Source organism: Sus scrofa, chromosome 8 (genome assembly GCF_054392235.1).
Source record: "Sus scrofa isolate SSC_HxYL_T2T_F1_AM1 chromosome 8, Sscrofa_HxYL_maternal_Yorkshire_Landrace_v2.0, whole genome shotgun sequence".
Lineage (NCBI taxonomy): Eukaryota > Metazoa > Chordata > Mammalia > Artiodactyla > Suidae > Sus > Sus scrofa.
Window position 1 is genome coordinate 95,750,303 of NC_139390.1, and position 72,089 is coordinate 95,822,391.

At 36.1% G+C, this 72,089-nt stretch overlaps 1 protein-coding gene across 2 annotated transcripts; it reads left to right on the forward strand.

The window, feature by feature from the left end:
• Window positions 1-22,845: 22,845 nt before the first annotated feature.
• PCDH18 (protocadherin 18) lies at window positions 22,846-36,563 on the forward strand. 2 transcript variants are annotated; one of them, XM_021101588.2, is made up of 4 exons: window positions 22,846-25,752; window positions 26,530-26,618; window positions 26,710-26,873; window positions 34,603-36,563. In XM_021101588.2, the coding sequence occupies exons 1-4, from the start codon at window positions 23,266-23,268 to the stop codon at window positions 35,268-35,270; spliced, it is 3,408 nt and encodes a 1,135-aa protein (XP_020957247.2). In that variant the 5' UTR covers window positions 22,846-23,265; the 3' UTR covers window positions 35,271-36,563. The 2 variants fall into 2 exon arrangements, with proteins under 2 accessions (XP_020957247.2, XP_020957248.2); XM_021101589.2 differs by having other exon boundaries at window positions 26,533-26,618.
• The last annotated feature ends 35,526 nt before the right edge of the window (window positions 36,564-72,089 follow it).

Sequence of the window (72,089 nt, forward strand, 5' to 3'; positions counted from 1 at the left end):
TAAGGGATAATCTTGATATTCTCTTTGAATCACTGTCTATCCTCTTTGAGGCTTATGTCACTTGATTACATTATAAGTTGTTATATTACTTATATAAATTGTCTCTCTTTATTGTTTCTATCTACAATACTCCAATCCTTCCCCATCAATTACTGAAATCCTTGGTAGATTGTCCCTTTGATTCTTTTCTAACCAAACTCCTTCCATTGCTCTACACAGTTTTATGACTCTATGGAAGTACCCCCAATACTAACCTCAAAGTACCTTGACCTTCACTAATATCTACTCTACTTTAAAATCAGTTCCTTCTAACTCAGACAGAATATGACTCTTGGAACTAGGCACCTACCATAAAATATCAGTAAAATCTTGGCCATTTACTGAGGCTTCACATTTATTAAATGGAATATAGATACTTGTTCTGCCCAATTTTTCATACTTATGAAAGAATCAAAACACATTGCATATGAGAAAATGCCTTATACACCATAAAATCTTCATAAATATGACATAATGTGACTTGAACACTATCTTTCAGCCTGGTATTCATTATCATGGAAGTATACAGTATGATTTTAGATGTTCCGTGGGGGGCCTTTCACTTTCATTTCAATGAGTTTGTGATTTGTTTAATTTATAATCTACAATGATCTTTCATGTCAAAATGGAGACCTAATCTGAAAATAATGTGCACCAGTAACAATAATGCCACCGCCTGGGAGCATTTGGCAGACTGAAGAATTTTGAAAATCAAAAATTTAAACAACAAAATCACCTTGACAATCCTCCCCCCTTTTTTTTTCCCTGCAAAAACCCTTCTTTTATATGAGAAAGCAAATACAGCCTTTCTCTAGAAAAATACAGTAACATCTCAAAATCCATACTGAATTGTTTTTGAGATAGTTATCAAACTCAAATAAGCGTGGTTAGGAATGACGAAAATACAGAGTAAGAGGAGTAAAAGGGTGGTTGCTCTTTTTAAAAATATAGAAACTTTTTTCATTAAGTTTTCAAAAAATATGGTAGGAGTACATTTATTTTTTTCATTTACTTAAAATACTTTCAGCATTCATCATGAGCTGGGCATGATACTAGTTGCTGTAGACAAAATGACATGCATAACCATTCCTAATCACTGCCCTCTTGAAATTCAGATACTAATGGGAGAGTAATCAGTCAAGTAGTCTCAAAAGTAATAGAAAAATTACCAATTTCACAGGAAAAGAGCTAACTAGGAACATCTGTAATAGGGGAATCTGACACGATCAGATGATGAGAGGACACTTCTCTAAGAGGTAAAGAAAAAATTATCATTAACCAGCATAGAGAGAAGGAAAGAACATCCAGGTAGAAGAAGTGATAAATGCAAAGGCCCTGTAAAAAGTACTTAGGATAGAGTGACATTTTCCTGAAAAAGAGACTGAAAGGTAGTATAATGAGGGAAGAAGCTAGAAAGGTAACTAAGATATGGACTATGCAAGGTCTTGTAAAAGTCCATGATAGGGGAATAATTGATGATGATGATGTAATTGTCATCTTTTTTTAATTTTGAAACAATATGTTGTTTTCATTAAGTATATATATATTTAATATATGGTAAGCAATTTCATGTTCCATTTGATTTCTTCTACTACTGTTTGAAGTAATAGTATAAATTTTCTTTTTTTAAATTTTAAAATATTGAGTCAGTTTGAAGAAAATATAATTTCATAAATAATAACAGGTTGTGCTGAGATACAGTAAAAAGCCATGCAGGTATTACATGAATGACTAAAGTTTGTGAAACCCCACTTTAATCCAATATATCAATATTTTTTACTCAATTAATTTTATTACATTTATAGTTGTACAGTGACCATTGCAACCCAAGTTTACAGCATTTCCATCCCAAACCCCCAGGCCATCCCCCCACTCCCCAACCTCTCTCCTTTGGAAACCATAAGAAGTTTTTCAAAGTCTGTGAGTCAGTTCTGCAAAGAAATTCATTGTGTCCTTTTTTGAGATTCAACATGTAAGTGACAGCATATGATGCTGGTGTCTCACTGTCTGACTAATTTCATGTAGCATGATAATTTCTAGGTCCATCCATGTGGCTGCAAATGCCATATTTCTTTCCTTTTAATGACTAAGTAATATTCTATTGTGTATATGTCCCACATCTTTATCCACTCCTCTTTCGATGGACATTTAGGTTGTTTCCATGTCTTGGCTATTGTAAATAGTGCTACAATGAACACTGGAGTACATGTATCTTTTTGAGTCCTGGTTTTCTCTGGATAGATGCCCAGGAGGGGGATTATTGGATCAAATGTTAAATCTATTTTTAGTTTTCTGAGGACAATATATCAATTTTTGAAGGGAAGAATTAAACTTTACAGAGATCACTTAAAATGAAGTCTGGAATTTTTATTATAATCAGTCAAATCTGTTGTGGGAAAATGAAATGAATAATAACAGTAATTCTGCCACCATTTTAAAAGACTTTGAGATCATTTGTAAATAGAACTCCCACAGTTCCAGAAGCCTTGTTTATCTTATGATTAATATGAGATATGGGACCAGATATTGGTTCTTTTGTATTCTTAGAGACACTTCATTGCATAACGTCTACTTTCCTATGAAAATATTTGAATGAATTCCAATCTGAAGGTCCTGGCTTACGACAAACCTTAAAATCAAGTTTGACCATTATGCATGCTACTTCTAGTGGGGACAGGGAGTGTTCACAGATTTCTAGATCCTTCTTTACAGGATTAGTGGTTTGGGTTAGAATTTTTCAGTCTCATTAAAGATAATTCAAGGAAAGGGAGGAATAATATTAAGAAGAATCTCCTCAAAATTAAACCCTCTATTCTCAGTCTCCTTCTACATTATACACTCTAATAATTTCTTTTAAAAACTTCAATATGAATAATTCATCTAGTTTACCTGAAATATCATTTGCTAAGTGCTACTGGTGCCAGAGACTGTGCTAAATTGTACAAAATAATTATCTCATTTAATACTCAAAGAAAGACTACGAGGTTGGTATTTTATTATCCCTATTTTAAGATGAGACAATTGAGAATCATTAAGTATCAGTAACTTGGCCAAGTCTGCCTGACTAGTAAGTAGCAGTGCCAGAACTGGGAATCAAACCCAGGAAAATCTAACCTCTTAGTGTCTATGCTGTTTACCACTGTGAGATGCCTCTCTCTCACTGACACACATATTTCCACAAACTCATGTCCAAACATGTATACGCGTACTCATACAGGCATTTATAAAGATACAAAATGTTAGGAAATAATATAAACGGATGTTTTATAAACTCATGACCTTGGTGATTAAATGAAAACCATAAAGAAGGCACTTGATTGATAATAATATGTTTCAACTATCATTTACCATTTCATTCTCTTTCATTCCAGTTACTCAGGAAACTATTTTCCACAAATTAATTACACAATATTAGATGTTGGTATTTCTACCAGCTAAAACACAAATATGGGCTCCAACGGCCTGAAGATTACTTATTAGTATATAAATCAATAAGAGATTATAAATTCCTAGTACTTTTAGATTGTATGTCAGATTCAGGAAGGACAATTGCCAGAAAGCCACATTGCTTGGAACTATTTCTAAATTACTGGCACTGGATATTGCCATATTGATTTATTGATTAAAACAACAACAATAATCTTCAGGCTAAAGTTGCATCTGAAATAAGTCAGTGATTTTTGGTGCTATTAATTGTGCAATTAGTTTTTTTAAAATATAACATTATCATACACTTAATTATTTTGTAGAAATAATCTTTTAGGGTGTTTCTTAGAGTTAAAGTGAAACATTTTTACTGAATTGATTTGTTTTCCCCTATGGGGGCTCTTTAATTAAACATACCAGAATACCATTATTATATGTTAAAAAATAATTCCTTAACATTATAGAAATTTCCCAATTATTTTAATTTTTTTAAAGTTACTTTGTCTTCGAGATGTGAACAAAAAGGCGGCCATATTTTATGATTAATCAAAATGTCTTTTACTGTAGAGTTTGCCACTTCATCTCTTTTTCTGAAAATTTTGTTGAAGTTGTAGGTTATTTTTTCTATAGAGTTTCAGGGTTTGCTGATTGCATCCCAGTAGTGTCTTTAGCATGATTTTCTTTCCCCATATTTCCTGTAATTTGTTAATCTGGAGAATTGATCAGGTGTTTAGAGTGTTTGTGACACTCTGCTTTCTAAGTGTTGGTGTATATTTGGTGTATTTTCCGCCAGGCGGCACACAATGTTTCTGGTAGTCTTTTTGTGATATTATCAATCACTGAAAATCATTGCCTACATACTTTATTTCATTACAGATTGAAAAACGGTGATATTCTAATTTTAGCATTCCTCTTCTTTTACCTGATTATTCTATCAAAAGGAGAACATCTCCACATCATCTCTGGTTAACTAGAAGTAGAGGCTATGTAGAAAAGGTAGAATAAATCTCAATTGTTTCCTTCTCCTTACAAGATATTTTGTTCCTTAGCATATTTATTTATTTATTTTTGTCTTTTTGTCTTTTTGCCTTTTCTAGGGCCGCTCCCTTGCACATGGAGGTTCCCAGGCTAGGGGTTGAATCAGAGCTGTGGCCACCGGCCTGTGCCAGAGCCGCAGCAACGTGGGATCCAGGCCGTGTCTGCGACCTACAGCACAGCTTAAGGCAACGCCGGATTCTTAACCTACTGAGCAAGGCCAGAGATTGAACCCACAACCTCATGGTTCCTAGTCGGATTCATTAACCACTGAGCCATGACGGGAACTCCTCCTTAGCATATTTAAAATGAAACCAGTAACAATTTTATTATCATTATGAATTCCTGGATTTAAACAATTTTTATGCATTTTAATGTATTGCAGTTATTATCCTTAATGATGGTAAAATGATTCCATATTTGGCTAAGAGGAGTCTATTCAAGTTTGCTCCTGAGTCCTAAAGACATTATCCTTCCAGGCTTTGCCAACATTTTTGCTTTCTGTTTTGATAAGGTGATTCAGGCTTATCTTACACATTTCCTGTCTCAGACCAAGAAGCAACCATTTTTCCAAAGAACCCTAGATCCTTTCAATGAAAAATGGTAGAGACCACAGTTAGGGCACTAAAGGATCTCATTGATTCTAGGTCTTTTCATTTGTAAGATATAGGAATGAGTATGTCATTTGAAAAATAATCCACATGTATGTTCCTTTCATATCATTCTTGACTTTTAAAATTCACTTCTATTTCATAATTATAGAGTATTTTACATTATTCCAAAGTTCAATATGTAAACAGGATACATACAAAAAAATTCACCTCATTATAACCTATTCTCTCCCCTCTCCATTGATGAGCTTTTTAAAATTTTGTGGATAATATCTCTGATGTTTCAAAATATAAACAGTTATACCCACACACATTTGGGTATCCAAATATTCTTAGACGAGGTGCAACATAGTCTACATAATTTCTCCATGACTTGATGGTCTCTCTGTAGAACAGCTATTCATTTCAGCTGCACAGTCTTACACATATGGATTTTTTTATAGTTTATTCAAGCAGTACACTATTGATAAGTGCTTGAGTTATTTCCAATTTAAAATTATTTTTATTTTTTATGATTATAAATAGTGCTTCAATGAACAGCTTTGTCCAAATAATTTATTTGGTAGTATTGCTATTCAATGATTTGATTTTTATAATAATAATTTTAAGGGAGGTAATTACTCTATTTCATAAAGAGAGATGATTATTGATCAGAAAATGAAGTGCTAAGAGAGTAATTTTAATTGACTGACCAACTGACTCATCTAGTCAAATAATTATAATGCAAGCTGGTGAAAAAAATTAGGACAGAATGAGGGTCATGTCTCTTCACATTTAATTTGCCTGAAGGTCAAATCTCAAATCAGTGGCAAAGCCTATGATAAATCAGACCACCCAGATGGGCATGGCGTCTGTCACAATCTTCCCCAGTCAGATGCTAACCTCTGATTCTCCAATATCAAGCCTCTGCTTTCACTGTGTTCATCTATTTTTCTTTTTTTAACACATGCCCCTTGCCCTTTTTAGTCAATTGTCCTCCATAATACACCATTTAAGAGAAAAATTAATGTTTAATAATTTTAGTTCTTGAGCTACAGAGTAAGGTATCAATTTCACATTACTCAAGTAACTTGGCACATGTTTAAGGTATTAAATAGTTTTCCAGGCACTCCCCCATAGTGATGGGAAAAAAGAAATCTCTTTAACTCTTTAAAACTCTACTCTCTGCCATCCCTGTTCACCAGGCCTATCCTAGATATCCCATCTTCCTTATAAGAATGGCCTAATCCAATTCCCTCAGAAAACTATTGTATTTAAATTCATGTTTTATAGGGCCACCTGGCTTCCCAGTTTGCCTCAGAGTTCTTATTGGCTCCCCTTCACATTTTAAATCATTTAAAGTACAACATTTGTATTGTAACACATCTATCACCATTTCTCTTCAGGATTGCCTTTGAATTGACAGTTCATTTTTCACGGAGAGCGAAGGTGACTTTTAAGGCGGAATCAAGGATCTGATTTTCATGCTGTTAGAATGGCTGCATGGAGATATGTAACATCATGTATGAATGTATAAGTCCTGGTTTCTCCTTGGTCAAGAAGTAACATGTTATTTCCAGGGTATCACCAAAGGCAGGATTTGTTTCCAATGTAATGTCTTTATATTTTTAAGATTGAATGGCAAAATAACAAAATAACTATCGTGTAATGAATGCTGGTTTTGTTGTTCTTCTCCCCCCTCCCAAGGTAAAATCCTTTTTATAGAACTTGAACTCTTATGTGAACATTAGAGGATAAAGGATTGTAAGGTAGAAAAGGTTCAACAGAGTGCTTTAACTCACCATATCCTTGGCTGCCTCCACTCCTCACTCTTTCTTCTTCTCCCACAGATGTTCTTGCCCCTTCCCTTCCTATTTCCTGACCATGGACCAATGTTCTTTAGGCACTCTTCTGTTGCTATACTCAAATCGGAACAAAGATATAAATAACACCAATTTTGCTATCACATAATAAGTCAGTTTCCTTGTTTCAATATTTCATGCATAATATAGACATAATCTTCTTCATAGTCAAAATACTTGTTTTTAGAAAGAGTTGACTGAAATGATTCTAAACCTTGACTGCATATTATCATCACCTGGAGAGCTTTTCAAACTACCCAGGAAGCAAGGCTGATCAATTAAATCAGAATCTCTAGGAGTGAGATTCAGCCAGCAGTCATTTATAAAGCTCTTCAGGTGATTCCAATGACCAACCAAGGGGAATGATTGAAAAAACCATTTTTCTAAGGCTCATGCATTCGCAATTGAGAATCACTACTTAATAAGCAAGCCATGGCTAATAAGGAAGATTGTTGTGACCCTGAGCAGAAGTTTTGCAAATCAGTGTAATCAGTCTATAAAATAATCATTCATCGAAAGCCTTATTAGCCAAGCAATTATTTGTAATTTAAAAATACCTAAGGTGAAATACTATTTTGAAGAATAAAATATAAACTGTCTCTATATTGCATTTTTTTTTAAAAAAGAGTTAAACACAATATTTAACCTACCTGTTCAATATACAGAATAAAACCCTAGGAATAATAATCAACTTACCCAAGGAATTTGACTAGTGTAGCATTCATAATAGTTATCTTCCAAATCTAGTTAGACTCTGATATTCCATTTTATAGAATTTTACTTTTATCTACATACAAACTTCTTTAATGGATATTGCCCATATGCCATACAATTCATGGTTGACTTATTTTACATTTGCTTAACAGCCTTATTCCATGATTTAAGAGGACATTTGTAAGGGCAAAACAGTCAAAAGCATCTTAATAACACGATAGTTTTCAAAGTGCACTCAAAGGCAAAATGTGAATATGACTTTTTAACATTGATTAGTAACATGAGTATAATGCAGATATTCCCTCTAAAACCAAACCAGCACAGCACATCAATTTTGTTAGTGACATACACAAATTATTTCTAAATGAATGGTAAGATTTTATTTTTTATAAGGAAAATGATTTTTTTTTCACACACATGAAGAAAGGTAACATTTGTTTATATTTGCATGTGTGTTAGAGTTTGAAAATTCAGGTCACTTTCCATTCCCATAATGAAAATATTAAATTAGTATATTTTTAATTTGTAAGAGGTAATACCAGCTGCTTCATTATGCAGTTTTGTATCTGCTCCGGGATTTAACTCATGTGCCTGTGAGCATATGCTTTTTTAGAAAACATTTACTAAACATTTGGATGTTGTCACATTTATAACCCTGGAGAGAATGTGCGCTCTATTATTTTAATTATATTTTAGCATGTGACTGTATGTCATATTTCCTTTGAGTTACATTGATAAATGACCTATATATATATATGCATGTGTGTGTAAATAATGAAAGTATATATGTATATACCCATATCTATATGTATACATATACATTCATATTAGAATCCTTAGAGAAAATACAGCAAATATATTTGCTCTAATGGTTATATACAATTCTTATTGTTTTTAGCATAATAATGATTTAACCAACTAGTGAAATTGACTTAATTGACATGTCCTGGCTTATAGGTTTGTTTATTTTAGATACAATTAAAAAATGATACCTGAACATCACTAACATGATTTACAAAGATAAGACACAATTTGTTGCTGTTGAAGATCTAATTGCATTAATAACAAATATGTTGGTATACCGTTATTTTTAACAATATTCTATACCACAGACTTGTGTAATACTTTAAATAGAATTTAAGTTTTAGTTGGTATGTGTTCAGATTCTATGAAGTTCGCATTTTCTGCAGTGCACTAACAGGCAGAAATGTTGGTAAATTCTCATTTATGTTATGGACATGGGCAATTCTAACAAGCAAGGCTGGGTTCAACACGTGACAGCACATGAGGCCATGAAGGGAGAGAAGCTGTAAATTAAACCTCTTACTGGAGCAGAACGAATGCTAGAAGGCTCATCCAAAGCATTGAATGAAGAGTCAATGTAGTGGGCAGAACATCAGCAGGTCTGGCAGCTAACTACAAACTGTCACTCTAGGAGCACTTGGCAGTACAACATGAGATCACTGGTACTCTCACAGGTAGGTGGTGCAAACAATGAGGATTCCAGGGGCGATTTCCAAAGGAATATCAGCATTACAGAATTTCACCAGCTAATAAAAGGCAACAGCCAAAAGCATTTGCAGCAAGATTGAATAACTTGGATTTGGAATGGCAGGAGAATAAAACTAGCAAAACCAAGGAAAGTCTTAAGGTCAACCACTATAATTGGGAGAGTAGGTGAGATTGACATACCAGGTAAAGAAGAAGTCTAACTAGAGCCAGGGACCAGGCTTGGGGTCAGACTCAATGAAACATCAATTACTGGTGAGCACCAATGTTCCTATATTCTTTCTGACTCAGTACAAGACTGGCTCCTGATACACTGGGGCAGAGCTCTGGGTAGTGCAAGGGGTGGGATTCAAGCGGTCTGGGATGAGAAAGACTAGAAATACAAAGGTTGTGAACTAAGCATTTCATATCGGTACCAGAACTCAGGAAACAAATGTCATTTCCATGGATGCAACCTTTAAAACAATTTTCAACCATGCTTCTGCAAAGTAAAGCGCAGTAAGGATTTGGGTCTCTAGCCTTACTGTGAAAGCCTAAATGGGCACTGTGGTTCCAGAGATGTTTATATTAGACCCCTAGCATACAGAAATAACTTGAAGTGCTTTATTCTAAGCTGTCAAGAAATACTAGGTGAGTTTCTTAATGGAGTATTAGCACTTTATACCAAGATAAGATATAAGGAACTCAGATGCTTTTATTTTGTCTAAGCAGCCTGGGGGGCAAAGCATTTTTTGTAACTCCACTACACATTAGTATCTTCCAAACATGAGTTATTACAAACAATGAGCATTAGAATACCGAGAGCTTTTTTTCTCCATTCACATGTTGTTTGAATTATATCACATCCCTAGTATTTATCTTATTTTCTCCTTTGATTTACTTGTGAAAATGTGCATTTTGGAGGAGAGTGTAGAATGGCATATAAAATTAGGCAATTTAAATTTATAATAATAAATTTATACTCTTGAAAATATAATCATTCTTAGTGCTATATTTAAATATATACATATAAATGAAATTTTTTGACTTCTGGAGTTCAAAAGAAAAGCAGTGCCATCAGGATCAATAAAGTTGTTTCCCACTTCTAAAAAATACAAAGCTTGATAATTACAAAATTTTTCAATAGTGATATCACAAATATTATAATTTTTTCTCAACTGTAGTCATTGAAGTTTTACTTATTGCAAAAAAAAATGGTTTTGTAAACTTTCTTTCACAACCTAATTTTTTCATAAAAGTACAAATAAAACTTCATAGCTTCCACCACATAACACAGCTTTCCCAGCTTTTAACAGCCTAATTATTCTTTTGTTGTTTCAAACAAAGAAGCTTGTAGTCCATTTGAGCCAGATTGTTTTAAATGCTTCTTTTTCAAAATTAAGTTTTATCTTTAAGAGGTGTAGTTCTTATATCACTTATTTAGTAACAAAGAAGGAGGTTTTCTTTTAACCTCTTTGTAGTCTAGATGTCAATAAATGACAGACTTCTACTATTTAATCTAGAAAAAAGCCATATATTATCACTTCAATCTGGCTCAAGATAAACTTGTTAATAACTGCAGTTTATGAATATTTATCATGAGACAAGTGGTTAAAGAGACAGTACAACTTTAATTTTCAGGTAGCATTTCTGATAACTCTGGAACTTAATACTGATTAATCAGACTGACTAAGGCTTTAGAAATAACAGGCTTGCCTGAGTTTGTCACATCTTTCATGAATCTTTCCTTCCTTGCATTTCAAAATGCTCTGCTTGATTCTACTGTAAATTACTCAAAACCTTTTTTGGAGACAAAGATTTAGTCTTGACCAAAGCTTCTACAGGATGCAAAACTCAGGCTGGAATCAATAAGGACAGTTGAAATAAGGATTGTTAACTGATCATAGTTCCTTAACTGAAAAATACCAGGAGACCAAACACTGGCCTTTGAAATATGACACCATCTTGAAAGACATGGCCTGCTATTATAAAGTAAAATTAAATTCCACATTCCAGAATCCCAGTTCTTTCCAGGTGTTGGTTTGGGTACTTAGCCAGTTTTCTGTTCCTTCTCTCTCATTCCTAGTGCTTTTCAGTGTGTGATCTATTTTCCTGAGAAAACTTTCCACTGAGTTGAAAGCCTGAGAACTCTTAAGTTCAGATGAATGATAATGAGCATTGTCAGAAAAGCAGTAAAATAGAGTCCTTGGTCCTGGCTCCTCAGCCGAGAGCCACAGGAGTTAATTGTCTGAATGGTAATGAGACCAGGGAGGCAGCAGATGCTCGCGTGCCTTTACAATCCAAATCCCACCAACAAATTCCTCCCACAGAAACTTTGAGGGACATCTTGACACCCTGGAGATGGAGCTAGACCCAGCCATAGCCACATGCCACCTGCTAGACCTATTGTTTAAAAAAAAAAAAAAAAAGCCCATTACAATAACAAAGTTTGCTGTCTTTTGCAATGACTTTATGGCACTGGTTTTACCACAGTAGAGGAATGGTTGGAGAAGGAATATCTGATTCTTTGTGGAGAAACAGTTACACCCCAAACAGTTAACAACTCACATGGAAAGACTGATGTTCAGTATATGATGCATACTCTTCTGATAAACCATGCCTGCCTTTTCCTCTTGTAACTACCTCCAGGCTGTTTATTCTATAGCAGATTTACAAGGTCACATGGTTTTTAATGACATGAAGAAATAGAGCCATGTTGTCCCTACAGAAAAATCAAAAGAGAAAAATGTTAGGATGTAGAATTTTTATCAATAATATTCATTTCTAAATAAAAATAAAAACTCTTGATCTTTTGAATCATCTTAGCTAAAATGCTCTTGAATGATCTATCCTTAACAAGTTAAAATGTCTGCTTACTAATGATGCTTTAATTTTATTTGTTAAATATCTAAGGCTAGGAAGTCTAGAATGCCCTGTCTTAGAAAAATGAATGATCAGGATGGAGGCAAGTGTAATTAGAATGGACCCTCACATATTGGGCACTTAGGTTTGTGTGGCAGTATTTTCCATATGGCAATTTAGGGCTTTCCATGAGGATAGTAAAATGGTATCAACCTGTAAGAAATCCTATTATATGTTAGCTACTTTCACTCTTGAGGTGAAAAGTAACTAATAAACTAATATATACCCACTTTTCTGAAATCTTGGTGTTATATACCTTGTAGGAAAAAGTGGGCCTACTTCTAGGATGGGAAATCAGGGTTAGTTTCAATGGTGACTGCAGATACAGTAGATTTGTCACATTTATCCTGCCCTAGAAGAGAGGCTCAGTGTCTCTCTCTGGGTTAAATAAAAGCTGTTTCAGTTCACACTTCTTGTTCAGCTGGTTGACCCTCATTATTATGAAAGCAATTAGTTAGGCTGGAATTTCTGAATTCATTGTGGAAAACCTTTGATGATCTTGCATTAGTAATACAGATTTAAGTTAGAAATATTTACATTCTCTGTAAGTTGATATCATTATTAACAGTGCAGGTTTGAGATTGCATAAACTCTATGGTGCTAGATTATTCTGTTTGTAAAGACCCAAGATTCTATAGTAAATAAAAAACTGTGTTCTTTTCATAATAATAAAATATGTGCTTCTGACTTACTGAGAAGGCAGATATGGAAGCATGTGGGAGCAATATGTAAATGCCAAGCAAGCTGTTTATACTGGGATCTGCTCCTGCATAATAATCATAATCCAGTGCTAGCAGAAACCTTTTGAATTTAAAACACTGTAGAGATGCAGCAAAACAGAAAGAACCACAGCAAATGTAGTTACTGATTATTTCTTCAAAATCTCAAATATGTTTACTTTTTTTTTTTGCAAATCAGAGATTTCTATAAGTTTAATTCTATCAAGCAAAATCATTTTAAAACAATTTCATCCTGCTTTGGTGAACTGCTAAAAGTGGGGGATGGGTATTGAGATTTGCTTTTTCATATTACTATTACCAAAAGCACACATTAAAACAGAAATGCATAGCCATTTTTTCTAAGAAAATTTGTACCGAGATTTGCGGAGAAAGTGAATTTTTTTTTATTTCATTAAATGGATGTTAGAAATTCAGACCTCCTGTGCAGACTTAATGATGTTCAGACTACATATGCTTCTTAAAAGTTAGAGATTTTTTTACTGTTTTTATTTGTTTAGATGGTTAAATTAAATACTTTTGGCTGAGAAAGATAAAGCATATTTGCTTGCCTTAAATGATGTTACTTTCTTTGCCAGGAATGTGAGTGTCTTTCATTTAGCCTCACAACAGAAAGCAGAGTTTTTAGAAAAGTGTGTCCAAATAAATAATACACTCTTGAGTACTCAATGTAAACAGGACATCCAGGTGCACTTTTATGTCTTCCTCTTGAATTTAGTTTTCTATCCTTCATACAAGAAAAGATTTGCAGAGAGTGACATATCACTGAGAAGACTGGTGATGGTCTGAAAAATGATGCAGCATCAAAGGGCCCTTGAGTGGGAAGTGGGTTTCTTTGATCCCAAGTCAGTTTCCCCTGTACCACATTTTGTTACTCCCTTGTGTCAGTCACCTAGTTGGTTTTTTGCTCAAACACCTGAATGCTTCTGATTATAACATAAATAAGAATCTGAATGTCTATCCTCCTTTTCTCAGTTTCCCAGACTTTCTAGTTGCATTATTTATTTATTTATTTAGTCTTTTTTGTCTTTTTTAGGGCCGCACCAGGCACATGGAGGTTCCCAGGCTAGGGGTTGAATCGGAGCTGCAGCCTCTGGCCTACACCGAAACCACAGCAACGGAGGATCTGAGCTGCATCTTCGACCTACACCTAGGGCCTAGCTCACGGCAATACCAGATCCATAACCCACTGATGGCGGCCAGGGATCGAACCCGCATCCTCATGGATGCTAGTCAGGTTTGTTAACCACTGAGCCATGATAGGAACTCCCTAGTTGCATCTTTTAATCTACAGATGATTGCATTGTGTTTCCTTCTAGATGAGCCTGATCTCAGAGAAACCAGGATATCTAGAATATTAAGAGTCAGAAATATACTTCCTTTCTTCACCTCCTCCATTTTTCCCAGCTCTAAGAATCACTTCGATTATTCCCATAGCTTTGATAATTTTCAAGGAAATCATCCAAAGGGTAAAACAGTGATTTTTGTTGTTGTTGTTGTTGCATGAATTATAGTATTTTCCCATGAGATAATTCACTTTGATATGTACTGATATCTTTCCTCACAGCTTCATTGTTTTGAAAAAAGTATTCAAAAATGGGATTTTCATTTAATATCTAAGAAACAAGTAGTTGTTACTGTATCAGAAGTAGACTGTGGATGCATATATGGACATACAAATTCAGTATCCACTATGTATCAGCTGTGTAAAAAATTACTTAAACTTTGTCTTAGCTTCTTAATCATAAAATGGTTCTAGGATTAAGATGGCAGACAATACCTACTCTCTACTCAACAACCCCTCTCTCCTCCACTCTGTAACTGAATCCCAATATTTTAACTCTTTGAGCTGAAGAAGATGTTTTGGGAAAGCAGGACTAGGTCAATCATGACAATACCCCTCTCCTTGCCTGAGAGTAAAGAACCATTATGTGACACAAATCTGACCAATGAGCTTTAAGAGGATATCAGTGGAGACTCCTGGAATATATATTTTCCTTGATGGAAAAAAACTCTATAAAGAGTTACCTTTTTGTAACTGTATTCAACTGCATGGGGAGACATTTCCTGGAACTACAACAGCCATTTTGGGAAGATGAAGGAACCCAGTTACGAAGAATAAGGCAGGATATTCAAGATGAAAGAGTAGAAGGATGTCAGAAACATGGTTCATGATAGCATTACTGAGCTGCTTAATCATTCAGTGTCAGAAATGTCCTATCGTCTTGTTTTTTAGGTTTTTTGTTGTTGTTTTTGTTTTTTGGGGGTCTTTTTGCCTTTTTTTTTTTTTTTCTTTTCCTAGGGCCGCTCCCTCGGCACATGGAGGTTCCCAGGCTAGGGGTCGAATCGGAGCCATTGCCGCTGGCCTACGCCAGAGCCACAGCAATGCGGGATCCAAGCCACGTCTGCAACCTACACCACAGTTCACGGCAATGCCAGATCCTTAACCCAGTGAGCAAGGCCAGGAATCAAACCTGCAACCTCATGGTTCCTAGTCGGTTTCATTAACCACTGAGCCACGACAGGAACTCCAGTATCATCTTGTTTTTTGAGATAATAAACTTTTTCTTGTTGACACTTTGGCTAGGTTCTCCTACTTGTATCCCTCATGTTTCTAGCGATTATAAACGTTTCATTATTAAGATTATAGTAAGAATTAAGTGAGGAAATATATATATATATATAAAGCATTTGGCTCACAATAATGGTCAATGGCTATTATCTTTATTTTTATTGTATTCCAAGACCTTGGCATTTAGTTGCTATGAGACAGTACTTTTTATGAGTAACATTTTAAATGTAAACTCTTCAATTTGCCCTCTTAATTACATTTTGGAGTAGATATTTTCTAAAATGTTTTGCTGCTTTTAGGCAGATTCTATTTAATGCTTTACTGTTTAAACAAGAATCTGCTTTGGAAATTAAATTCCTATTGATATATAATATCGACTATAATTGGGTAATTTATTATAATTAATTTATCCATTCAAAATAAATACTAGATGATAAAAGAGGCACGATGTTATTACAAATGGTAGACTGCTATGTGCTTTTTAGGAAATAGGTATTATTTTCAATGAAGGCTTATCAAATTACCTCAGTTTTGTTTCAATTGAAACATTTTCTGTATAACTGACATACATTCAGACATTTATGATGTCAAAAGTATGGACAAACTGTTTCTTTTGTAGGTTGCTAAAGGAAGTAAAAACATTTCCAGAGACTAGCTGTATAGCTTGGTATCTGCTATATGTACTAAATTTGTTAATTTATTTTATGGAACTTTAATTATTCTTGACAAAAATTGCTATTTGACAATACTTTGAAATTTTCTTGTGAAATTAAGCATCCCTTAATTTGATAATATTGCTTTTGCTGCACTTCAAATCCTAGATCACTCCTCTTTTTTTTTTTTTTTTTTTTTTTTTTTTGCCTGCATCCATGGCATATGGAAGTTCCTGGGCCAGAGAGCAAACCAAGGCTGCTGTAGTGACGATGATGGATCCTAACCCACTGCACCATAAGAGAGCTCCTGGATTGCTCCTTTTAAAAGTGGTTCAGCTAGTAGATGGAAACCATAAAGTGAGTAATTTCCAAAAAATTCTGAATAAATAAGCAACCGGACATTGAAATTGCAATTAAGCTAGCCATATTTAGTAGCAAGTTTTTGTATAATTTTGATGGTAATAGATATGTACTTAAGCTTAACATACTATACGAAAAACTTTCAAAAAGCTTTCATCTAATCCATCATAAAATAGTATTGATTTTTATTATTTAATAAATGTTAATACTTCTAAGTCATATTAGTTTACCTTTATACCTTTAGAAATGTTTTCTTAAGAGTAGGCACCAGTCTATGTACAGTCGGATGTTCTTAGTTGGAAAAATAAACAGTTGGATAAACTTGATATTTATTAAGAGCACTCAGAAGTATTACAGATGAAATGGATTTTAATATGGACATGAAAGATTTAAGCATTGGCAATAAACTTTTGGTAACACGTCAATTTCCTTTTTTTTTAATCTTAAACTAGAAATAGTTAAGGATAAATAAACAATGTACTCAAGATTTGCCTTCCCACACCACTGAATAATGAAGGAAAATTGGCATGAAGCAAACAGAAAGCACATGTCCATTGCTATATACTTGATAGATGCAAAACACTCAGAGATTCCTAAGCACATACATATGTGCAAATATACATATATGTAATGACACTGGAAGTATTTTTGCCTTCAGAAATAGCTCTTCAAATACTTAGATCTCTTTTTTCAAAAAGCATTTCCCTACCAGAGTTCTCATTGTGGCTCAGTGGGTTATGAACCAGACTAGTATCCATGAGGAGACAGGTTTGATCCCTAGCCTCACTCAGTGAATCTGGCATGTCCATGAGCTGTGGTGTAGGTAACAACAGATGTGACTCAGATCCCTCACTGCTGTGGCTGCAGTGAAGGCCAGCAGCTGCATCTCCGATTCCACCCCTAGCTTGAGAATTTCCATATGCTGTGGGTGTAGCCCTAAAAAACAAAAACAAAAACAAAAACAAAAACAAAAAAAAAGAATAAGAAAGAAAAGGATTTTCCTCCCACATGAAAAGTGTACTGCCTAAATAGATAAGGATAGGGAGATAAATGGTATAAAACATTGGATCCAGAAGGAAACTCAATTCTCTTTTCTTTCTGTGAATTGAACTAGAGAAGTTTTCTTATATCACTTCTACTTGTGTTCTTTAATAAGTGGAATCTAAGCCTCGGCCCTTTCTATGATGGTCTTTACCATATGCCAATTGTCTAAACTCCCTGGAGGAGCAAAATCTCACAGCACATAGGAAGTGAGATTTCAACCATTATGTTGGGTTTCGACCACTTCAGACAATAGACTACCCTTCAGAGCATTGTGTCTTAAGCTTTAATGTGCATAGGAATCAGCCCGAGAACTTATTAAAATGCAGAATCTGTTTGAGTAAGTCTGGGGTGCTGTCTGAGATTCTGCATTTCTAACAAGCTTCCAGATAATGCCCAGGCTGCTGCTCTATGGACCGTACATTGTGTAGTAATGCTTTCAGCTGAGAACTGATACTCAACTCACTTACGGGCTTGCCCTCCCCCTGAGGCCCTCAAAGCTTCTCAGCAGCACTTTTGGAACACAATTTGTAGGCTTAGTTTTTGACTCAGGATACTGTCCTGATAGGAAGGAAATTTAAGAGACTATAATAGTTCAGCAGATTAATCCTAAAATCAACCCTGCTGTCATCCAGTTTAATTTTGTGATGTTTCTCAAACTTTGACTAGGTTCCCAGTGTGTACCCATTTTCAGAATACTGGATCTTAGGCAGATGTCTTGTTCTCTCCATTTTAATATCTGATTTCATAATCTGTCTGGCTCAGAAGGCCTGAAGTCTTAAAATGAACAGTGACTTACCTACGTGCCTCACATCCTGACTTAGTTGATTGCCTGTTGCCAGCCCTTAAGTCACCTGTTGGAACTTGGCACTCTACCTTTGGCAGGACATCCTAAATACTGACTGCCCACTCAGGCAAAATTGGCCTAGCACCTGTCACTGTGTTTCATGGACTCCAACACTTCCTGGCCTCCCACTGATGCTGCCTCCTGGCACCTTCACAGTTATTCCTCCAGGTGTGTGGTCCTCCTCTGGGCATTTGTCCCATTGTTTTGATCAAATTTCTCCTAGAATCTATTCATTTTCTACAAGCCTCAGGATAATTTAGGATCCATTCTCATTTACCAACCCTAGGTCTTATGTTGATAACTTTGTTCCAATAAAGAGTTCATATTGTTCAGTGATTTTATATTGTATACTCTTGAATAGATTAGTAAATGGAATACAGTAAGAACAACATGAAGAGATATAATATGACTGATAAAGGGTGTAATAATGCTTTTTAAATGAAAATTGTATTTGACAAGTCCTGTCTTTCCTTGTCATTGGCAAGATATCATATCCCATTACTTCCTTTTGTTTTAGCAGTATTCTGTGACATGACTGGAAATGATTTGAGAACAGGCAATAGTAGATGTGTATCCTACCAAATATACAACATAATTAAGCACCTGATAGACTTCTTTTAACTGTATTAATAGATACATTTCTATGGTTTAGGGTCTGGAGGTATACTTATGTATATTTTATGGATCCTGTGGAATTTTCTTCAGTGAACCAACAAGTTTTCAAGATCATCATGGATCAGTACTACTAGTTTTGTCAATTATGTTTCACGAGAGACCTTCATAAATCAAAAATGGGGAGAGCTTCATCTTTCTAGCATAAAATTACAAAGCACCTAAACCAGAAGCTTGAAAAGCAACAAGGACTGTGGTCATAATTCATATGATTCCCCACCCTAGTCCCCAAATGGATGTTAGGAAGAAAACAGATACACAGAGGCTAAGGAGAGAAAACTAAGCTTTGTTGTATGTTTACTCTGAGCCAGCCTCTATGAAAAGTAAATCTTTAATTCTTTCAAGAATTCTTTATAGTAAATAATTATTATTCCCAGAGGATTAGACAGACTCTGAAAAGATAAATAATTTGCTCAGGATTACACTAGTAACTGGTAGTACCTGCATTTGTACTGTGTTGGGTTCGTATAAAATGCCATGCCTTTTAAACAGTTTCAGAGTATTGAGATTTCTTAATTTTACCAACATTTGTCTGGTAAAGCTTTTGATCTTATCTAATTTCCCACGATACATAGTAATTATTTAGGACTGTTACAGCAATTTAGTGTCAAGCAAAACCATGATTCCTCCTACAAGGCATTTCTCAATAAATGCTGTGAGAAAGGTTATAATGTTATGTCATTCTACAAGATTGTGAGATCCCATAGTAATATAAATTAATAACTAAGAATTTTTAAACAAAACTCACATCTGCTGGTAAGAAATTTTAGTGACTTTTGTATTTTGTGGTCTAGTACCCAAAAGTCACCATCCTTCATGTAGTCGAAAGACATACATGCTTTACGATTGAGTCTTACATTTCCTTTCCTCTTCAGTAGGAAATTAAACATAAAAGATTTATGATTAAAGCTTTGTTTCCTTTAAAACAAAAGTGATCACAATAAGTAGCATGATAAAAGTATTATTAGAGGTGACAGGCTATATCGCATATGACAGCTGGTATCTCTTCTCTAAGTATAGCAATTTTCAGCCAACTTGGGCTGATGCAATAAAAGATTTGTGATTAAAACATGCACAACATATCTCGGAAGTAGCCAAGACTCTCCCTCAGGAGCTGAATGCCACAGTCCTCAAGAGGTGAAGCTATCTCTTTTCTTGTCAGCAAAGGCTGCCATATGGAGGACTTTCAGGAACATTCAATCACTGCTTCTTCACTGGGATAGCTAAAAATTGTGTTAAAGAGTCTACCACTTTCTCCTGACTTCATAACATTTCAGAAGAAGAAGAAAGTTCAATCCAATTACCAACTAACAAATTTTTTTTCAGTTTTTCTCCCCTGATACAAAGCCTTTTGTGAACAGCAAGTGATATGGGGGACAGTTTTTGTTTTGTTTTGTTTTGTTTTATTTTGGTATTTTCTTTTCAGGGCTACCAAATAAGGACATGTTGAATTGCTGGAACTAACCAAAAGTTCAAAGGAAAATTTTAGTTTCTATTTTGTACTTCTGGAAAACAAATTTGAAAAACAGAGTAGTATATACTAAGGAGAAATCAAAAGCAAGATACTGTCCAGTAGGTATATATAATTCCTCAGGGAGAGATTGGCCAGCTGAAAATGAAGCAATATTTGGTAAGGATGATAGAGCAGCAAAAAAAAAAAAAAAAAAAACCCTTTTGCATGAAAGGATTCCAAGTTCTTTAAAGACTTACTCATGGAAACACATTCTTTATGGATATATATTCATTTACAATCTATCTTAAATATTTCAGTAAGTTACGCTGAAACTTTTTCACAATGATTAATTCTGTTCAAGCTCACTGTCAGGAATTAAATGGAGATTTTTAAGATATTTTTGCTTTTTTAAGCATTAGGAGAAAATGTCTTCTGTATTGAGGTAATCAAATCCATTGCTCTTAGGATTTTGGGGTTTGACTTACCAAGTCTACAAAGAAAACTCTCCTAGAACTAACAAAATTAGATTACCTTTGAATTCTCACCCCAACTTTGAATAGTCACTAATTCCTTTATTTGCTCTTTTGGTGTTTGCAAAGGGGCTCACTAAAGCCTGAATTGATATAATTATTGGCTCAGATTGTTAGAGGTCTAGGCCAGATGGCTATGGGTTTCTAAAGTCCCAGTTGCCTGTGGTAGTTTTCCTAGTTTGCCTATAGGGTTTGGGGATCAGCAATTGAAAGGGCTACAAACTTGTAAAACAGTATTATTCATGGGGGCAGAATGTTCATCAGCGTGACCCAGTACTAAATACATTCATTATAGGCATTTCTATTCTGCACAATTTGCCACACAGCACTGGTTTCTAGAGGGGGGGAGAAAAGACAATGGCTTATAAAATGCCTTTGAATGCTTAAAAAGAAGGAGAGTTCATGCTGAGACTCCTCTGCTTTCTTTTTTGGAAAGAACCTTCTTAGTAACTTTAGCTGAGCTCTGCCGAGAGTAAGCAAAGTGGAAAAATCAGAAAATTACCTTTTTTATGTGTTTCTGGGGGGCAAAATAGAGAGTGGGAGAAAATAAATGGAAAAAAGTGACAGCGAGATTATGTGAAACTGCAAATATGCAAGTGGATGAAGACAGCTGAGGAATAATGCAAGAGGTATGAAAAAAAGCAGCAAGAATAGAGCCATGATGATAAACTTAAAAGGAATTGCAGAGCAGAAAGAACATCATAAATAATCATATTTTCAAATAAGAATACCATATCAGTTTCTGTGACCTGGATAGAGCACAAACCTCCCATGATATTTCCTTAGCATTTTGATGCACACAAAATGCAATTTTCAGCTCAGGCATTTTATTCTTCAATGTAAACAAGTTTGGGGTTTTTAAAATACATATCCCAAAAGTGTTTTCATAAATAATACATATATTATAAAAATTTGACTTGTAAACTACTGAGTCCATGTTCCCCCAGTATTCATTGTGAAGGCTCACCACGTAAAAATAGTACTTTTTTGTAAACTGGCATGCTTAAAGCATAAGATGTCTTTTACCAAAGGTAAATAGGATTTTTTGAAGTACCGGGATAAAGAAATGCCATAGCCAATTTTGCCAAAACTCTGGCAGTGTTATAAGGGAGAACTATATTGCTAATTAGTTTCAAATTCTAAGGTGTTCCTTTAAATCTTGCTAATTAAGAGAAATCAAGAGTGGAAAAGAGCCCTTTTCTTATCTTCAAAGAATAAAGATGAAAGAAAAACAGAAAATGAAACCTCTTTACTTGGTCTGTTTTTTAAAACAGAGCCCCAAGAAAATCTGCTTGTGCTCACAGGATGAGAAAGACCCAAGTATTTACAGAGGGGGAGGGGAAGGAGGCGGGCTGAGAAGCATAATTAGAAGCAAGTTTTCAAATTTTATTAAATTCCTCCACCAACAAAACGCACTTAGAGGTATTTTAAGTTAAACCAGTACTTAAGGACTATGAAAAGCAAGATGATTACATGTTTGTGGAAGAAGAAAGGGCAATTAAGAAAACCAGGACAATTTAAAATGCCATATAAATAAAGGCAACCAGAAGTTGATTTGAAGTTTTTCTTCTGTAATTTGTCTCCCCTTTGTCGTGGCACGCTCAGAGAAAGTGAATGCAGTAGATGGAGAGGAGGAGGAGGGGGAGAGGGGTGGGGGAAAGGAGGAACAGTAAAGGAGCCTCTCCCATCCTCCCCCAGCCCCCACCAGCCCTGCTAGCTCGGCTCGCTCCCGCGCCTCCAGCCCCCGCCCTCCTCCTCCTCCCATCTCTCCCTCTCCCACCCTCCACTCCAGTCCGCCCTGCCCTCGCTTTGGGGACTCCATCAGCTTTTGATTTGGAAGGACGCTGATTGGCTGGAAGCGATTCAACACACGCCGGGCAGGAGAGCTTTGTCTGAGTTGAAGTGAAGTTGTACAGATTTTAGACTGGAGTCAGCAATCACGGGTGTTTAGTCTGCAGCCGAGCGAGAAAGGGAGAAAGAATCGCTCAGGAAAGATCCACTGCAGACTCCGCCAGCACCCTGCAATAGATGGATTCCGACTACACAAGGGGGAAAACGCGGAGGTGACACTCTTTTGCTTGCCAAGAGGACAAACAGCCAAACAAATGCAAGGATTGGACTCCATGCCGGTAATGTCTGGAAGTCGTGACACGGTGTGTATAAAACAAAAGTTTGCGAGCTGTTAATTGCTGTGCTGGGTTATTAAGAGGCGCTTTCAAGTTTCAAGTACCAAATGTAGCTTAGCTTTAAGTTGCCAAAGGAAGTTGAGGGAATTGCTTTGTGGTTTTAACTTGCTCTGTGAGAGGAATCTCATAAACTGACCGATGTACCAAATGAATGCTAAAATGCACTTTAGATTTGTGTTTGCACTCCTGGTTGTATCTTTCAACTCCGATGCACTGGGCAAGAATTTGAAATACAGGATTTATGAGGAGCAGAGGGTTGGATCAGTAATTGCAAGACTATCAGAGGATGTGGCTGATGTTTTAGTTAAGCTGCCTAATCCTTCGACTGTTCGTTTTCGAGCCATGCAAAGGGGAAATTCTCCTTTACTCGTAGTAAATGAGGATAACGGGGAAATCAGCATAGGGGCAAAAATTGACCGTGAACAACTGTGCCAGAAAAACTTGAACTGTTCCATAGAGTTTGATGTGATCACTCTACCCACTGAGCATCTGCAGCTTTTCCATATTGAAGTTGAAGTGCTGGATATTAATGACAATTCTCCCCAGTTTTCAAGATCTCTCATACCGATTGAGATATCAGAGAGTGCAGCAGTTGGGACTCGTATCCCCCTGGACAGTGCTTTTGATCCAGATGTTGGAGAAAATTCCCTCCATACATACTCTCTCTCCGCTAATGATTTTTTTAATATCGAGGTCCGGACCAGGACTGATGGAGCTAAGTATGCAGAACTCATAGTGGTGAGAGAGCTGGACCGGGAACTAAAGTCAAGCTATGAGCTTCGGCTCACCGCCTCGGACATGGGGGTCCCTCAGAGGTCTGGCTCATCCATACTAAAAATCAGCATTTCAGACTCTAATGACAACAGCCCTGCTTTCGAGCAGCAGTCTTATATAATACAACTCTTAGAAAACTCTCCCGTTGGCACTTTGCTCCTAGATCTGAATGCCACTGATCCAGATGAGGGCGCCAATGGGAAAATTGTCTATTCCTTCAGCAGTCATGTGTCTCCCAAAATTATAGAGACTTTTAAGATTGATTCAGAAAGAGGACATTTGACTCTTTTCAAGCAAGTGGATTATGAAATCACCAAATCCTATGAAATTGATGTTCAGGCTCAAGATTTGGGTCCAAATTCAATCCCGGCTCACTGCAAGATTATAATTAAGGTTGTGGATGTGAACGACAATAAACCTGAGATTAACATAAACTTCATGTCCCCTGGAAAAGAAGAAATATCTTATATTTTTGAAGGGGATCCTATTGACACATTTGTTGCCTTGGTTAGAGTTCAGGACAAGGATTCTGGGCCAAATGGAGAAATAGTTTGTAAGCTTCATGGACATGGTCACTTTAAACTTCAGAAGACGTATGAAAACAATTATTTAATCTTGACGAATGCCACACTGGATAGAGAAAAGAGATCTGAGTACAGTTTGACTGTAATCGCGGAGGACAAGGGGACACCCAGTCTCTCTACAGTAAAACATTTTACTGTTCAAATCAATGATATAAACGACAATCCACCTCACTTCCAGAGAAGTCGATATGAATTTGCAATCTCAGAGAATAACTCGCCAGGGGCATATATCACTACTGTTACAGCCACAGATCCTGATCTTGGAGAAAATGGGCAAGTTACATATACCATTTTGGAGAGTTTTATCCTGGGAAGTTCCATAACTACATATGTAACCATTGACCCATCTAATGGAGCCATCTATGCCCTCAGAATCTTTGATCATGAGGAAGTGAGTCAGATCACTTTTGTGGTCGAAGCAAGAGATGGTGGAAGTCCAAAGCAACTTGTAAGCAACACCACAGTTGTGCTTACCATCATTGATGAAAATGACAATGTCCCTGTGGTTATAGGGCCTGCACTACGCAATAATACTGCAGAAATCTCCATCCCCAAAGGGGCCGAAAGCGGCTTTCATGTCACAAGAATAAGGGCAATTGACAGAGACTCCGGTGTGAATGCTGAACTCAGCTGCTCCATCATAGCAGGCAATGAGGAGAATATCTTTGTAATGGATCCACGATCATGTGACATCCATACCAACGTAAGCATGGAATCTGTTCCCTATACAGAATGGGAGCTCTCAATTGTCATCCAGGACAAAGGCAATCCTCAGCTGCATACCAAAGTCCTTCTGAAGTGTATGATCTTTGAATATGCAGAGTCAGTGACAAGTACAGCAATGACCTCAGTAAGCCAAGCATCCTTGGATGTCTCCATGATTATCATTATTTCCTTAGGAGCAATTTGTGCAGTGTTGTTGGTTATTATGGTGCTGTTTGCAACTAGGTGTAACCGAGAAAAGAAAGACACTAGATCCTACAACTGCAGGGTAGCAGAATCAACTTACCAGCACCACCCAAAGAGACCCTCCAGGCAGATCCACAAAGGAGATATCACGCTGGTGCCTACAGTAAATGGCACTCTGCCCATCAGATCTCATCACAGGTCATCTCCGTCTTCATCTCCTACCTTAGAAAGAGGGCAGATGGGCAGCCGGCAGAGTCACAACAGTCACCAGTCCCTCAACAGTTTGGTGACAATCTCTTCCAACCACGTGCCAGAGAACTTCTCATTAGAGCTCACCCACGCCACCCCTGCTGTTGAGGTAAGATCACACCCTGCTAATCTGATCACTGACAGAGCCTGCAATTAGTGATCAGAAGTGGTGTATGTGTTAGTTCTTAACAGTTTCCATTCATAAGTAACTATACTAACATCATGTAAATTAAATAGGATGCAAGTTACATCATGTAGGCGCAGCAAGTATACACACCTTAGCACACTGTTTCAAGTTTTTCATAAAGAATTTTTTGCATGTATTTTGTGGAGTATTGAAAAATAAATGTGAAGCCAGCAAAGGACTATCTACTTTGAGTCCCCTCATGCCCAGATTATGATACTTCAAGCCAGAAATAAAGGGGCTCACTTTATTCTCACAGTTATGGTCTCTAAGAAAAATTTAAAAAACTGAGGTCTCCAGGATCCCATTTCAATGCATGTGTATTTGTTCAATTTTTGAAAATTTTCTGACATTAATTTCACTACACGTGTTAGACTGTTCTATTTTACAGCATTCTCCATGCATTTATAACTGATCACTTTAATCTGAACTACAAAATAGAGAAAGCAGTTATTGATAAGGGAATCCTCTTTCAAAAAGAAAGTCAGTTGAACAAGAGCTTCCAAATCTCCCTGGGATGTATTTCAGTTCTGTTTGGTAGTCGGCTGTATGGCCTATCATTGTCCAGCATATGCAAATCTTTAAAATGGAGATAATATGTTCAATTAACTAGGATGAAACAGCAACTGTTTTCCTTGCTGAAAGCTTGGGAGTACTGGGGGGTTTGTTTCCAGGAATCTGTACTGTCTATTTGGTTTCCAGCAGGTCTCCCAGCTTCTTTCAATGCTTCACCAGGGACAATATCAGCCAAGGCCAAGTTTTCGAGGAAACAAATATTCCAGGAGCTATAGGTATGAATTACCTTTGTGCTACCTATTAAGCTTCAAATATCATAAATGCTGAAGAGTTAAAAACTATACTTTCCCTGATTTCTCTTTCTAGATATGCCCTTCAAGATATGGACAAATTTAGCTTGAAAGACAGTGGCCGTGGGGACAGTGAAGCAGGAGACAGTGATTATGATCTGGGACGAGATTCTCCAATAGACAGGCTGCTGGGTGAAGGGTTCAGTGACCTGTTTCTTACAGATGGAAGAATTCCAGCAGGTAAGAGAGTAGGGAGAGATAAATCCTTATTTTCAGATCCACTATACCAGTGAAGGGAGCAATTTTCCCCATGCTTCTATTTCTTCTTTGTTCTTGGCACTGAAGTATCTGTCATATGCACACTATTAGCAACTGAACATAAACTGAAACAATTTAAAATTATTTAATTAAAATTCATAGTAAACAGTTGGTAGAGAATGGAAATAAGCATGCAAGCTTAAGAGGATAAGGAAGGAGTAGGCAGAGGAGGAGAGAAAACCACACTTCTGTCCCCTCTCTACCCCATCCACTACTGCCATAGGACACTCTTGAGCAAGTCTTTATAAAATTACTGGGTGGCTGTTTTTATGCAGACAGTCTGTTTTGGTGCCCAGTGGTGAACTGGACTGTAATTTGGAGGACACGTTTCCTGTGATGGGAACCAACTCACATAATCAGAGATTAAAATACACTAGGGAATGGTATATTTAACCACTAAAAATAGGGGAAAGAATGCATCTCTGTAGATGGTATGCATGAAATATTTTTGTCACCTTTCATTTTATGTCTCCACTGTAATGGCAGAGGAACAGGCCTGCAGGAGGGGAATTTATAAGTACACAGCTAGATGGAGGGGATCCTATTAAGTTCTGAGCCACATTTTCCTCAGAGTCCCTTCTCTCTCATCCTACTGTCAGAAACTCTCTGATCCAGCTGAGTAAATACCAAGTGCATCACTGTAACAACCCTGTTTGTAAAGACTATTATTAAGTCAACCCTTAGGAACATATAAATATTCCCTTGGCTACTTACGCTTCTAAATTCCACAGAATGTTGATCAAATAACTGCCACTTGCTAAATGAATAAATGAAGTGATAAATGAAAGAAAGGCAGAAGAATGTTCTATTACCTGCCTGAGTTCCATGGGACATCGGGTTTCTAAATGTAGACAAGTAAGAGAGCTTAGGAAATAGACATGAGGGAGCTTCAGAGCCACAGAAATTCATTCAGCATCAATAAACAGCAACTCTGGCTCTCCTCAGTGGTACAGTAGTGGTGGCAGTGGCAATAGCTGCATCAATATTAATATTAGTCCAAGAAGTCACAGTAGTAGGTACCAACCATGCCCTGGTGCTTACTCTGGGCCCATGGAGGCCTGCATTGCTTCTCTCAACACTCTGACATAGGAATTAGTGGTAGTTGTAATAACAGGTGTGTCCACATTTTTTTTTTAGATTTGAAAACCAAGCTTATAAAGGTTAAAAAAATGTGTCCAGAATCAAGCAATTTGTACATGGTAGAGGTGAGATTTGAACCAACCCCTCTATTCTTAAACACTAATCCATCAAGAATAAGAGCAAGTTAAAAGGTTTTATGTTTTTTAATACATCGAGTGGTTTGTTTGTTCTTATATTCTAAAGTCTTACTACTGTCTGTGAAACTATTAAATGCTGCTTGTTTAATTATGCCATTGCTGTAAGTAATACTGCATTTCTGGCAGGATGAATGTATGGGAAGGACTTCAAGTGGCATTAAGGGCTACTTCTACCATCAATGTACATTGAGAGCCAAACTTACACAGTCACCCATGGCATCTTTCTTTTAATTCATAGACTCCCTAGACCAATTTAAATAGAAATCCTTGAGAACCTAGTGTAATACATATGGCCTCAGACAACCTGCTCAATGAGAAACCAATTTTATTATTCTTACCTATGAAATGAAAGCGCCAGCTGAATTTCTATGATTCTATGATGCTGATGGAACTCTAATTTTGAATATTGATCCATAATTCTGAATAACATGATTTCCCAAATTACATTATTTCATAAAACAGAAAAGTATAAGAGTATAATATCAATATTTCATATTATTTTTTAAACTGTAGACAGTTGACTTACTGAAATTTCAACTTATCAGTATTAATACAAGGAGAATAACTGCCCCTACTTAGATAACCTTGACACTTCTGGGCCTAAATGATGCCTAAAGTCCTTTTTAATTCTGAAATTGTATAATACAATAGCTTATCGTGGTCTAATTTTTTTTTTTTTTTAAAGTCAAGACTCCTCTTTTGCTCTATCCTATATTTTCATAGTTACCACCAGATACGTTCACGGCAGGAGTGTTAACTAATGCTTGAATTAAAATAAAATAAAAGTGTTAAAGAATACAGACATCAGGGAAACAATAGCTGGATATTGATAAACTCTGGATAATAATGAGTCTAGTTTAGTGAGTGACTTTAAACTCCTCCCAAGTTACACTTCTTTTCAGAGTTAGATGCTCACCTTTATACTATCATTAATATACAGACAATTCTTTACAAAGCAATTCCAGTTTTACACAATCATATTTAATCCGAGTGTGTGGTAGGAGCTTTTGGCTAGGGTATAGCATTGCATTACCATAGACCGCATTACAGAACATATTCAGCTGCCTTACTAGCTGCCTGGCTGTACGCGGGGGTGTTGTAGAAACTATTCTGGAGGCATAGAGCACCAGGAAATCACTGATGACCCATAAAATATCTTAAGCTTTATTTATGTTTGGCTAGTATAGATAGAAATATTCTTAATTGACTATCAAAGATTACCATCCCTTAATTATGGCCATCATTTTGTTGTTAACATCACCCATACTGTGGTTTATTCTTCACCCTGGCAGCTTCTGCTGGCACATGAGGGTGTAAAACTTGCTTTGTAAACTTACATTCCCAGAAAATATCCCAAGTAGGAAAAAAAAAAGTCCACATCTGAATGTCATTAATAGAAATCAGCACAGTTTTCTAAAGCATGACTATTTTTAGGACTTAACAGTGTTTTATTCCAACTCTTTTTTTCTGCATCAGACTGTGATCAAATATAGATTATGTTATGTTGCTTCGCCTGCCAACAGGGTCATTTCTGGTCATTCATTCCATTAATTCCCACAGAAGGATCCTGCATTCTGAGCAGTAGAGTCAGCATGCATTTTTGTCTGTTGGCTCATGTTTGTCAACATACTTCTGTCCTTACTCATTCAACTTTGAACTCCAGTACTACACATATGCCTGCAAAATCTCCCTTTTCCCAAAGTATTAGCTGCGCCAGGATGTTCTTGTGATCCTGCTTCTTGATTGAGCTATTCCTTTTTATCATCTGTGATTACTTAATTCAAACATTCCTTTTTAATTCCATGTTGTCTCCATTCTCATGGCCAGTATCCTACTCCTGACTTTCCTTGTATGGCTGGCTTACTGCACCAGCACATGAACTGATATCGCTCTCCAGTACTTTTCCCTTGTCACATCTCTCTTTCATACAGCTTGAACAACTTTTTGAGAACATGTTAACTTCCTTTTGCAATAGGCAGAGCCATCTCTTCATATAACACACCAAATCATTGCTCATGTCATCCTTCTACCTGAAAAACTGGCTTCTTTTCACTTTATCTGCCTAAATCCTATTCAACTCTCAGATTTTGTTTCAAGTTGCTCTTTAACTACTTCAGCCTCTACCTCTAATCTCATTTTATTTTTACTGAAGTGTAGTTGCTGTACAATATAATTTATAGATGTATAATATAGTGATTCACAATTTTTAAAGGTTATACTCCATTTACAGTTATTATAAAATATTGGCTTTATTCCCTAAGTTTTATAGTATATTCTTATAGCTTATCTTATACGTAATAATTTGTACCTCTTACTCCCCTACCCACCTGTGTTGCCCCTACCCCCTTCCCTCTCCCCACTGGTTAACACCACTTTGTTTTCTATGTCTGGTGAGTCTGTTTTTGTTGTTGTTGTTATATTCACTAGTTTGTCGTAGTTTGTTTTATTCCACATATAAATGATATCATTCAGTATTTGTCCTTTTTCTTTTTTTTAACATGCCCTCAGCATCATAGAGTTTGGCACTTTAACTGGGCAGTTATGACCTCATTTCCTGCTCTTGATGTGGAATCATACCAGAATCCATGTGAGGGGATGCAGCTATCATTGCACTTTACATATGGCAGGCTCTTAATGGAGAACTGATTGTTCACTCAATGATTAATGGCTTGAAAGAAGTTAAACATATGTTTTTCTTCTTATATCCTTAGTATAACAAGATGCTTGCTTCCTGCCCTACCTATAAGGTCTAGCACAGGGACAAAACTGACCATCATGCAGTGGGAAAGAAGCATCCTCTGCTTGACCATAACTTTCCTTTTCCAGAAAAAATTTAACCACCTGGCAGAACTTTCAAGGAGTGATGGAATTGTCACTTGCAGCACTTGACAAGTCCTGAATCATTGGATATAGATCATTGGATACAATAAGAGACATGTATGCTGAGGATGATTTCAAACAGTTGAGTTCCAGGGAAAAGAGTGAAAATACCAATGAAATTAAGAAATGCCCTCTTGTATGCCATTACTCTTCCATCTCTATTATTTTGGTCCTCCTCTCCATTAGTCTTTATTCATCCATTTTTCAAGCTTTTAAAATTATAAATTCTTATGCTAATGTATTATTTTATAACTGAAGTCCATTTATGTGAAGTTATAAAGTAGCATTCCCTGTCTAAAAATTTCTATGATCACACTTATTTTTGAACGTGAACTGTTGTTTTAATCACCCAGATGATATTGTTGGTTATTTTCATTTCATTTAGTTCTCTAGAAAGTTATTCATGCTCAGGATTCTTAGAAGCTTATATAATATTTTCCTTTTCTACCTGTCATTAAACATTAAAAACCACACAAAATGAATCAAACAATTAAGTCCTTCCCACAGAATTAAATCCAGAAAACAAAGGGGTGTTGTCAGGTCTGCTCCTCTTCCTTCTAACACGATGTAAGTAAGACAGTATAGACAGGTCTCCTTTACATTTTCAGAGACTTGGGGAATTAGGAAAAAAATTCATATAACACACCAAATCATTGCTCATGTCATCTTTCTACCTGAAAAACTGATACTACCACTTTGGTAGTTATCTCAGTGCGGAGAAAACCTCACTGACATTAAAGTGTTCCAGTTACCTTCAACACTTTTGGTTTGTCTATATTTATATGATTAACAACAGTAGCTGGTAAATATTTCCAAATAGTAATAATGCATGAAGTCAGCACATCTAAACATCTTTTTGTTCTTATTTAAATTTATCCTTTCTTCATAGCAAAGTGACACAACTAATTCTCAATATTGCTTTTTCTTTCATTCCATACTGATTCCTGTGGGACTGGCATTTGCACTGTCCAGTGTTTTCCTTACTTTGAATTTCTAGCCTTCCTAGCAATCAGACATTTTTTTCTCACAATCCTTGCTTTCAATTTTGTTCCTCAACTTACCCACTTTCTCTCTTAAGAATTGAGGCCCAGAATTGATGAGGTAGAAGAACAGAATTATCTTCAATGCTCAAATGATGAAGAGCACTGATTCCATACCTTTTAACAAGTCCTTTACTTCTCCTTTTCTGAAAGGCAACATTCTTATTTTTTGCTCTTTAGGGCCACACCCATGGCATATGGAGGTTCCCAGGCTAGGGGTCTAATCTGAGCTGTAGCTGCCAGCCTACACCACAGCCACAGCAACGCCAGATCCTAGCCGTGTCTGTGACCTGCACCACAGCTCAGGGCAATGCCAGACCCTTAACCCACTGAGCGAGGCCAGGATCGAACCCACAACCTCATGGTTCCTAGTTGGATTCGTTTCTGCTGCGCCACGATGGGAACCCTTTTAGAACATTTATTCTTTACTTTTTTGTGCATAAATATTTTCCAAAATTATATTAAGTAAAAACACTTACTAGGGGATCTAGCCTATTAAAATTTTCACTGTATGATACAGTATTTTTAACTTCAGGTATCATGTACAGTGGATGTCTTAATCTTGCTTAACTGAAAATGTATGCCTGTTAATTAGGAATTCCTTATATTTCCTTACCCCCAACCGTGTTAACTATTATTTCACTCTTAGATTCTATGAATTTGACCATTTTAGATACTTCATATATATGGAATCATGAAATATGTGTCCTTCTGTGATAAGCTTATTTCACTAAGCTTAATGTCCTCGAGGTTCATCCACATTATCATATATTGGAGCATTTCCTTCTTTTTTAAGGCTGAGTAATATTCCACTGTATGCACTACTACATTTTCTCTATCCATTCGACACTTGGTGGACATTTAGCTTGTTTTCATATCTCTGCTTTAGTGAACAGGGGAATGCTAATATCTCTTTTTTTGAGATCCTGAGTTCAGTTCTTTTGGATAAATACCTACAGATGGGATTGCTGGATCATATGTCAGTTCTCTTTTTAATTTTTTGAGTAACCACCATTTTATTTTCCATAGTGGCTGCACCATTTTACATTCCCAACAGTAGTGTCCAAGGGTTCCATATTATCCACTCCCTCTCACTTGTTTTTTTATTTATTTATTTGCTTTTTGGTTCTTTTGTTTGTGTTTCATTACAGCCATCCTGACAGGATTGAGGTGATTTCTTACTGTGCTTTTTAACTTGTATTTCCCTGATGATTAGAGACTATGCAGCAAATGCCTATTGTATGCAGACACTTTAGACACTTTACCTGGTGCTGTGGATGTAGCAATAAGCATCCCAAAGAGCTTGTTCCCCTGACAAGAGATTTGGCATTGTTCAAGAGTCATCCTTTTTAGCAATAAATTTGGGAGGAAGAGAACGCTTCTTATGTAGCTACATCTATAAAATTAGCTCTGAATATAGCTGATATCAATCCAGTTTTTGTTCAAATCTAAGGTAACTTGCATTCTCTGTATTCTGGCCTTTGCTCTAAAATGAAACCATTATATTAAAGAGACCAAATTGTTACTGAAAGAGATGAATGATTTGTGGAGTATATTTACATCTCCACATTTCTAGGTTGCTATGTAGTATAGTTATTATATTTGCCAAATTTAGAGATTTCCTCCCCCTTCATTTTTCTACTTTTCTCATATCATCAATTATTTTCTATGAGTACGGCCATTCACATTCCAATAGAGCATTGTAGCATCTGGAAGAACTAACCAATGGTTTTTCATATTCTTCATCTTTGATGACTTTTCCAACTCTTCGAATTTCAAACCTTGAAAAGACTTCTTAACAGGGTAACTACGGATGCCTGGTAGTTGAGGACAATCTACACTGCTATTTTAAGTAACAAGTCAATAAATAATCCCTAATGCTTTTAAGAAAGATTGGTAAGTATAATTACCTGATGGCTTATTATATCCTTGATGCCTTCATGAAAAGTAAAGTAGTTCAGACAGACCTCAATACCTAGAAGGTACTCAAAGGTATTACTCAAGGCTATCTGTTGGCATTCCAAACATAAGGATTTCATCTTATATCTCTGGGTTTTTATAGAATTTATGCTAAGCAAATATTTCATGACCATACCTTAGCTCTTTTCCGGTCTTTCTCGTGTATTAGTTATCAATCCATTTTCTCATTATTTGAGTAGCAGATGATATTCCTGAGAAGCACATGCCATAACCTTCCTTTCCTTATTTAATAGACAAGAAAAAAATATATATGCCAGAAAATATATATGTATGTATATGTATGTGTGTGTGTATATATATAGTGCCGTCAGAGTCATTATTGTAGTCTACCTACATGTGTAAAATAATGGGTTAGTATTAGGGTTATAGTTTAAAACTGTCTTATTCTATTTTTTTAAAAAATTATAACTTTTCTATGATTTTTGAGCCACACTAAATATAGTAATGAATTCTCATTGCTTTTCTTGAGCACAGCTATGAGGCTGTGCACAGAAGAGTGCAGGGTCCTGGGACACTCCGACCAGTGCTGGATGCCCCCACTGCCCTCGCCTTCCTCTGATTATAGGAGTAACATGTTCATTCCGGGAGAAGAATTCCCAGCACAGCCCCAGCAGCAGCATCCTCACCAAACTCTTGAGGATGACACGCAGCCCGCAGATTCTAGTGAGAAGAAGAAGAGTTTTTCCACTTTTGGGAAGGACTCCCCGAACGATGAGGACTCTGGGGACACCAGCACGTCCTCTCTGCTCTCGGAAATGAGCAGTGTGTTCCAGCGCCTCTTACCCCCTTCCCTGGACACTTATGCTGAGTGCAGTGAAATGGATCGGTCCAACTCCCTGGAACGCCGAAAGGGACCTTTGCCAGCCAAGACCGTGGGTTACCCACAAGGGGTGGCGGCCTGGGCAGCCAGTACGCATTTTCAAAATCCCGCCAACAACTCTGGGCCCCCACTTGGAACTCACTCTAGTGTGCAGCCGTCTTCGAAATGGTTGCCCGCCATGGAGGAGATCCCTGAAAATTATGAAGAAGATGATTTTGACAATGTGCTCAACCACCTCAATGACGGCAAACATGAACTCATGGATGCCAGTGAGCTGGTGGCTGAAATTAACAAACTGCTTCAAGATGTCCGCCAGAGCTAGGAGATTTTAGCAAAGCTTTTTTGTTTCCATAAGTATGGAAATAGGGGACAGTGAAAACCCTGAAAGAACTGGCATTGCCAAATAGTTGCATTTATCATAAATGTGTCTGTGTATATTGAATATTAAATACTGTATTTTCGTATGTACACAATGCAAGTGTGATTATTTTAATCTGTATTTTAAAAATACATTTGTACCTTATATTTATGTGTAATTTAACAGACAAATTTTATTTTTTTACTCCCATGACAAACATGTCTTTCCTAATCATGTAGAAATTAGCCACTGTTTTAAATCTGATGTAATACTCTACCACAAAGTATAAAAGCACTGCTTACATTAGTTATGTTGGGGAAAAAATTGTTATCCTGTAGGAACAACCCCACTAAAGCATTATTCAATTTTTAGTTCCATTAAGCAATCCAGCTTCTTTTATCATTACCTTTTTTTAAAAAAGTAAGCATTGATAAAAATGTTTATTTTGTTATTACTATTATTACTACTTTTACTGCTCTCTGCTAGTTCTGATAGTTCAATTCTTAGAGCAAAATTGGAATGTAACTTAAAATTTTATTCCAGAACTGGGAAGTATCTTTCACAGACAATGATATAAAATAATAGGACTAGAACCAGTTTCCTAACACCAAGGCTCTTACTATTCCAGGGCATCACACTGGCCTGCTTTTGCGAATATTTCTCCTAAAGTATTATCATTTATTTATAGTCAAGGTAAACAGTGAATTTTATTCCATCCTTGTAATATGAGAGGTGCCCCAAGGAAATGGTATCTGTCCTCTAAATGGATAATAGTGTGTATTTTAACAGCATAAAGTATTAATGGACAAAGACAATTATGTCAGTGTCCCTCCTAGAGTAGTAAATATAATTGATTTATCCTGAAACTGTTTCATTTCAATCTTCCCCTCTCCTCTTGCAATACTTGAACATTTTTATTTTTTGCAATGTTTTTTGCTATAACTCTTCACTTGTAGCTTTTGTCTCTAGTGCATGATCTCATATTTTTGCTTTTATTTTTAGTATAAGAACACTTGTAAAATTGTAGTTTTTGTTGTTGCAATTCTTTTTTATTTGTTATGTGACAAATTGCAGATTCTTTATTTATTGTGTTATTTCTCTGTGTGGAATGCCTTGGTAAGGGAGATCGTTGTTATGACTATTCTCATTTATGACCAAGCTTCTATTAATGTTATTTCTATGAATACACTATCTTGATTGTACTCTCCAGAAGATTTTACTGTCAATGAAAATAAAAAGGAAAATTAAAGCTAAAAACTGTCCATAAATCAGATTCCTGTTCCTACATACATGTTCAAAAGCTTTGCATGAAGCATACCCTTCATGAGTGGGTAATTCAGTGTCAGGTTTTGAATAGTAGAGAGAGGGAACATTCAACTGGCTGGGCAAACAAGAAGAATCACAATGGGTGAAAAATGAATTTGAGATCTGTAATGGGAATGAAAGTACCCTACCATATTCCCAATAGATTAAAAAATTTAAATGCATTTGAAATATAAACAAAAAAGAATAATGAATAGTAACCACTTGAATATTTTTCAAATTATTTCTCATAATTTTGTGTTAAGTTGTAACAGGAAAAAAAAAAATGCTCTCTTACAATGTTTCCAAGAGTTGAAAATATTATTTCCTTCAGTTTACTAGTAGGGGAATGAAATACTAGGAAAGTTAAATAACCTTCAAATGACTGAAACTCAGATATTTAATTCTCAAACAAGTACCACATCAAATAAATGTGTTATGTCTATCAAAAGGCACATTTTCCTTTGTAGAAAGGATCGCAATTACAAGTGAAATTTTGGTTTATTTTTCAGTAGATTACACTTACAAATGCTAACCACATTTAAATACATTTTGCTTTTCAACTTCACTTCCTTTCAGCACATATTATCATTAAGAAAAACACTTTCATAACTTCTCTGTTCTTAAAGCACCAACAGTAATTTAGGAAGGAGCAAAGCTGGAAAGCAATGTTTGAGTAATGCAAAGTAAATAAAATACAATATTGTATTAAACATAAGGCTTTTGTATATTGCCCGTAGAGTGAGCATTACTTGTCTCAAACTCCTTGCTTCCCCAGCCTCCCCTACTCATTACTTCCCAGGTCTGTAGAGTTAGGGGATCTTAGTGCAAGAGTTTCACTTTACACTCCTGTTCTTTTCACAGGTAGTATTATCTCAGTTAAGGCTGGAGTGTCTGATGCCATCCTAGCAACTAACTTCTCATCCTCATTTCCTCCTCTTTGATTACCATGCCCCTCCTCAGATTGAAACAACCGAAAAGCACTGAAATCAAGGAGATTCCTTTCTCCATCTGGACCCACTGGATTCCTTTGCGTGTTCTTCAAAGGCAATCCTCCATTAAAGAACTCATCTGAAAATGTAATTTTTCCAAAACTAAAGTTTGACACTGAATCTATTGTTTAATCTTCCTTTTAAATGTGTGTTCATAGGAGGATTAGAATGGGCTTTGTTCAAATTCTTACAATTTATTACTATGGTTATTCATTTATCATGTATTTCTTTCTTAGTATTTAGCAGATGGGGCTTAAAACTTTCTTACTCATTTAAATTCTTACTTCTCCTGTCACACGTATATCAAATTTACCACTTACCCAAAGATAACTATTAAGGCAAAAGATAGGTAAATTACTGTCTTACTGGAGTCACTGAGAAAGTGTCATTTGTGAAAATTAGCTTTCTCATTTCATCCCTTTTGATTCTGCCTAGTGTTAGGGAATATTCAAAACTGAGTTTGAATTACTGACACATTAAAATACAAAGAATAGTGAATCTATTTAAAACTTAGTTGTATGGGTGAAAAATGGATTGCCTGAAATAGCAACTCGCAATCCTGCATCAACTTATAGAATGGATCCAAGACAATTCAGGCAGTTTCCCAAACTACTAAAAAGTTTAGATGTTTCCACTCCAGCTCAATGTATCTTGATAATATATCATCACAGTATCAAAAGATTAAGGATACATTGAACATTGAATAGGTAATAAATATTGCTATATAAAATTAAAGCCAAACTAAGTAAAAATCTTAAAGATTAGTCTTGACTTTTAAAAAGGAATCAGTACAGGAACTTTAAAAATACCAACATAGTGACTTCCTTAATTGCAGGTTAAATTCATAAAACAAAGCTATCTTATATTTGTAAGCAGCCTTATATACTGTGAACGTATAAGATGTCACACTGATTGTAATCATTTTTAATATATTAGGATGTCTCTATGAATGATAGAAACAATTCTATATGGTTACATATTGTTTTCATTTAATAAATTAGGTTATCTGGGCCACTGAGGATTCATCTCATTCAGTCTGGCTTCTAGAACAAACAGTAAGTCACTATTTTGAAATAACTGAATGATACCTAAAGCATTACATTGTAATTGAAAAAAAATAAACCTTTATTGCCCAAATTGTGGTTTCATTCTTCTTCTATGTGACTGGAGTCATAGTTAAACACACACATTTTGTATACCAGAAATAAGAGTACCTTTATTATAATCTAAACCAAAATAAATTGAACAGATAGGCCTGTATTATAGATCTGAAAATGATAGTATATACTTCTCATTTTTTAAATTTTTTTATTATACGATGGCTTATACAACTTATGGAGCTGTTAAAAGAATTTTATGGGGTGCTGACATTGCAAAAATTGCTACCAAAATTTACCTACTTCCTGACTTTTAAAATTGCAATAACACATCCTACCCTGGCACTTTAAAATAATAGTTTTCTATTTCCTTTTATGACTTCTGCAAGTTGCTCCTAATTCTTGTTTGCTTTTTCAGATTTTATCTCCTCAATTTATTTATTTTATGATACGCTTCCTTGATAATTTATCCTACTGTCCACATTTTATAGCAATCGTCTCCAAATTTTTGCATGTATATAGTTCTTTATATAACCACCTAGATTTTATCAATTTCTCCACGTCTTTTCTTTGTTATTAATATAACAGGGATCATATTTTTAAGATGTGAAGCTAATAACTTCTGATTCTCAATAAATCTCACTCTTCTGATTCACTAGTTTAATAAAAAGGGTAAATTTATACAATTAAGAACAAAAGGTCATTTCATTTGTTCTGTGTTTTAAATTAAATGTTTTTGAGTGCTTACAGAGATACTAGCATAGAATACTTGACTTTTATTGAAGGAGGAAATTATTTTTCTCTAAATATAAAACACTCCTCTTTATGTATTAAGGGTAAGGCTGGGAAAGGTGAGCTTGGGGTTTTACTAGAAGCCAAAGTTGAGTGCAAGAAAATGAATATTAAAAAAGAAAGGCCCATAACCACAGAAAAGAAAGATAACTTTGGCAACTATTGAGAGCATAAAACCCTAGAGGTGAATAAATTGAGAAGGGTAAAATATCAGATGTTAGTGCCTTTATTCCCACCTCCAGTGATCTTTAGAAGAATCTGTAGAACAAAGCAATACCTTTGGGGAAGGGCTTCTCCTTTCCCTGACCCTCCCTGCACAGGAGTTCAGACAGGAAGGCAGGGGTACAGGTGTGTGTGCCTCTGGGTGTAGCATCTCTTCTCCTCAGTGCCTTTGGAAAGCCTGACTATTGGAGGTTCAGACTTTTTTCCTTACCCAAATGGAGGAGAAGCTGGTATTATAAACTGTATTACCTTTCAGAGTCCTTTTATCCAAATGAAGGCAACCTTTCTAAAAACCCCAGGTGCATTCTTGCTTTAGTATAAGGTACATTCTGCAGTTTAAAATAACGAACCACAAAATATTCTAGACAAGAAGCCTATGCTTTTCCTTTGGAAAAAGACCTTTGTGTTAAGAGTTTTAGGTTCCAAATAATCTATAAACTTTCAGTAAATCTTATGACATGAGATGCAACATCCAAAAATGGAATTCAAGATGTTTTAATTCTCATCAGAAAAATATTTTGCCATTCTCTGCTTTGTGATTTGAATCTCTTCCACAAACTTATGCCTGGAGGTTGTCAGTGTGGATTTCATGAACTTCCTTTAGAGATTTTCAGCAACTGTCAGAAGTGTAGGCTGACAAGGCCACATGGCAATGAGCAAATTATTGTCATAGGAAAAGCCTACAAAGGACTAACCACTACAATTGACTTATTCTTTCACTGCCTTTTCTCCCTTCCCTTTCTCCTCACTTTCTCCTTGGGTGGCATTTGATTAGAAAGGAAGTATGTAAATCATTCCTTAACTCAACAAACATCCTTTGTGCCCTGACTATCAGATACCGACCTAAGTATCTGAGATATGCTGATGGACAAAGCAGACAAAAAAAAAAAAAAACAAAAAAAAAACAAAAAAAAAACATGAAGACCACTACATAGCTATTAGAATGGCCAAAATCTCAAACAGCAACAGCACCAAAGCTAGCAAGGATGTAGAGTGACAGAAACTCTCATGTGTTGCTGGTGAGAATGCAAAATGGCACAGCCACGTTGGAAGAGAGCTGAAAGTTTCTTAGAGAATTAAACATATTCTTACTATAGGATTCATCAATTGTCCTCCTTGTTATTTACCCAAAGATGTTCAAAATTTCTGGCCACACAAAAAACTTCACACAGATGTCTATGGATATTTTTCATAATTGCTAAAACAGTAACCAAGATGCCCCTCAGTATGAGAATGGAAAAATATACTGTAGTACCTCCAGACAACCGAGCATTATTCAGTGCCTAAAAGAAACAAGCTATCCAGTCATGAAAAGACATGAAAGAACTTTAAATGTACATTGCTATATGAAAAAAAAACAAATTGAAAAGGCCACATACTGTATGACTCCAACTACATGACATTCTAAAAAAGAAAAATCTATGAAAACAGTAAAAAGGTCAGTGGTTGCCAGAGGTCTGGTGTGAGGAATGAACAGGTAGGGCATAAAGAATTTTTAGGATAATAAAATATTCTGTATAATACCAAAATGACGGAAATATGTCATTATACATTTTTCTGAACCCACAGAACATACACCACCAAGAGTGAATCCTAATGTAAACTTTGGGCTTTGAGTGATTATGGTGTGTCAACGTAGGTTCATCAGCTGTGACAGATGTACCACTCTGGTGAGTGAAGGTGTTAACCAGGGAGGTTCTGCACTTAGGGGCTCGGGGGAGTACATGGAAAAATCTCTGTACCTTTCACTCACTTTTGCTGTCAGCTTAAAACTGTTCTAAAACAATAAAGCCTTTAAAAAGAGAGGTGAGGAACAAAACCAAAAGAGAGAAAGCCCCAGACCATAACTGTCATGACAGAACAGACCACACATAACATCAAGGCAGGCAGACACTTCATATCAGGTATAATTTGCAACAGAACAGAGAAATGACCAGAGGCCCTGCTTTGTTAATTAACACACCCCCAGTGCCTAAAACAGCAGCTGGCCCATTAGAGATGCTCGGCAAATATTTGCTGAATGCATGGATGATTGTATGCTTCTTCTTGAACTCATATGCTGCCCAGGGAGAAAGACCAAAAAGATACTGCATTATTACCATTAAAAACTCAGTAATGACCCAAACATGTTTAAGTTTAGGTTTCAAGGAACTAAGATATCAGTAATAAAATAAAATTTAGTATTTTCTGCTAGCAGCATAAATTGGAAATCAAGAAAAATGTAGACTGAATTTGAGTTTGTATATCTATTTGTTTTTCACTTTCCTAATGACCATTTATATATTTTGGAATATTCTGCCCTTTTCCTTGGACATTTGTGTCTAGATCAGGTGCTGCAGTCCCAGTCTCAAAGCTGATGATCCAGAACCACCACCCCTTTCTGGCAATATGACTTTCAATAAATCATATGGCCAGTGAATAATTTGGTCTCCACACTTGCACCACAATGTTAATAATAGGAATAGCATATTCACCTCAACTGAAACAAATAATGAAACCTTTAAGTTAGCAGAGGAAAGCACAGGGAAATTGATAATAAGAACCATCTGTTTTGTCATTTTTCTACATAAGAGCTCATCAGTTCCAGTGCAGATATAGAGAATTAAATAGGTTTCTTTGCCATCTCAAATTTTACCAGACAGCTTGAAGGGAAAAAAACATTTTTGTATAAAGAAAAGAAACTATAATTTCTATCACCATCAGTGGGGAAGGCTATACAGTTGAAAAAATAAACAATCTCAAATGGAGCAAATGCTTCTTTCTTCTCATGTAGTAGTCAAACTTTTTTTTTTTTTTTTTTGTCTTTTCAGGGTCGTACCTGCAGCATATGGAGGTTTCCAGGCTAGGGGTCAAATTGGAGCTGTAGCCACTGGCCTGTGCCACTGCTACAGCAATGTGGGATCTGAGCTGAGTCTGCAACCTACACCACAGCTCACAGAAATACTGGATCCTTAACCCTCTGAGCGAGGCTATGGATCATAGCTGCATCCTCATGGATGCTAGTCAGATTCGTTTCCACTGAGCCTCAAAGGGAACTCCTGTAATAGTCTTAAGTGAAGGTGATGTGAAGACCCTCCTCATGAAGACCCTACCATTAGCAACTCATCATTTCCAGGTCATCTTGGGAGGGAACTCCTTTCCAGACAAACACAATGGAAATGGTCATGGAATGGTACAATTAGGAGACCATGAGAATCAAGCCTGAAAGTATTGTAAGTCACTTCTACTGCTAGCTCATTGACTGGAAACAGTCACATGCCATAGAGGGAGGCTGTGGGATGCACCTGCTGTAGTTTGATCAACAGCACCGTCTCTACCACACAATCTGTATGAGTACCTGAAATCTCATAATATCACAAGTCATTTGTTACCATTTTTACTAATTTTGAGATTGCTACTCTAATTCTCATGCTACAATCTCAGTACCTTGACAGAGAAAGGGTGTATTTTTATTTTCAATTGATTTTTGTGTCTCCAGAGACTAGTATTGTTTTCTATCAGTCAACAGTTCTCAATTGATAAATAATTAAAATTAAGGAAAAAATATGGAGTTCCCATCATGGTTCAGCAGTAATGAACCCAACTAGTATCCATGAGGATGTGGGTTCGCTCCCTGGCACCAATCAGGGGATTAAGGATCTGCCACTGCTGTGAGCTGCAGGTTAGGTCAGAGAGGCAGCTCTAGTCTGCTGTTGCCATAGCTGTGGCATAAGCTGGCACCTACAGCTCCCATATCCTAGCCTGGAAACTTCCATATGCTGCAGGTGTGGTCCTAAAAAGACAAAAAAAAAAAAAAAAAAAAAAAGAAAAAAAAGAAAAGAAAAATAATAACATTTAAATCCTACACCATAATCTTTTGTGGCTGGCAGGGGTGGGGAGGACAGGGAGTATGATGGGGAAGGATTGATAGATATAGTTATTATCAGAATCAACACTTTTTTACAAAAAAACAAATGACTACCCTTCCCAATTTCTGATAGATATTAAAAAAGTGCTTCCTGGTTTTGCGGGTTGGGAGAGGAGAGGGTAAAGATCACCTAGAAAGCAGAGCGAGGGGGCTATTTATGGTAAAGAAAATGTCCTTTATCTTGATTATGGGTGGTCCATTACCTTTGTCAAAACTCAGCAAAATGTGCATATAACATTTGTGTATTTTTTTGTTTGTAAATTATATTTCAACAAATGGGGGGAATCACAAATAATGCTTAAGAAGCAAAAATAGAGAAGAATATGGGGACTTCTCACTGAATCGAATCAAACCTTCTCTAATTCCACAGCAAGTCAGTTCAGAAAAAGTTCCCAGCAGGATATTCTATATCACACTGCACTGGCAGTTACTCAGTTCTGTGACCTAGCCGCTTGTCTTCCTTTAGGTTTTTTAGGGAAGAGAACAGCTAAGTAGATCTAATCATCTTAATCTTACACCATTAGCTGTGACAAGAGGAGCAGTGCTGAAGAAACCACCATGAACCGTGAAGACCAAACTTCGCTAGCCTTCCATATATAGGAAAAACATTATAATTTTCTTTGGTTTTAACAGAAACCCAAATAGTGACAAAGGAGAAAAATCTGCGTGCATTACCAGGGTTAGCAGTATTGTGAGAAAGCGAGTACATACACCACCCCCCAAATATATTGTTAATGTGCATGTATAGGGCTGCACCCCACAGGTCTATAAACCCTGTACCTGCCCAGCTTCAAGTCTGAAGAAAGAACCTGGAGACGAAGATAGAGACATAAGTGGTTTAATGGGAGAGCTTACATGCTTGAAGAAATGTCCTGAAGCAACACCCCACCTGTGCGGTAGACAGCAGGCAGGACATGGTGGTAGTCTTGTTCTTGGGGGAGGAAGAGTTTACCAGGTATATGGGGAAATGGCATCAGGTTGGCTCATTGGTTACCAAGGATACCAGCAGAGGGGCTTGCCTGTCACTGTCTCTCTGATAAGCTGTCATGGGGGAGATGTTCTGATCCAAAGGTTAGAACAATCACTAGCTGGGATGGGGGCAAGTATGTAGGAAGGTCAGTCATATAATTAGGGCATAGGTGAAGCAGGCACTGGTTGAGCAGGGGATGTACAGAGAGCAGGAGAATAGTCATCTTGAGTGGCTTGATCATATACCCTACCCCTACATACTAAGCAGGGCCCCTACAACCTTAGTCTGCCTCTCTTCCTCCATACCTGGGGTCAGGTATGTAGGGGCACTGCAACCAGATACCACAAATACAATATAGGCAGCAACAGCTAAAAAGTATTAAGAGTAAGGTACCTAGAATGCAAAAAACAGTTATTCTCCAGGATGTGGGCAAATTCTTAGAGCCTAGTGCTTACTAGGTCAATGGAAGGGAGTCAAGGGATGGAAGCATCCTGTGTAATTATAAGGAAAGTAAGTCTACTTCTGGTTTTTACAAACCCAAAGCCATCTCCATGGGGAAAGGAAGGCCCAGCTTTAAAGAAAACATTCTCGTGGCCTAGCTAGGAGTCAGTAGTCACAGCACAGGTCTGCTACCCTGTGTTACGTTGACTTAGAGGTAGACCCATTAGGTCTTTCCAAACAAAAAACAGTTAATCCTAAACTACCTAAATGCCCATTGACAGAGGAGTGGATAAAGATGTGGGGCATATACATAATAGAATATTACTCAGCCATTAAAACAAAAGAAATAATGGCATTTGCAGCAACATGGATGAACCTAGAAATTATCATGCTAAGTGAAGTTAGTCAGACAGTGAGACACCAATCACTTACATGTGGAATCTAAAAAAATGACACAATGAACTTACATGTGGAATCTAAAAAAAGGACACAATGAACTTACATGTGAAAATGTAAAAAAAGGACACAATGAACTTCTTTGCAGAACAGATACTGACTCACAGACTTTGAAAAACTTACAGTTTCCAAAGGAGACAGGTTGGGATGGTGGGTGGGGCGGGGGGGTTTGGGATGGAAATGCTATAAAATCAGGTTGTGATGATCGTTGTACAACTATTAAGCGTAATAAAATTCATTGAGTTTAAAAAATAATAAAATAAATTTTAAAAGGGGGAAAAAACAGTTAATCCTACTAGCCAGACTTGTGTGCCCAAAAGTCAGCCTATTTCATTCCATACAGCATGGCCCAGGGGGGCTCATGGGCCATCAACTGTACAGTAATGCCTATCAAGAGAAAACTGGTATGTGAGACAGGAAGGTGTCTTTTTCCCCCATTGTCAGTCGTCCCCACATAGTCACATTAGCCAGCTTGATTTTTCATAGGCGTCCAGAGAAGGACGACAATGGCAACGATGAAACTCATTTTGCGGTGAGGCCATGGTTGCTTCCCAGTGCTCAAATAGATTTCCCTCACTCAGGCTAGGGCTGAAATGTCTAAAAGTCACAACACAGGGGAGATCATCACCATTAAGCAGAATATAAGCAGTGTCAGCTTTCTGAGATAAGACCATACCAGCCTGTGGTCCTGGTCTGCAATAGAGTTCAGAAAACTCAAGTTTTGAGTAATATGGGAACAAGTTCAAAATCACATCTGCAATACCACCTAGTTTTACCTTAGATGTCTGAACACAGCTACTCCATTTTGACTTTCAAATGCATTCCTTTCCACAATACTCAAAGCACAAAGATGCATATTCATGTTCTATAGGCCACAAACTACTCAGAAACTCTGGTCAGAATTTCTGACCAGACTTCTACAGACCACTCTGGTCAGTAAAGTTTAAGTTACGCCATGAGTAAGCTAGAATGACTCGCCATACCTCCACAGGTAAAGACTTCTCCATTATTTCCCCTTTGATTGCAAATCTTTCAATAGGCCAAAGTAAATGTCCCTGGAAGCCAGGGTGTATGCTCCCTGCCCTGGGTCCAGATCATGTCTCTCAGTGCTAGGCCTCCTTTGTATATTTACCTAGTTATCCACGGTGGGGAAAAACTGATCAGATATTGTGAACAAGCGCCAAAGTATGTTAATGGGAAAACATTTTATAGGCTATACATTTTATCACTTAATAGAGCAGACTTAAAGCAAGCATTCCTACATTAGGAGTAGGTATATTCTGTGTCAATTTCACCAGATAATTTTCTTTCTATCCTGAACATTAGGGCAAAAGTATGGCTAAAACAATAACTTTCATAAATAGAGAACTAGATTGGCAGAACTAGAATTTAATATCAGTGGCATATTTTTTTTTTCTCTAAAATTACTCTTGTCTCCACCAAACACAGCCAAATCAAGACTAATTTGTTTTCAGAACAATTCTGCTCAATTGACTACATAGGCTTCTCCAAACTGGCTGTGGCAAAACTCCTCAGAAGGAGTCTCAAGCTGAGTTCCCTAAAAGGCCTCTCAAGGCCAGGAAAGCCATACCAAAGGCCTGCCATAAGGCTCAACCTCAGTGGACTTCTCCCTTCTTGAGGTCCCCCAATAGTGAGATTTCTGCATTTGCTAGGAGGCAGTCTTTCCCATTCACCTGATCAGGCTACTCTGAACCCAAGAGTCTGCAGATTCTGGAAGGACCAGGCAGAGAGAAAAAACAAATGTTTCAACACTACCCACAGGTGTAGTTGACCAAATTGCTGTAAGTCCTAACTTGAGGGGAAGGGCTTTCCTATAGCTGGAAAACACAGGTCAAAACCAGTATTATCCCAGACAAAAAACCCCATAAAAATTATAACCATATTCGCAAGTTCACTCAATAACCAATCTTTCTATTAACATTTTATGAAGCCATCAGATTTTCCGTTAGAATTAATTTCTTACCTGGTGCAGCATACCATCTGAAATTTATCAGAGACCTGTACTTATCAAAATGTCCTTCCTATACACCTTCTTGAAGGTGAAATACTTTTGCAAAATCATCAGGGTACAACAATAACTGTCCATAAATGACAAAAGCCACAGGTAAACACCTAATTACAATGTAACTGATAGAATTTGTTCTAGAATGATAGAATTGCATTGTTTCCTCAGTCCCCGCCTGGCTGTGGCAAAGTATTGAAAGAGTGGGCGCATTACAAATTTATTAAAGCAAAAGTACATTTTCAGAGAGCGAGCGAGAGTGCATGCCTTTGGGCCACTCTAGGAGTAAAAGAGAGAGCCTGCCTCACTTTACAATTGTTTTTATATCTCCATACTGCAGACCTGAATGGGGACCTGATTTCTCCCACTCTAGGCCCACTAATTTCTCCTTCCCTGACTCCCTACACCTGTGTGTAAGGGCTGAGTGTTGTTTATTCTCTGTTGGGGTTTTTTTTTTGATCTTCTGATTGGTCTTGGGCAGGATACCTTATTTGCATGGTGAACAGGTTATGTAGAGGCAGGGGTGAGGAATGGGCAACATTCCTTCTCTAGGAGGGAGTGAGCAGCCCAGGCTGGTCAAGGTGGGGGAAGGGGCATTACCACGAGACATGGCCAGAGGCTTTTGGGTTTAATCTCCTTGAAGGGGACTTGAAACCTATAATATAATCGATAAAGAAACTTGGTTCTAATTAACTAGAATTTTGACTGTTGGTAATCTTTAAAACATTAATCTTTGGCAAAAACCAAGAAGCAAGTAATTGTGAACTACTGTCATACCAGCATTTCCTGACTGGAAAACTTATGCTTTTAGTCTTCCTCTCCTAAGAAGGCAAAGATTGCTAAACTTAGACTCGCCTAGCGATTAATGTTCTGATATTTTATTGTATTTGAAAAGACCCAGATAATCGAATAATTCTCTTCATATAACTTAGTTTAGTTCCAGGTTACCAAAATCTGAAGAGACTATTTTAGGTAGACATTCCCAAAATAAAATAATTCCTATAGAGTTTAGAAAAGGGGTTCCCCCAGAGCTTCACACCTATTCATGTATGATTAGATTAACATTCCTGTGAGCCCAGGTAGAGCATTTACATCTCAAAAGCACAGAAAGAAAAATACCAATTCCTTCTAGAAAGCTAACTTCCTCTGGCATGTGCAAAGACAGTTTTAGAATGTCAAAAGAAGACATCTTCAGGGATTTTTATTTTATTTTTTCAGTTTTCAGTCAATTCAGTTTAAACAAATAAGAGTGACAGATAATATTACATGCATTTGCTCACATTCACAAGCCTCACTTTCCCAGGACACAAAACCAGCACTCAAGTTAACCTTCACCTCAGCTGTTAGCCCAGCCTCTGTGGCCTTTCTTTTTATAAAACACAACAACCAGCCCACAGCTGTGGCCACTTCTTTTTTCCCCACTGTAATGGCAGCCAATAGCTCCGCAACAGCCTTAGGGACATCTATGAGTTCTCTGTACTCACTTGAGGGCCCCCATTCATCAAGGACGGCCACCACACACTAGTGCACAGCCACCCCAGAATTACCCCTGCAACTTTCAGGATCACCCACATGCTAGTGGACTGCTATCCTGGGGTAACTCCTACAACTTTTGGACTCCACATTAGTGGATAGCCCCCCCAGGAGCACCCCAGCAACTTTTGGGCCCCACATGCTAGTGAACAACCTCTGCAACTTTCCATTTTCCATCCTTATTTCCCAACATCTTGGTGCTCATGGGAGTTTCCTTGGTCTCCTGGCTGGCTCAGCCACTTGCTAGGACGCACCGTGAAGGCCTGCAAGCCTTGTGCTTACCCAGCTTCAAGACCAAAGAAAGGGCCCAGAGTCAGCAGCAGAGATCTCAGTCGTTTAATGCATAGGGGAGACTTACATGTCTGAAGCAAAGTTCCAGAGCAACACCCCACTGGGTGCTGCAGACAGAAGGCAGGACATGGCTGCAGGCTTTGCTCCTGGTGGGAGGTTACCAGTTATACAATGAATTGAGGTCAGGTTGGCTCACTGATTACCAGGGAAACTAGCACAGGGGCAAACCCCTCACCGTCCCTCTGAGAAGCTATCACAGTGGAGATGTACTGATCTAAAGATTAGAACAGTCAACAGCTGGGGCAGGGGCAAGTGTGTAGGTAGATCAGTCATGTGATTAGGGTGTAGGTGAAGCAGGCACTGGTTAAGCAGGGGCTGTCCAGAGAGCAAGAGAACAGCCATCTTGAGTGGCCTGATCATACAGCCTTTGAGTGTGTGTGTATAGTTAATACATATAATGTATGTTACAGAGCCCTTACTCAATTTTCTGAAAGTACTTTTGGAATATTCCACATCAGCTATAATATCATAGAAATCGGAGGCTTACCCAGAACTATCACATGAAGACTCCGAGGAGCAAGATTGCTGCTTCAAAATTATAATAAAAAAAGCCAGAAAAATTGTCAGCATGACAGTATCCATATTCAGGTACTTACTAATTGCTCTTAGTTTTGATGGCAACCTGTCAGTTTAGAGCTTACACCACACCTTAGGCATCCAACCTGCTGAATTTTTCTAGTTTTTTTTTTTTTTTGATATTTTTATTTTTATATGTTTGAATGTACTGTGATTTTCTTCTGTGTGTATATCTTTAATGGGATTCTAGTATCAAAGTGATGCACATTTATTCTAAAAGAAGAGGGAATTTTTTTTTTCTTTTTTTTCCCTATGCTTTGAACAACTGAAGTTTAATTGTAGTTATCTATTAAAGTTTTCAAAGAGTTCCATTGTGAAACCATCTGGGCAATAGCTATTAGACAACTTTATCTCTTGGATGGTAAATCATGTGTGTAGTTTTCCAGATCTACTTTCTGGAGTCAGTTTTGGTGATTTATATTTTCCAAGGAAAACATTCATTTCATCCATATTCTCAAATTAAATTGAAGAGCTTTGAAAAGATTAGTTGTTTAGAAATTCTTCTAATTTCTACAGTTTTCATGGTTATTTCTTTATTGTCATTGCTAAGATTAAATAACTGTTCTTTTTATTCCTGTTATCAAATTTATTTGCAATTAAAAAGGGCGAAGAATTTATTTATTGGTTCTAATATTTAACTGTTTATGCTTAATTAACTTTTGCTTTTATCTTTATTACTCACTCTAATGCATGCTGCTGCTGCTTCTTTTTTTTTTTTTTTTTTAAATTTTATGGCCACACCTGCAGCATATGGAAGTTCCCAGGCCAAGGATTTAATCTGAAGCACAGCTGTGACCTATGCCATAGCTGAGGCAACTGCCTGATCCTTTAACCCACATGCCATGCTGGGGCTTGGATGCACACCTCGTAGCAACCTGAGCTGCTGCGGTCGGATACTTAACCCACTGCACCATGGCGGGAGCTTCCATGCTGCTTTGGATACGTATTACATTTCCTCTGTATACTATTTTAGCTGTGTTTTTCATAGGTTTAGAATATGTATTTTAATTGACATGATTTTCTAAATCATTTCCAATTTTAGTTTGATATAAGAAAAATATTTACATTTCCCAGTAGAAAGATCATTTACATTATTAATTTTTACTTTATTGCACTGAGGTAATATTTTTTACTCTGGAATTTATTAAGCCATTCTTTAGGGCCCAATACAGGTCAATTTGTGAATACTGCTTATGAATTTGAAAAGCATATATATTTTCTCACTCTTTGGAAATACACATGCACATACATACATACATACATCTTCATATGTACATTCAATATATTATAATGTTCATATTTGGAAGTGACACAAAATATACTATCATGCATTTCTATTTCTCTTTGTTTTTCTGTAGATTTAGCTTCATTACTTTTTTTTTTTTGGTGCATAAATAATTGCCTGGTATGCCTTTGCTCATTTATTAATTGTTAGCTGAAATAAATATCTTTGTTAAGAATGCTTTCTTATGATACCATATTGTGCTTTGAGGCCCAACCTAAGAATTTTGTTCTTTTAATAAACAAGTATAGTCCATTTACATTTAGTAATTTGACATATTTTTTCCCCCTCGGCTCTTCAAATTTTATGTTTAGGTTACTGTACTTATTGTTTATTGTAATTTTTGATACTAATTAGTTTTATTTTATCTTTTTTCTGTCATACATTTATGATTATAACTTTAAAATTTTAATCCTCTTTCTCTGACAATGTCTATTAACTTCCTGCTATGGGCAATGGCATACCTCAGTGTTTCTACTTCCTCTTCTCTCCCTTTTATTCCCTCTTTTGTTGCTTGGCTTTTTACATGGAAGTAAACACTTATAACTTGGTTTATACCATTAAGTGGCTCATTTAACTGGTAATTATAAAATATTAGACAATCATCCAGTTCACTATAGTTCCCATCATTTTGCTTCTTGTACAATTTTAATGTCATTTCTATATTTTCAGAGCATATAATGTTTTCATTATATAATCATATTCTCCCCATTTGTTTTTACCCTAGTTGTTCAAATAATCTAATGTCCAGTGTCACTTCTTGTGCCATAGTTGCCGTGATACTTGATACATAGTTGCCTTGACAGAGAATATTTACATTGTCCATTCCTACTTTGAAGATATTGTAAACATACTTACCTGCTTCCAGAATTCAATAATGTGACAAGGAACAGGGAAAGGCCAATACTTTGGTTCCCTTATAGATGACTTGACTTTTTTTTTTTTTTTTTTTTGCTTAACTTAAAGTCCTGCATTTTTTTTTCTATTTATTTAAAGTGCAGCAAAATCTACAATGCTGTATTTCAGTATTCATGTGTTAATTGTTTTGTGTCTGTTTTTCTTCTGATAGGTGCCTTTTTAAAAAATCTAGTTTCACATTTTTTATTTTTAGAAAAATTATTTTATTTTGGAAAGTTTTATTTCAGATTACTTTTATTTTCTTTTCTAGTAATTCATTTTCTTTTGGGACACTAATTTTGCAAAATGGATACCATTTGCCTGTCTTTCCTGGCATTCATTGTTCTATTTTTAAAACAAACTCTTCGTCTTTTTCATTCATCTACCTTTCTTTCCCAAATTTTATCACCCATGTCAGTGATTGTTTTCAACAGTGTCTAATTTATTAATTGCTAAATCTAATGAGGTTTTTTTTGATGAATTTGAATACGTGTGGATCTGTGTTTGCATTTTGTTTGGCTTTCTTCCTGTGCTTTACCTTGGTTTCCTCTGGGCTCTGAACAGTGCCAGCCTAGGGGATGCGATAATACAAATTTAAATGATGCTTCCTGCTCTTTTGTGCAGTTCTTGGAGTTTTGCTCCACTGTGCTTCCAAAGTTTCTTAAATGGACTGCTGATGGTTCCCAGAGCTATTCATTCATGGATAGTTGTCTAATTGTTGTTCTTTGTAGGAGGAAAAGGCTAGGGTCTCCTACTCCACCATTTGATGACATTACTCTTTCTCTTATTATTTTTTGTTAATTTTGGGGTGGTATGCAAAAGAAGGGGAAACTTCTTCTTTATGCCACTATTTAAAAATTCCCAGTCTCCATCTACTTTAACATGTTTAACTTTACAGTTAATATAATCAATCAAAAAACACTGTAATTTTTGCATGCAAATTTGTTTGCAACTGCAACTGTACTTTACACTCCCTTTTAATTAAGAATGAATAAATATGGAGCTGTGTTACCACCACTTTAACCTTCCCTCCCCAAAGAAAATGCCCCATTCCCTCCACCAGCATTTTTATACTATCTTTTTACCTTTTCTACATGTCAACTCATACATTATTAATATACCATCTTGTCCATTTCTACTTTAAAAAAAAAAAAAAAACCCTCTGGAACATAGGAACTACTCCAATTACTACTCATTCTTTCTTCTATACTGTGTAACCAAATTTCTTAAATACATTTTTTTCATACTCACGAGCCACATTTTCTAAATTTCTGCCTCTTGACAATTTCCTACCTTCCACTGCCACTTTTCCATTGAATTGTTTTAACCATGGCTATGAAGAACCTTCAAGTTGATAAACCCAGTCGATGCTTTTTGATCCTCATTTTACATGAGTTTGTACCGCACTTAACATTATCAACTATACCATGTCTTGAAAATATTATTATTCTCCTGGCTCTTGTATTAATTATATATTGTGTATAATAACTTATCCCAAAACTTAATGACTTATGCCAACAAACATCTATGGCATAGTTTCTGTGGGTTAGGAATTCAGCAGTAACATAGATGGTGGTCCTGGCTCAGAATCTCTCTGGAGTTGCAGTCATGTTGGCTGGGGCTATAGTCATCTGAAGGCTTAAATGGTCTGGATGATTTGCTTCCAAGATGTTTTACTCACATTGTTATTGGAGGGAGGTACTTCCACGGCTATTGGATAAAGGCCACAATTCCATATTCTGCAGACTTCTCATAAAATGGCAGCTGGCTGCCCTCAAATAAGTGACCCCAAAAAGCCACAGTACCTTTATTGATTAATCTAGACATTCTAGTCATTAGAAGTGAATCACTTAGTCGAGCCACACTTAAGGGGCTGGGGGGAGTTCCCATCTTGGTGCAGCGCAAACGAATCTGACTAGGAACCATGAGGTTGCTGGTTTGATCCCTGGCCTTGCTCAGTGGGTTAAGGATCAAGCGTTGCTGTGAGCTGTGGTGTAGGTCATAGAGGCAGCTTGGTTCTAGCATTGCTGTGGCTCTGGTGTAGGCTGGCAGCTATAGCTCCGATTGGATCCCTAGCCTGGGAGCCTTCATATGCCACTGATGTGGCCCTAAAAAGACAAAAGACAGGGGAAAAAAAAAAGGGGGGGGGAATTACTTCTTGAAGGAAAAAGATCAGACACTTTGTGGACTGCACTGCAGGCCTCTAATCACAACACACTAAGGCCTCTTTTGTGGGTTCATTGGGTGCTTCTTTTCAGAAGAGTTTTCATCACTTCTTCTCTACCCACCAACAGAATGTTGGTGCACCTCAGATATTTGCTCCAGGTGCTCTTTGACTCTCTGTCCATCCCACAGTATCCACCCTGGTATTATGATATGTACATATCTAAACTTAGGACTACATAAATTACCTTTGTTTTATATATATATATACATTCCTAAAACTAGAAATGCAGGGAAATATTATTCTCACAGTGATTCTCATCTGGGGGCACTAGGTTGGGATAGACAAGAAAAGGTGGGGGAATATAAAATATTTTTGATTTAACAGAAAGGCCATGCGTAGTTAAAAAAAGACACACTCCATATTTATTTCCTTTTATTTGTCTGTAATCACAATATTTATTCAAATTAGAAATTTCAAAGCCTTATGAGAGAGCACTAGGTTTTTCTTTTTAATTTTTGTTGTATGTTTTTCAAAATGAGATACTGTCTATAGCCGTTTGGAAAGCACTGACTTAAAGAATGTTGCTTGCCAAGCCTAATAGGGTTTTGAGAACACTACACATTATGTAAGCAGTACTATTTTGAAGGAAATAATAACTAAATGTTATACATATTCCTATTTTTTTGCTTTAAGAAAATGAGTAGAGCTTAATGAATTTAGCCTTTAGAATGGGACAGGAAATATCTGAAGAATACAAATTGTCTAACAGCAGAGAAAAGGGTAGTTAGCAATTATTGTTTAAACTTTTGCCTCCTTGCTCCAATATTTTAATGCTAAGGCATCTGGAAAATTTAACCTTTTCCCCTCAGGCAATATTTTGTCTTGATATTTTGGATTCCTGAAACTTTGTAAATAGATCACTATCCATGTATCTCTTTTCAACAAATTTTCAAAGAACACCAGTTTTAAATATATATTCCAAACCACCCATGGGTCATCAGTTCACTCAGTTTTATATTTCTATGCTGCTATATTCATCACTCAAACCGTAGGCTTCATATTACCTATCAGAACATTTCTCTGTTTTCCCTTTTTTTTTCTTTTTAATTTAGTTTGAAGTCAAGGAAATGATGGCTTCAGTGTTTCAAATTCCCTTAAATTGTTTCATTTGTTAGTTTATTAGCTGTGCCTATAGCATGTGGAAGTTCCTGTGCCAGAAATCAAACCCACACCACAGCAGTAACAATTGCCAGGTCCTCAAAATTGCTGAGCCACAAGGGAACTCCATGAACCTTTCTTTATTTTCTAAGTGGGTTTATTTTCTTCTGACACAAAAATCAGGGCAAAAATGTTGACTCTGTGCACTTAACAGTTATTTTTAACTTTTTCCAGTTAAAAGAGTCAAGGAGTTCCCGCTGTGGCTCAGTGGTTAATGAATCTGACTAGGAACTATGAGGTTGGCACGTTCGATCCCTGGCCTTGCTCAGTGGGTTAAGGATCCAGCATTGCCAGGAGCTGTGGTGCAGGTCAAAGACTCAGCTCAGATCTCACATTGCTGTGGCTCTGGCATAGGCTGGCAGTTGCTATAGTTCCGATGAGACCCCTAGCCTGGGAACCTCCATATGCCATGGATGCGGCCCTAGAAAAAGACAAAAGAAAGAAAGAAAGAAAGAAAGAAAGAAAGAAAGAAAGAAAGAAAGAAAGAAAGAAAGAAAGAAAGAAAGAAAGAAAGAAAGAAAGGAAGAGTCAAGATACATGCAAAAGCAGCTCTAGCAAAAAATAAATAAATAAATAAAATAAATAAAAAATAAAACAAAAAAACCTTCCCTTTAGCCACTTTAGTAAGACATGTTTAATGCATTTTCTTTCCATTTGCAAGATCCACCATCGGAGTCTTATCATTTTTATTTTCTTCCAGGTGTAGAATAAAAATGGCAAGAGGTTATTTCAGGGCATATTTTTTGGAGAATAATTTGAATTAGCATAAAGTTAACATTTCCTAAATGGCTATTTCAGAAACTAGACCATTAACCTTTAAAAAAGACAAAAAAAGAAATACATTGGAAATTTGTTCTAGTATTATTGGCTTCCAACAGAACTTGGAATAAGTAGCATATCTCTTAGACCAACTAAAAATCATACTATTCATCAGAAACTAGTAAAATTTCATATAAAACACTCCTACCTATAAGGTAACCCCTCTCAATACACTCAATAATATGTAATAAAAAGTATTATCTAGAGTCATGAAATAAAATGACATGAGCAATTAAAGATATAGATCTTCCTTAACTTACAATGGGAGTTATGTCCCAATAAACCTATAGTAAACTGAAAAATGTTGTAAGCCAAAAATGCATTTAACAAACCTAACCAAAAAAAAACATCATAGGTTAACCTAGTTTACCTTAAGCATGCTCATAAGCCTACAGCCAGGCAAAACCATCCAACAAAGCTAATTTCATTATAAAGTGTTGAATAACTCATGTAATGTTTTGAATACTATACTGAAATTAAAAAACAGAATGGTTGTCTGAGTATAGAATATTTGTAAGTACATGGATTGTGCACCCTTGTGGTTGTATGGCTGACTGGGTGCTGCAGCACTCCAGTATCAAAGAGAGTATTATAGCCAGGGAAAGACCAAAATTCAAAACTCAAAGTATGGTATCTACTGAATGCATGTCACTTTTTTACCGTTATAAAGATAAAAAGTCATAAGTTGAGCCATCACAAGTCAGGGACCATCTGTATATATTTTTCAAGTTAAAACAGTTATTTCAGAAGAAATTGTAGAGTCTAATAAAAGGGATAGAATGTACAGGGAAAGTGCAATATTCAGGGGATTAACAATTTTAAAGAAGAATGATAAAAACTTCTGAAATTAAAACATTTTTCAGGAAAAGAATTGTATATAAGAAGTGTTGATTATATGGTGCCTTTGAAACAGGAATGAAATATGAACTCAGCTTCATGTACATCAGTGATAATGCTGCATCCCTGCAGTATTAGCAAATAACTTGCATGGGCTGAAATGGCAAGAGGTGCTGATGGGGTAGGAAACATACAAGCCATCCTTGGAAATCTAGGGTGTTAAGGATTAATTTATCCCAGAGGGAACTGGCCTCCTGCAAAATATTTGGGAATTGAAATCTACTCTGTTGAAACCAGTTGCAGATTTTAGTGCTAAGACAATCCATTCTAGTTAAGTGCTGAGGTGATGGAATGGGTCTGGAAGCCACTGGTACAGTATAAGCACACAGCTGCGAGCTCAAGTCTTGGACTTCAATCTTGATCAAGCTAGTGGAAGTTATTGTGCTTCCTCTAACATGAAGATTCTATAAGCCTCCAGCCAAGAGTCATGGACTTTTCTTCTGGAATCCAAATTCTTGTTCCACTATTTCACTATGTGTAGCTTTAGAGTATGATGAGCAACAGAGAAACAATGTAATCGCTGCTCCTACCTCTTAACTTTCCCCAATAATACTGTTTTAGGTCCCATGTGACTATTTGTTGATCAATCTATCTTCTTTGCTTAAAAGTCATTTTGGATAAGTAAGAGGATATGCTTAGAAATTCTACTCATTACGCATACCTTGCAAATCAAATGAGAATATGTCAACATATAAGATATTACTAAGATGTTACAATAGTTATTGCTTATTGTCATATTTTCAGTATTAGATTATAAACTCTTAGAACAAATAATTATTTTATTCTTTGAATGAGTTATTCGTTTTCACATGTCATCATATAAACTATTGCGGTGGACAGAATCCAAGATGACTCCCAGTTTTCCCTGCTTTCTGTTGTTTGGGCTTCTGTATGATCCCTTCCCTTTGAGTATGAGTAGGAGTTGTGATTTATTGCTAACAAATAGAATATGATACAGACCATGGGATAATATTTTCATGATTATGTTGCCTAAGATAATATCTTCCATCTTATTAGCAGACCCCTTCTCTTGGCTCTTGCTGGCTTTGATGAAGTAAGCTGCCAAATAGAGAAGCCCAAGTGGCAGGAAACTGGGTGAGGGGTGGAGGCAGGGGGCTTTAGGTGACAGCAAAGAAAGGGCTAGAGTACTGGACAGAACACAAGGGACTGAATCCTGAACCAGAAAGAAAGAAAGAAAGAAAGAAAGAAAGAAAGAAAGAGAAAGAAAGAAAGAAAGAAAGAAAGAAAGAAAGAAAGAAAGAAAGAAAGAAAGAAAGAAAGGGAGAAAGAAAGGGAGAAAGCAAGCAAGCAAAGAAACAAAGAAACAAGAAAGATGGAAGGAAGGAAAGAAACAAAGAAACAAAATCCTTAAGCTTAGAAATGAGCCCTTCCTCTCTTGAGCTTCAAATGAGAACCCAGCCCAGGATAGCATTTGGATTACAGCTTTGTGAGAGAAGCTAAAGCAAAGAACCCAGGCAGGCCATGCCTGGATCACTGACCACAAAACTGTGACAATTTATTATGCAGCAGTAGCTAACTAATACAACCAAATGCATATAATAAATACATATATAATTGTATTTAGTCACGCTAAGCTCCATCACTGTGCTTTATTTTATGAAATGATACATTTTTATTGATACCAACTTTTTAACTTAATGGAGGCAAATGAATAGTTAAATAAGAATATTTGTTATCCAACAATGTCAGACATGGAGACTTTTTTATTTATGTAACCACAAAGAGCAAAGAACATGAGTTCAACCTTTGTTAGAAAATCAAATGAATTTTCTAATATTAGCACTGAGCCTGGTTCTTCCTATCATACTGTAGGAACAGTTGGAAATTAATAAACTTCTTCCCATTAAAATAAATACATAAAACACACATTCAGAAGCCCCTCTCTTCTCTCCAGGGGGACAAACTCAAAAGAGGGAGTCATTGGTTTTTTCCTGCACATGGAGGAAATGAGGAGAGGTAAATAATTTCCAGTTGGTGGAAAGCAATCAAAGGGTAGCAGAAGCAGAAGTTACTCTAATAATCAGTAGACTGGGAGTTTCTTTTGTGACTCAGCAGGTTAAGGACCCAACGTTGTCTCTGTGAAGATGCAGGTTGGATCACTGTTCTCGCTCAGTGGGTTAAGGATCTAGTGTTGCCACATGCTGGGCGTAGGTCACAGATTCGGCTCAGATCTGGTGGTGCCTTGGCTGTGGTGGAGGCAGGCAGATGCAGCTCCAATTCGACCATTGGCCTGGGAACTTCCATATACCACAGGTGCGGCCATAAAAAAACATTTTTGAAAGATAAAAGAAAAAAAAATCACTAGACTTATCCATGCTATTCATGCCTAGTCCAAAAGCAGAAAAAGAACAAAATATGTATTTAGTATATATAATCATGAATGTCCTCTTTGCCCTACTTATTTATGTTATTTTTGAATTTACTTGAAAATTTTTGTATTATTGACTTATTTATATTATTCCTGACTTTACTTAAAATTATTGTATTATTAGAATGTCATATATTCAATATCTATCATATTCTATCATATAATATCACATTACTAAGTAAGTAAAGAATAAAGGAACAGAACAACCTATGTAGTTATAAATACATTTTGGGTCAGAAATTATGCTTTTATTTTGGGGTGCACATATTTCACTTGCTAGAAGTCTAAATCAGTATTTACATTCTTGGTTCCTAATTTTAACTCTGCAGCTTTTATGCTTTCAATACTTTTATCTTTTTTGTCCCCAAAATTATTTATCCTCAAGAAATTAAGACAGTATCCATGACCATCCCAGATCTCTTAGGGTGACTTATGTCATTTCTGTGTATCTTTCCCCTGGCTACTTTGTGCTGATTTCTTACCAAAACTACACTTGCCTTCCTGGAATTACATTACTCAAATTCAGAAAGAGCAGAAGTGCCTGGCAGTTTACATCCATTTAAGATGACTGACTTGACTGAGGAGCATGAAAGCCCAGCTCTGCCACATCCAATGGAGATAAACTCTTAGGTGCAATGTACCCACAAAGCTACCCTGCTGAGCCTGGGACTTTGCCTAAAGGTTTAATCTGTACCATTGCTTGACCTCTTCTGCTTCCCTTTCCTGCTTCTTTCACTCTTTTTGTGGTTTTTCCTGGAACTAATCCCTTAATAAATTACTGCTTGTATACAAACATACTTCTCTGGCTCTGCTCCTGGGGAACTTGAGCTAGGACACGAAACATGACTAGAATATTTCCCTCTGTCAGAGTCTGTCTTGTGTCTCTGGATTTAGGTATATAGTGCTGTAGGATCAAAGAAGGAAATGCATTTCTATCAGAAAGCTTTTTATCAGCAGGGACTTTGTCTCCATTACCATCATATCACAAGGGGCTACCACAAGGCCAAGTACATAGAAGATGCTAAATAGATAATTTTTGAATGCATTAAAGGCTATACACAATGGAAATTTGATTAGTCAAAAAAGTAAACTAGTAAGTTAAAAGACTAATATGTAATTTAGAAAAAAGAGCATAACAGTATTTCCTCTATGTTAATTATCTAATGTTGTGTAACAAATTACCCCAAACATAGCAGCATTAAACAATAATAATCTTTTACTACTTCTCATGGTTCTGTGTCTCAGGACTTAGAAAGAATACAAAAGGAATGGCTTGTCTTTCTGCAGCTTCAGTGAGAAAACTCAAAGACTTGGGGCTGCTATTATCTAAAATCCTACACAGTTACAGGTCTGACAGTTGATGTGGGCTATCAGCTGAACACCTGGCAGGGGCTGCCAATGTGAACAATCACACATGGCCTCTAGATGTGGCTGGGGCTTCCTCAAAGTATAGTGTCTGAGTCCCAAGGTCAAGCATTATAAGCGAAAGGAGGGAGAGAGAGGGGGGGAGAGAGAGAAAGAAAGAGAGAGAAGGAAAAACTGCTAATGGAAGCTATGCTGCCTTTAAGACTTAACCTCAAAAATCCCACAGCATCACTTCTGCCACACTGCTTGGGACAGTCCAAGTTCCAACCAGGCTCCGGGGAGGTAACAGACACTATCACTTAATGAAACATGTTAATGTTTCAAGGTATGGAATGAGATTGGTGAAGCCATCTTTGGAACAGAAAGATCTGCCACATTCCCTTTATTTTAAATTTGTTTTATTTTATTTTACTTTAGCAAATATAAAAATAAGGAAAACAGTCTTGTAAATCAGGCAGGAGATTGACTTCTCTCTCTAGAATTCTTTATTCAGTAAATTTTATTAACTCAGGGGTCTGCTTTTGTAAAATTTTATTTCTCCATCTATGATAAAATGACTCTTCCAGCTCTGGAATCTAATATTTTTCAATATTATTCATAGTTGAAACATAGTGTTTAATTCTCAAGATTAAAATTACTGTGGTCTCAAACTTTTTACAGATTTTGGAAATATGAGCAAATAATGTTCTTCAAGAGGGATAAGATATTTTTCCCAGATAATCTTTGAATTATATTACATTAAAGGCTGCAAAATATAGATGTCACTTTAAAAGTCAGGGTTCTGAAGTCAGCTTACTTGGATTCAAACCCCACCTTCTTCACCTGTGTAAACTAGACAAATCACTTTATATTTCTGTGTCTTTGTGCACTTGTCTGTAAAACTGGCATAATGATATCTACTTTATGAAATGTCTGTTAAGAGTAAGTTTAAAAAATAACATCATTCACAATAAAATTCAATATATATTAACTATCATAGTTATTATTTTCATTAAACAGTTATTCACATGAGTATGACCATACTGGAGAAGACAGGTTTTGACTATTACAAAAGAAAATGTAACATGGTCATTATTTTTTTTAATTTTTTATATTACTCAATGAATTTATTGCATTTATAGCTGTACAATGATCATCACAACCAAATTTTATAGCATTTCCATTAAATTCATATATAGCACAATATAGCAGCATAAGTAGTAATAATAGTTATTTAAATTGTGGTTGAATTGTGCCCCTCCCGCAAAAAGACATGGCCATGTACTAACCCCTAGAAACTTAGAATGTGAGCTTATTGAAAGATTTTTGCAGATATAATTAAGGATTTTGACATGAGATTATCTTGGACTATTTGAGTGGACTCTAAATTCAATGACAAATGTCCTTATAAGAGACAGGGAAAAGTAGGCACAGAGAAGACCATGTGAATACAGAGCCAGAGATAGGAGTTCTTCTGCTAGAAGCTAACAAAAGCTTGGAGACACCTGAGGCTGGAGGATACAAGATAGGATTTTCCCCCACAAGTCTCTGGAAGGAAGCACAGCTTTGTCTGTCACTGGATTCTGGGCTTCTGGTTTCCAAAACTATAAGAAGATAAATGTTTATCCATGTAAGCCAAGAAGTGTGTGCTGAGTGTTAGTTACCACTACCATCGGAATTGATTACAGTAGTAGATCTGGGGTATCCTCCTTTTAGTACACAGGGTACGTAACTTTTTGTTCTCTGTTTTCTTGTTCGAGCTAAAACTGAAGGCAGGCAAGAGCCAATATTCAATTTCACAGATTAGTAGCTGTATCTGCTAAATGGTTTTAATTAAAATGCCATGTGTGGCAGTCACTGGACCCAATTTAAAAACTAGAAGTTGGAGTGTTTGTTTGGCTTACCACACAGCCTCTAAATTGTTCTTGGTTTAGTAGGTCCACAATAAAAGGCAGTGAGGCAGGAATGTGGCAGGCAGTGAGGAATCCAGGCTGCCATGAATGGCCATGAATGTGATTTACTTAAGATGTTTTAATACCTCTAGAGAAACGGTGCTTTTATTACAAGATTTTTATTTTCTCTTTGGAAAGCCAAACATTTGTAAATATGTTTCTAAATTGTTCTCAATCATTCTTTCCTTCTCCAAATAAATTGTTCTGCTAAGGATATGTGGCATTTTTAGTTTGAAATTGGCTATTAATATTGCTAGAAAATGTGTTTCAAAAGCCCACTTGAATGGATATTATGAATTAGATTTTTTTTAACCTACCACCATTCACATTAATATTCTTAACATGTGTATTACTCTCAGAATGTTCAAATTTAGAAGAAAAATCAACATATGTCTCTTCTATACTCACACAACTTGCAGTCGAATTTACCTAGGTGCATTATTTACAGAGGTTATTTGTAGAGTTAGGAACTCTGTTTCCTACAGCCTTGATCAATTTGCTTTTACATAAAAATAAAGTTAGGAAGTCAGCGTGAGTGCAGAAAGCCTATCTGTAAAAATGAATGCTGAGGCATTACAGGAGTTTCCTATTGCTGCCTTATATCTTAAAAGCTACTCTCTGAAACTGGTTCTAGAAAAGCAAACTTTTAAATCTTGTTCTTGACTAACTTTAATTATAGAAAAGTGTCAGTATATAATCCTGTGAAAGCATTCTAAATCATATTTACAAGTAAATATGCTGCCATAAAGTCCTCAGGGTTGCTTTCAATTCATTATAATAAACTGTAAACTAATGCTGGATTTGTTTCCTTTGTATCCATAATTTGTGTGCCTTATGAACAATAGAGTGGAAATGTTTTCTGCAATAATTACAGTACCAAGAACACATCAAGTGTCCTAATAAAAATTTGTTAAATAAATGATAAAAAATAACCCAGGTGTCCATAGTGATCTTCAAAATGATTTAATATTAATATGTGATATAAATTTTAATTTTTGACATAAAATATAAAGTTAGCAGAAAAGGTTGATATAATTTCTATACAGAACATATTTTTTAATTCTTAACATCATCTAAAAACATAATTTGATATACAACTATAAATGTAATAAAATTCATTGAGTAATTTAAAAACAAATAATAATAAAAGCATAATTTGAGATGGTGTGGATAACCTTATCTTTTCCTTTCCTTCCACTTTTATTCATATCTTTACATTTTCTATAATAATTGTCAATGGTGAAAAAAACTTTTTTTTTTTTAAATCAGGATCCACTCTGTTATTGAATTAGGCTGTATATTAAAACAGCACAAAACTTTACAAAGTAAAGAAATAGGATAACACCTTTTTTCAATAATATTAGTTGAAAATTTATGTTAATCTCTTAGACTTTTCAAATTAATATACTCTCACTTTTGTATTTCAATCAAAGGTTTAATTTCTGTTATAACCATAGTCACATTTCTGACAGGAATATTATTAGAAAAAAATATCTACTTTCAGTGTTATTTTATCTAAACTCATAAAAATTTTAAAATGATATAGTCCATATTGAGCCATTTTATAACAATCTCAAAAGTAATTCATATAGAGGTATAATTTTATATTTAACATTAAATCAGTTAGGAAATCATAGTCTTAACAAAAATAATAAAGTTCATTTCTTTTCATACTTAACATTGGGAATGCTAGCAAAGTGTTTAAAATAAAAACATTCTCTTGGGATATGAAAAATTTGTGGAGGTGGATAGTGATATTTTCAGGACAATGTGAATGTACTTAATGCCATTGAACTGTACACAAAATGGTTAAGACAGCAAAATTTTATACATTATCACAGTAAAAAAAGAAAAAGCTCATCTCTTTCTCTTTTTATTCATCAGTAAGAAAAAAAATCAATATTAACAACTGCAGTCCCTTCTTAATGTATCACCATTTGCCCTTATGGGTGTTATCGTATAATAGCCACACAGAATGAATAAGAAAAGAATTTTACAAAATTACTGCATTAGGTTTTCTCATTGATTTGAAAACTATATTCTCTTAAAATATAATAAAAAAACACACAAGTTTATATGCTTTTCACTTCGTATTCATATTCAACATTTCATTTTAATTCATATGTAATTTCAACAGAGGTCCTTCAAGATCTAACCATGAATGTTTGTATTAGGAATTCTTTCTAAAGAAAAGAAAATGTGTCTGGGCCAGCAAGCTGTGGTTGCTTTTTATGGTTGTATATGCTGTATTTACAACCCCCCAAATAATGTGTCAATCAAAAGGGGTTAACTTCAGATTGTAAAGAAATGTGAACTATCTAGGAAACACTAAAAGAAATCACTCTTAATCAAGAATTCCAACTCCCTTTTGTGGTGATGGATGTATGAGGTATTTTTAAGTTGATGTCTTTTAACATTTGTGTTAGGCAACTTTACTCTTTCTCTGGGAATCTATATTCAACAAATTCCTGGTTTTGAACAGATTCCTCACACAGATGTCTACATGGCACTAATGTACTTGCCAGATGATGTGACCAATTTCATTCTCTTGGAAATTTATAGTTCTAGAAGTCTACAAATAAATCTTATCTGGATAGTTCTTGCCAGTTTCATAACAAAGAGATTAAACAAGATTTATATCAGATTACAAATTGAGGTCATGGTTTCTCAAAATCATCTCTGAGCTTCTTTGTCACCTCCAGCCATTTCCTGCTCTTGATCCATAGGCTCTAGAACACTCAGGAAAATGAGGAACTTATCAAGTTTTCTTTAAAATTGTTATTAGAAAAGATAGTAACGGACTCTTCCGCAAGATTCTATTCTATATTATGAACTAAAGTTTCTACATGTGGAACATATATTTTGGCTTAAGAAACTCACTTTTTATTCTGTGTTTGTTTGTTTGTTTGTTTGTTTTGTTTTTATAAAAGAAATGTGGAAGTTCCTGCTCTGGCTTAGCAGGTTAAGAACCTGACATAGCATGGTATCTGTCTGTGAAGATGTGGGTTTGATCACTGACCTCATTCAGTAGGTTAAGGATCCAAGGTTGCCCTAAGCTGCAGTGTTGGCTGCAGATGTGGCTTGGATCCAGTGTTGCTGTGGCTATGATGTTGGCTGGCAGCTGCTGCTCCACTTCTAACCCTAGCCTGGGAAATTCCATAAGCCTCAGGTGCAGCCATAAAAAGAAGGAAAAAAAATCTGCATTGCAAAAGAACATATATATTCAGAGTAACAATTCAACATATTAATATTAATATTGAGAACAAGAAATCTAATGAGTTATTTTCTAAGGGAGAAGAGTGTTATAGATGAGTATCAGGGCTTTGGAGTTGGACTATGCTTAAATTCCAACCTGGAAGCTGTATGACCAAGAACAAATTTCTTATCTTCTCCTCTGTGTTTATGTTTCCTTATGGGGATAGTAGTGTTATTTTCCACATATACTTATGAGTACTGCACATATACTTAGAATAATTTCTAAGACATAATAAGCACTCAAATTTCCTATTAACTAGTTGACATTTAATTTGGGGATTTGTTTAAAAGTATACTACTCTACAGAAGAAAAATGGTGAAATCTCCAAGAGAATTTACAACTGTAATTTTAGCTATCTTTTTTAACTTATATTCTACTATCAATGTGCAATTAACAAATCTAGCAAAAGCCCAAAATAATAAATCAAGATTGCTTTTCTATAAGATGCTAGATTGGGAGTTCCTGTTGTGGTGTAGAGGAAACAAATCCTACTAGACACCAAGAGGTCGTGGGTTCAATCCCTGGCCTCTCTCAGTGGGTTAAAGATCCTGTATTGCCATGAGATGTGGCGTAGGTCACAGGCTCAGCGTGGATCCTGAGTTGCTATGGCTGTGGTTTAGGCTGGCAGCTATAGCTTCAATTCAACGCCTAGCCTGGGAATCTCCATATGCTGTGGGTGTGGCCCTAAAAAGCCAAAAAAAAAAGAAAAGAAAAAAAAAGATGCTAGATTGACCATAAATTTACTTGAAATTTTCTAAGTTTTAAGTTATTTTTCCCAATTAAGCTATACTTTAAGATATGCAATTTCTAATAAGATAGTAACTTGGGCCTTTTTAATAATATTTCTGTTATCATTGAACTTTGAAGTGGGAGTGGGACAGATGATTTGCCTCTCTTCATCCTCCTCCTCTTCCCCTTTCATCTTGGAACCAGATTACACAGTTTGTATATCTTGTCTTAAAATCTTTTAAAAACAAAAATCCTTTTGTCAAGTCATGTGCACCCTGGCTCTTTAACATTCTAAACCTGTTATGGCTGCTGGAGTGGTTTATCATGAAAGAAAAGAAATTCTTTTGACATATCAAAAAGAAGAAGAAAGAAAAGACAAGGGGAAAAAAAAAAAAGAAGAAAAATCCTGAGCTTACAAATAGGCTATTGTAGAACTAGAGCTTAAGAAGGCACTGCTATTAGGTATATTTCATAATATGAAAAGACAGGCCGTTTTGGGCCCCCTCGCCTGGTAGGATCAATCCTGTCAGTGCCATTTATTTGCAATCCCCTGTGATTTCTGTATCTCACAACCCTTTTGCATGAAAATGAACCATAAAGGCCATCAAAACACCTGCTTTACTGACAAGACCGATTAATGCTTTGATTTATCCCTCAGAGTGTGAGCTAGTCTGCTGCTACAAGGGCCTTGGGTTGGCATATCATTCATCAGACTTTGAAGGTCTTCTTTTCTATATCTCAGAGTTTCAGCTGTGAATATCTTTTGTATACGCTAGAAAGTTCTGTTAACCCTAGAACACTCAGTACAGCTGGAAGCCAACATTTTACATCCATAACTGCTCAGGTATCTTAAGTTAAGTGACTATAACTACTGCACTAATTTGAAAGGCTCTCAGTGTACTTAGGAGGGCATGTTTTAGCACCTATTTAACCCCAAAGACCCTTCAAAAAGAAAACAGCTTTCTATAGTTTACTTCAAATTCACTCCTTTTGTATTCTTCCAAAGTTGCTATTTGTCACTTTTCACTTGTATTATAAGCAGGGAGGCTTGAGAGTGACGCTCACCTCGCTGAACAGGACATGGTACTCTATTTCTGGACACAGGGCAACCTGCTCATCCTTCCCTAAGGAATGGGAACACATCCACAATGCCATTCAACCGGGATAACATATTAATATAACAGGATATAGTTGCAGGATTCAGTAAGATAAGCTCATCTTGAAAAAAAAAAATCAATAAATGTCCTCAAACTCAGAAGATATCACCTGGCAAGATACCTCTTGCCGGTGTCATACTTCAAAGAGTAAATCTATTTTGCCTTTCCCAGTTCAACTGTTTATAGACATTTCTTTTCATGAGACTTGGGAAATACTCTTTCCTCCCATTAACTCCAAAATCTTTCAAAGTCTATTTTAGGAATTTGGTACTTGAGGCCATATCACATCAGTTTAAATAAGTTTGAAAGATTATTTCATGAATGCTCTGCAAATCTGAGTGCTTTATTTGCTGTAATAGATGAGTTTTCCATACAATGACAGTGCAAAATGATACAATCATTAGAAAGACAGCTCTGGGGGAAGGCTGTTTCCAGTGGAAAACGAAAGAAAGCTATAGAAGGAGGAAAGTTGTTTTAAACTTCAATTAAGGAATGAATATCTAGAAGTACACACTTCAGGGTGCTGGTAATGCAAAATGGTCAGTTTCAACACAATGGTGATGAAACAATTTGTTAATTCTCTTCCCTGTTCCAAGGATATATGAAAAACCTCTTAAGGTTTGATGAAACTGAGAATAAAACTTCAGTCATTTGTCACAAGTAAATGGCACACCAGACTGCAAAGCCAGTCAAGCTCCAAAACTATTTTTTCTCCCATCATGCCCAAGGGCAATGAATAGTTTAGGCAAAGACATAGGGAGTTTCCACACATGCCTTTGGAGAAGTCAAGTAATTAAAATTCAGAGATCGTCTGTTTTTTTCAGCTTTTAGAAAATGCTCGTGCTCATAGTTTCAAAACCAACTGCAGCTGGTCCTATTCCTGAAAATGTGTGTTTCTGCTGAGAATTTGGCTCCACTCCAAGAACATGCATAGATAAAACCCAAGGTCTGGCTACAGTCTTAGCTTCAAGTCAGTTCAAAGGCCTGAGGGGACATCCAATTTGTGCTGTATTTATGTTTAGTCAAAATGACCTGGTTTAAAGTACCCTGCAGCTTCCTAGCAGGATGTACTTTGTGAGGATTAGTAAGTCAAAAAAATAAAAATAAAAAATTAAAAACAACAAAAAAAAGCACTTCCCTTCTATTTTGCTTTGTTTCAAATAGAATTATCAGCAAACAAATAACAGAGGTTTGCTACAAAATCATTTATGGGATTTCTTTGTAGCTAAGTCAAAGAGAAACACTTGTAGCAAAAAGCAGAAGATGGGCTGAATTTATGAATCTCTTTGCATCTTGAAAGCCTAAAGACAAATTTGATAGACAAGAAACTGGAGTTAATCAAAATCTATTGATGTTAGTGAAACCGAAGTATTAGATTGGCAGATCAGTTGAGATGAAAAATCCAAACCAAATTTCTCTGAGAAAAGGAGGATATACCTATCCATAGTTGTTATGAGCTTGAACTCAAAATAGGAGACTGGGTGTGATTCTCAACTATGCCCCTACTAATTTTAAGACCCTGACCTAGTTATTGAATCACTCTGGTCCTCAATAGTCTCACTTGCAAACAAAGATTCTAATAATGACCCATTTTAGATAGATAATTTTAATAGACGTGAGGTGCCTGTCTCATAGGAAACATTCCAGAAAATTATGTTATTGTTACAAATATAAATTAATATTTAGTGTGTAATGAAAAAGGTTTAAACTCCATTTTTAAAGATGAAGAAGCTAAGGCAACGCTTGTGAATAATGAGATAAATTTAAAACCGTCCACTGCACTTTAAACCTCTTTGTGAGAATGCTCTTTCAAAGATCATTTAATACCCCAGTTAAGATACAAGTGAGGGACAACGGTGCTTTTATAAGAACACATTTTCATAGGCTTCACAATGCCATTTGTCACCAAGAGGCTGGTGAGCATAATTTAATAATTATGTGAGGTATACAACATTTTGCTATATTATAAAGAGTTAATACCAGTGGATCTATGGATTAAAAACCAGAAGATTTTGGTTCTGCCAGTATATTAGCCTTGAAAGTGTCTTTTCTTTATAATTTACAAATTGATCATTTTATTTTCCAATATCATGGACATGCAAAGGAGATTAAATTTAATGCGCACAATTTTTTTAAAATATGACACTATTTTTTACCCTTTTAAATATAAAGTGTAATTTTTATTGAAAAGGCAGTGTATTTTTACTAATGTGCATTTGCAAGACAAAGAAATTAGACAAGAACACAAAATGAACCAAATTAATATTTTGGCATATTTCCTTCCAGTTATTTCTAGATAAAGTGGTGGTTTATTTATGTAATTGTATGCAATTACATGGCTTTTTTAATACAAGAAAATAATGCTGCAAATATCCCAAACAATATCATTCACCCATCTCTATTCCCTGTGTTTGGTATATATTTGTACCTCATAAAGCTTTATTTAAAGGTACTGTATGAAAGACAATTTAGTTCACCCCTTTGACTATTTAAAGAGCCATACTAGAATAGTTGCCACCAATAAATAACTCAGCAAATTTTTTATTCCATAAGCATTTGGAAATCTTATTTTAGAAATGCAATCTTTGCTATGGAGATTTCAAAAACAATGTTAATGGTTTATGCCTTCCAAAAATATCTATTTCTAGGATAAGAAATAGTTATTGCTCTGTTGTACATACTAGATTTTTAAATATTTTCTAATTATTATCTAATTATTATTGTTTGGATGGAATGAGGTAACAGGGTTACAAAGCTCATACAAAATTAAATCTTTATTTAGAATGTTACTACAGTAGCCACTCTAGTACGAGAAATAGACTGGGCTCAAGTCAATAGCTTCCAAACATAAAATGTGGGTGAGAAGCCTGGCTCTGGCACTGTGTGACCATGGGTACCTTTTACGCCTCAGTTTATCTTATAAGGTAGAGAAAGAGATACTGTAGAAATACAAAAGATACTAAAGCAAAAAAATATATAATCATTATGTTTGTTATTTTCCAAAATATTACAAGTTATTAAAAACTTGAACTCTTTGTGTGTTTGTTTTGCTTTGAGGGAATGTTCTTTATGCAAAGATGCTTTGTAAAGAGATTGGCCACATCACATAGCACTTTCACACTGACTAGATATAACTGTGAATTGCCTTAACCTAGGAGCAGTCTCCCAAATACTGCCAGTTCTTACAAGCTGTGGAAATTTAAGAATTAATTTTTATGTGGAGAAACAAATTAACGTGGATGATTAGAAGGAAGAATTACCTTTATGGCCAGAAACATTAATAAGGTGTATAACAAAGAAAATAAAAATAAAATAAACCAATCCCCATCTTCTAGAGCAGGGTTTGGGAAACTTTCTTCTGTAAAGGGCCAGTTAGTAAATGTTATCTGTTTTGGGGGCCATGTTATCTCTGTTACAATTTCTCAACTTTAACCTTGTTCAAAAATAGCTACAGATCTGTGATGCATAATGAATGGAGGATGATGTGATACAAGAAATTGTATTTGTGAAAACAAGCAGTGAGTGGTCTGGATTTGGTTCTAGTTTTCAGACCCCTGTTCTTGAGAATAGTTATCTTTTTCTGATGCTAATCAAATTCAGTATGTACAAAACCTAGCTAAGGTACCCAACTTTAGCAAGCTGGACTATTTATCTTACTGAATAACAGCTGAAAAACAACTGTATAACCCTGAAGCCATTGATATTTACTGAAAGCTTTTCAATCTAATCCATCACTACTCCCTGTTACATCACTTAAAGAGCTCTCCATCACCTTGATTAGAGCCACAATTACATTTCACCTGGATAACATGTAAAACTGACCTTCACTAGCTTATCATTACTTTGTTGACTGCTTAAAATCCACTCTTGACTATATAGTCATGAAGCCTTTCTTTCCCAAATCTATTGGCTGCTTGAGATAGTTCAACGTTTTGCAATTACTTTTAGCATAGAAGCAATATCCTTAGTCTCATTGAGAGACTCTACATGGTCGAGGCTAAATCACCTCTTTTG

Bases quoted from the DNA above. Each gene is read 5' to 3' on its own strand.
- PCDH18 (XM_021101588.2), top strand. From the start codon at position 23,266: ATGTACCAAATGAATGCTAAAATGCACTTTAGATTTGTGTTTGCACTC. The intron at 26,619-26,709 runs GTATGAATTACC...TTCTCTTTCTAG, and splicing joins AAATATTCCAGGAGCTATAG to ATATGCCCTTCAAGATATGG. The intron at 26,874-34,602 runs GTAAGAGAGTAG...TCTTGAGCACAG, and splicing joins AGATGGAAGAATTCCAGCAG to CTATGAGGCTGTGCACAGAA.